The 72,089-nt window shown below is 47.0% G+C and overlaps 1 protein-coding gene and 2 pseudogenes across 1 annotated transcript; all 3 read left to right on the top strand.

Annotated features, from left to right (window-relative positions):
• The window catches only part of LOC117190753, a 3,270-nt pseudogene extending 2,151 nt beyond the window's left edge, over nt 1-1,119 (top strand).
• Nucleotides 1,120-2,090: 971 nt separating this feature from the next.
• LOC117190754 lies at nt 2,091-3,913 on the top strand (annotated as a pseudogene).
• Nucleotides 3,914-26,031: 22,118 nt separating this feature from the next.
• On the top strand, nt 26,032-61,892 carry LOC117190711 (protein scabrous-like). Its single transcript, XM_033395776.1, has 4 exons — nt 26,032-26,929; nt 29,425-29,824; nt 59,716-60,261; nt 60,368-61,892. The coding sequence occupies exons 1-4, from the start codon at nt 26,448-26,450 to the stop codon at nt 61,277-61,279; spliced, it is 2,340 nt and encodes a 779-aa protein (XP_033251667.1). The 5' UTR covers nt 26,032-26,447; the 3' UTR covers nt 61,280-61,892.
• The last annotated feature ends 10,197 nt before the right edge of the window (nt 61,893-72,089 follow it).

Here is a 72,089-nt window from a genome sequence, read left to right as displayed (position 1 = left end):
CAAATAACGAGCTGGTGCTGCAGCTAAAAGAACCCGCCAAAAAGCATGAGGAATCCTGTGATCCCGATTCGATCGCCCCTCTGCCCAGCATGTGCTTGACATCTACCACAGAATATCTGCCTGGCCTGGTGCACACCTTGAGTAAAGTCGGACTCCTGCCTCTGTTCCCCAGCTGGTCACTGGCCTGTGTCGGCCCCAGTTCCATCTACAGCCACAATACGGGCCTACAGGAGCATTTCCAAAGCGGCTTTCTCTCCGGCGCCAACTTCCTCCTGCCCTGGGACGTCCAGCTTAGGCTTGTACACGCCACCAAGCACTATCACAATTTCCACCAGCCGCATATGAGTAAGAAACAGCGACGATATCGCAAGCACGGCGATCGGATGGTGCTGAAAATCTTCGTGGGGTTCGAGTACTATCCTTGTCCCTGCCGATCCCAAAATATTTATTTGGCCCAGCTAATGCGTATTCATGGGGTCACTCCCAAGGCTCCCGTCAACATCATCGTCGACCCCAAAGTCTGCATGGGAAAGGACAAGTACACTTTCACCTTAGGCAGCATGGTCCCACCCCGACTATCGCAGAGCGCCTACTGGATCCTCCGACTCCCCTTTGTCTACCAAGGCGACGATGCCCTGATTGCTCCGCCGGAGAAACTGGAGCCAGATGACATTATGGCTGGAGGCTATCTCATGGCGGGTATGTTTGGGATTGCAGAAACGGATCCAACACTGGACTTGAATGATCAGGACCACCTGGACACCAATGAGCTAGGAACGCTTACCAGAATTTGAGAATGCCAAGAGGATCATTTCATTGATCAAGTAAAGTCTCAGTAAACTATTCCTCCTTTTGGAAGCATTACAGAGCTTTTCACATATTCTTTTTAGTAACGATTAACGATCTTCAGACTGTGCTCTAGGGCTGGAATTATGCAGAGCGGAAATGTCGAGGCTTGCTTGAGGAGTCCATCGGCTCTGATTCTGCTGGGTGCTGGAACGGCTGGTGGCACTGGGCAGGGATGGAGCAGCAAGTCATTGATTTTTTCAAGAATACAACCTTTGCGAAACTGAAATAGATATTGAAATAGCCATTACTTGCGTTTGGTTAACTTATGAATTTAATCAATTCTAGAAAGTGATCTGAGATATAAATATATATAGATATTATAAAATATAATGAAGCTGATTACCTTTGGGAATAAATAACCAATAAAGTAATTATTTGCTAAAAAACCCAGGTGTCGGCACGTTAATCTGGGAAATTTAAGCCTGGGCTATGTTGCTGCGGTGCTGAGAAACGGGGCTTCACAAATTCAAAGAGTGCCGCTACCGTTTTTATAACAATGGCAGTAAAAAAGTTGAAAAATACAGTCTGGTCAGCCGCTTCTGTCTCGGTCTTAGCTCTGGCTTCTGTACGCCCCGCGGGCAAATTGTACAATTTGTGCAATTTGTTAATCACTTTGACGCCTTACACCTTTGACCACTCTTACTGAAAACTGATCTATAAACAAATCTGCTTGACAGCAAAAAAGGGGAACTGAAAGAACGAAGTCTATACGAGTTCAAAGCAATTGCCAAGATGTTTGCCATCTCTATAGACTGTCCATCATAATGTGCATCACCACTAAGTGTGGCGCGGTGAAAAGAGAATTTCAAATGAAGGAAATCGGCCAATGCAAGCAACTACTATATTGATGGTGATAGGATGCACTTATTTCATAAACAGTTGCAATTTTTGATTAAAGTGGCACTTCCTGATAACGAGAGTGTCTGTCTTCCCGTTTGGTGCATTTTATTATTTAACTAGACTTGACTCTGGGGGTAGAAGGAGACGTCATCGGAGCGGAGAACGCAGTTTGCTAAGTATACGGGAGTAGCAAAGTTCAGTCTTTACTTTGTGGTAGGTTGGACAGGGTAAGGTACCAGATAAGCACGGGCAAGACACACGCCAGATGACTGATCAATTATTTCCACTATTCCCACATTCAATACACCTATCAGCCTTAGATAACGCCATCTGGAGTGGCCACTCCTGCGACAAATAAAAGCCTTGTCCGGATCTACTGGCGACACAGTGAACGCTCGACCGTTCCAGACACCAACATGAGACTGCTCCTCCTCCTACTCGCCATCCTGCCGCTGGTCATGGCCGCGCCCAAGTCGTCGACAACGGACCGTTTGGCTGTTCGCTTCGACCACTTCAAGGTCTACAGTTTGTTCATCGAGAACGAAGAGCAATTGGAGGAATTGAAGGAGATCTACGAAGATATTTCCGTAAGAAGATCGTGTGTGCTACAGACGAACAGTTCAGTGAAATCCGAATATCATTCCAGGTGCACTTCCTCAACGAGCTGGCTGGTCCTGGTCATAGTTATAACATCATTGTGGGTCCCCTGCTCCAAAAGTACGTTGAGGGTAATCTGAATGACTTGAAGATTATCTATAAAGTGATTGTCGAAGATCTGCAGAAGTAACTGTAATTGATCTCCGGTCGGATCATATCTAAAATACCTACCTTCTGTTCTTCAGATTGCTGGATAAGTCTGCTGTGGATAAGAACTCTCAGATGGAGTGGGAGTCGTATCACACCCTGGACACGATCTACGACTGGGTGGACAAGGAGTGCGCCGCCCACGACTACCTGGAGTGCAAGGTGATTGGCCAGTCATACGAGGGCCGCGACATCAAGAGCATCAGGATGTCGAAGCGAGAGGGCAACAAGGCCATCTTCCTGGAGGGCAACATCCATGGAGTGGATCTCCTCGGCCACCGTCACCTTCCTCCTCAACGAGCTGATCAACTCCGAAGACCCTGAGATGCAGCGCCTGAGCGAGGAGTTCGACTGGATTGTAGTGCCCATGGTCAACCCCGACGGTTTCGTTTACACCCACGAAGTGGAGCGCCTGTGGCGCAAGAACCGACGTCCCAATGGCGCCACAAACTCCTCCGGCCCCTGCTACGGCATCGACATGAACCGCAACTTCGACTACCACTGGGGCGGTGCCGGCTGGAACATCGACCAGCCCTGCGACCACTGGTTCGGCGGCGACGAGCCCAACACCGAGATCGAGATCCTCAGCCTGCAGTCCTTCGTCAGCTCCTTCAAGGACGGCTACATCCGTTCCTACATGGCCTTCCACGCCTACGGCCAGTATGTGCTCCTGCCCTACGGCCACAGCAACACCGATTTCCCCCCCAACTACGAAAAGATGAAGCGCATCGCCGCCGCCTTCTCCGATGCTGCGTCTGAGCCCTACGGCTCAGCCTTCACCTACGGCACCAGCGGTCTGCTGAACTGTGAGTATTACGATTTGCTTTCCCTTCGATTTCCCAACTGACCGCAACACTCACCTTCAGATGTCGTCTCTGGCGCTGCCAAGGATTGGGCCTATGGCGTGAAGAACATCCCCTTCACCTGCACCGTAGAGCTGCGCGACAAGGGCACTTACGGCTTCTTCCTGCCCTCCAACCAGATCACCGAGGTCGGCGTCGAGGTTGCGGCTGGACCCTGAAGGGTCTGGTGAACAAGGCCGCCGAGGAGGGTATCTTCGACTAAACATTAGTCCGGGCGATGGAAAACCTCTGGGAACATACGGATTCATAGGCTGCTGTAGAAAATAATAAATATATAAATTTATATTTATTCCGATGAACATTCAAAAGCTCCATAAACGAAAACAAAGAAAGCTCCTGTTTAACTGGGAACGCGAAAGAGCTTTTGGCGCCACAATGATGAAGATATCATGTAGATATTCCTCTGTTCCTTGGAGACACTTATCCACTTAATGTTTTTAGTACGAGTAATAGACTATACATTTTTGAAAGGGAATGATTAGCTAATTAATAACTACCTCAGGATAAACATTCATGCACTGCCACTTATAGTTGCAGCTGTGCATAAATCCGTTGATTCCACCCGTACCATTTTCTCTATGTAAAACAATTATGCCACCCATTGCAGTCTTCAGCAGGAGGTCCTGAGCCCAAAATTACTGCATCTAACTGGACCATAACCATAACTGTACGCAAATTACGGCACGTTGCTGCAGTATCAATAAATATTTATCTGCCACACTCTGCGGCTGTTGCTCCTTTAAGCCAGGCGGAGTCTAACAATTTGCACTGCGGCTGCCCACTGACACGTAGATATGTATGTTTTTGGATGGGGGAGGGGGTGTAAACTTTCGGGGCACGCAGAAAAACTTTGGCCAAAATGCAGTGAAATATCCTGAGCAGAAGCCAAAGCCGTGGCCGTGGCCGTAGACGTATCTGAAGCAGAAGCTGAAGCTGAAGCCGAAAGCCATCAACACCAACCGTGGCAACATAAAATTTCCTACTACAAAGTGGTTATTTTGTTTGAAGTAATCCGCAAGAAGTCGTTAAAGTGTCGTTGCCAGTGCTCCTAGATTGATGATGGTTTCACGTGACCGCCACAGGAACGCGACCTTCCGGGATGTGCTCCCGTCCCTGATCCAAGAGACATATTACGGCCAGGAGATGCACAACTGCGAGAAAACTGAAGCAAACTTGCTTCGCTCGCATCAATGCTTTGACATGGAAATGCTGCAAAAATTTCCGTTAGGAAAGTCTTTCACACCTGATATTCAAAGGCTTGGGAATGGGTGTGTGTACGTCCTCCGGATCAGAGCGGAGCCTGCAATCAAATATGCCAAGGAAATAAAATTCCAAAGCTGATGCTGGAGCTCTGAGGCATCTAAACAGATTCTTTCATTTGCTCCGTTTGTTTTCCGCCGCCATTTTCAATTAACTGATTAACTGATAATTAATTAACGCCCCCCTCGCACTCATAGTCCTTTATGGCTTTTAACGCTTTTCTGTCACGTGGCAAGCGGGATAGCTGGGAAAGCAGGAAATAGTCGTGGGTTATATGGCACATAAAATGGCCAGCTCGTTATGCAAATGCCTTTTCTGGCAGGAATGCGGGGCAATTGCATCGACCATAAATCGGTAGTGTTATGTTTATATGATCCAATCCGGGTAATATTCTGCGCGCCACCCCCGGAATCCTGGTATCCTGCGATTCTGTCCTGCGGGGCACAAATCAATGTTGAAGTACCAAACTTGGCGTGTTCAACTAATATCAAAATCGTTATTGGAGTCGTCGGTGTGTGGGGCAGGAGCGGGTGAAACTACTTTGCGCCTAAATGTGGGTCAATATTGGCATTAGATTAGATTGAATGTGTGCTTGAAATGCTATCGAAAGTGCTGGAATTGGCTGGTGCGATATTAGTCTATTCATTTGGTATTTAGGCTCGGCGAACACTGATTTCGAGCGAAAAAGGGGGAAAATATTACTGATAGTACATTTAATCCTTGTTGGTCCGCAAATGTGGCCCGGCCCTTCCACATTGGTCACGCACTGCTCCGTTTGGGACCGGAAATAACGCTGGGCAGCTGCTCTTTCTGTTGCTCTTTCTGTGGCTGCTTTCTGCCCCTGGCTCATACCGCATGCCACATGGCTCATGGCTCCTGGCTCCTGCTGCAGACAGGGCGTATGAGTTATATTTATTTTATAACGTGTCTGTTTGACTTTCGCATTAAAACGCGCTCGCTTAGGCATAAAATGTTGGCTGTTTTTATTGAAATCGACGTCATTAATGCGGGTATTATGCGAGTCGTAAGACAATGGGGTGTGGCAGTGGCAGTGGCAGCGTGGCTGCGTGGCCGAGTGGCCTTCCTTCTCTCTGACTGCCTCCAACATTTAATCATCATCCACATGGGTGCGCTTGGGGTGTAACCATAAACTTTTGTTTTGAAGACCACCGACCACCGACCACACTCACAGGGCGGTAGGGACAGCGATATCGTCGGCGTCGGCGTCGATGGCAGCTCACTCCGTCATATGCGGCCGGCTATGTTAAATAGTTGGCCACAAGTGTGACCCGGCAATTTATGGATATGATTCCGCAGGAGAAGGCCTAGCAGCGGGCTATTCAGGGCACTGCAGCGCAGGACATGGGGCATCAATTAATGACCAGCCTGGCCCCAGAAATTGATGGCAGTTTTGGAAAGTTGTCCGAGGGGCAGGCAGGCGCAAAAAACAGACATTTGTCAGAGCTGAAAGGAATTGAATGTCCGCCGAGTCACAATGAACTTTTCAGCAAGCTGAAACTTTAACTAAGGCAGATGGCAAACGACAGCTTTGAATAGACAGAAATAAAAGGAAGATTATCAGGATAATTGGATCCAAGGAGTTCGAGAAAACATTGATTTATACAGTCTGAATGTGAGCAGAGAGATTACAGTGGAGTACAGTGGAATGAAGCACAAAATACCAATTTAAGGCAGTCTTCACATGATTCACATCACTCACTGAATGGAACCAGTCTTTTCTCCATTCATTTAAGTTGAATAGTTGTAAAACTTGGATATTATGTAGCCAATTGAATTATATTTTTCAATTATGAATATTACTCCACAAATATTTCCATTCATCCAGTTTCAAATTAATTTCGTTCCATCATTCATCGCCAGAATCACAAATTGAATAACAAGCTCTTTAAATTTGATGAGCATTACTCCCCCATTATATTGATTTTATTTTGTTACAATTTTATGGAATTTATAGGAGATTCGCCCCCTCTCCCTCCCGTAGTCGAGTCAAGAGTCCTTTTGGCACCCCAATAAAATGTTCGCTTGGCCGTTTTTTTGCTTAACGAAGTGGAACTTTTGCGTGTGGCCGCCAATAAAATGTAAAGGAAAGCAAAAATGAAACATAATAAGCGAAAAAAATATACCAGTACGAGTATACATATATCCACCGACCTGAAAGCGGAACCCCAGTCCGGACAGTGGCCAGTGGGCATCATCTTTGGTCTGGATTTCCGACTAATTGAGGCCAGAGCTAAATAGCGATTTACACTGTCCGTTCAACCCATAATTCAATGGTTTTTCCCCGGGGCGGCCCCCTCGTGGCTCCTGCTCGTTCTCGTGCTCCGCCTTCTGTCCTGCTGTCAACGTTTAAATTGCGGTCCAAAACAAATGAGGGGGATGCAGCAGGAGGAGCCGGACAGGTCTGCGGTGGGGTCCATTCATTTCGGATGCAACATTTTAAATGATTTCCATGACTGGGACCGCATGCAATTTGCCGCTTGCAGTGCCACCTTCTGGCCAGGCACACACACAAAGAACACACTGAATCCTGCCCAACAAAGAGAGGAGGAGCAGTGCTTCTGTGTTTGTGGAAATCCTGGAAATTAACAACAAAAACTGCCGTTCAATGTTCGCACTTTTCACATGGCCACCACCCCAAACCCGGCCCCAGCCCTAGCCCCTCCTCTAGCCACTGTTCCTGCTACGGCTCCTGTTCATATTTCATTCTCAATGACGCTGACAGGACAATGCGGTAAGCGAGTGCCCGCCTGCCGGGCTGCATCCTTTGCATGCTCAGCAGTGCGTGTGGTGGATGGGTGGATGGATGGATAGGTGTGGGTTATGGATATGTGGCTGCCACACACGGATGCCAACTGATGAAGTTGCTGCCTCTTCCCTCAGGATCTGCCCCGAACGCATACATCAAAAGTTCAGAGTCAACAAATATGTGATTTCTGTGTCATTTCTCTCCATATCCATCTCTCTCTCTTTTCCCTTCTATCTGGCCCTATACCTCTCTCTGTTTATTTTTTGCCACGGCAATATTTTGCTGAAAATTGTTCATAATTAAAAATAGATAAAAATCAAGCCACTCGACGGTGAACGGGATCCTTGAGAAGCCCTTTAGCTATTCAAATAAATACAGGAAATATGTGGAATCGAAATGAATGAGGAACCAGCACACAAGGGGGCAAGCTCTGTTAAAGAGGAGGTGAGGCAGTCAGCTGAAACGACACCTAGTCCGGTGCCCAAGTATTGACACCGAAGGAGAGATTGGCAATCAAATTAGGTTCAGCGAAACGCTTGTGTGTGCCTTACCTTCTGTTCAATTTACCTTTTATGGGGGAATGAATGGCACGCAAGTAGGGCTCGGGGAGTATTGGATAACTAGCTATGACAATTAGTAAACGAATGACAGTACCAAGTTATATTTTTCTTTAAAGATTATTTATGTATTTCTTGATTACTTTTTCACCGCAACACCGGTACCACGTACACTCGATTCGAGATCAGAAAAGAAAGAGCAAGTGGACACTTCAAGTGTGACCAGACTAACTTTACATAATAATACTTAATATATCGATAGTATTATTTAATAGTATTTAATGTTATTATTTGAATGTGGGAATAGGCGTATTCCAACACGCCCCCCTCAAAAATAACATTAATCATCAAAATCATAAAAATAAAAAATTGGAGTACTGACTAAATTGCAACTATCCATGTTAAATTTATTTAAAATTCTTTTTACATATGCAGCTTGACTCAAATATATTTTGTCTTCAAACATTTCTACTCTGATACCGATAAAATGTTTTATCTCATTTAAGTCAGTCATTCTAAATCTTTCGCTTAAATACTTTTTGAAATTATTCATTCTATCCATATCCCTTGTCGCTATTACTACATCATCAACATATAATAATACATATATGTTTTTTTTTATGTCACCTCTATCAAGAATATATATGCAACGATCCACGGGAGAGTTTACAAAATCGAATTCTATCAATGCTTGCTCAAATACTTGAAACCAGCATCTAGCTGCTTGTTTGAGCCCATAAATGGCTTTGTTCAGTTTGCATACATGCCCAGCACCGCATGATACGCCCTGAGGAGGCCGCATATATATCTCCTCACTTAATGTACCATTGAGGAAAGCTGTTTTAACATCCATCTGATGGACTTTCAAATTAAACTGGACTGCCAATGATAGTACGAACCTAAAACTGGCAATTCTAGCAACGGGAGCAAATTTTTCTTCATAGTCTACTTGGTACTTTTGAGTAAATCCTCTTGTAGTAGTAGCTCTCGCTATAACCGCTCTCCACTCTGCTCTCTTTTTTTTACCAATTCCGCTTTGAGCGTTGTCTGGCACATTGGTCTGATACCAATTTGTTTTGCAAATAATAGTATATAAATAAATAATAAAATGGAATACGCTGTGGTCTGTGCCAAAAAAAGGTGTAAGAAGCAGATCACCCACGATCAGCCGAATGTCCCCTGCTGGCTCTCCGACAGCGTAGTGCACGCAAAATGCGCTGGATTTTCTGGCCTCGTGAGTGATGCTATAGCCAAACGTAATGGCTTGCATTACAGTTGCGAGGCATGCCGTGCGGTGGAGAAAGACATGGTGGCTTTCATGAGGCAGACGCGAAGTGGCTTTAAGGAGCTGACCGTTGGTTTTAAAAACCAATACGATCGGCTCCTAGCCATGGAGGCTCAGTTTAGCGGTTTAAAACTGCTGAATGAGTCTCCGAGGCGCAAAAAGGTCACTCCGCGGGATCTGCAATTGCCAACCGTCACTCAGCCGTGCGCCGCCGAAAAACTGACTCCGACCACTCCAAGTGTGCAGCAGTTGATCTCGTTTGCCACTCCAAGGGCAACGACAGCTGCTGGCGATGCAGATTCGGTAGCCGAATTCATCGCCTCGGAGAATGTGCAGCCAAGTACGTCTGCAGCGTCCGTGTCCGTGGTGTCCGCAAGTTCGCTAGTTGTCCCGTCTATCCCGATCCCACCAGTAAATAGACGTTCCGGACCTCCGGATATTGCCACCACAGGTACTAGGCCTGTGGTGACTAAACCACTGGTGGGAGTCCCACCAAAACGACAAGTTTTTGTTTCACGGCTGGCCCCTGACCTCACATCTAATGATGTAATTGCTTTTATTCAAAGCAAAATAAAAGCCGTGGGTTTAAAGGTGGAGAAATTTAACTTCTCTTATGCCAGGGAGATAGCCTCGTTTAAGATAAGCATCTCCCCAACTCAATTTGACACCATTGCGGCCAAATTTTGGCCGGAGCATTTGGTGGTGAAGGAGTTTAAGGCTAAGAAGAAGAATAGGCCCCCATATCCCTTCCAAATCTTTCCAGTGTGCCCCCTTCAACCTCAACTACCACTTCCTCAACATCCCGTCTTGCTTCCACCTTTCCAAAAAACTAACTTCTCTTTTAGTAACCTATCAGAATGTAAGAGGCTTGCGTAGTAAGCTCAGCATTCTTTTCCGGGATAGTGTTGCATTTGCTTCCCACGTTATTGTGTTTACTGAAACCTGGTTAAAGCCGGACATTCTTAGTTCCGAGGTTTTGGCAGGTCGGTACACAACTTTTAGAAAGGACCGTTCGTCTCGACGGGCAGGGGGGGTTCTAATTGCAGTGGACTCTTACTTCACGTCGGAACACTTCACAGTCCAAGTTCAACAGGAACTGGAATTCCTGTGTGTAAAACTGATTCTTCCCGCTTTCGCTATATTCATTACTTGCTCGTATATCCCACCTTCTTCGGATATTTCAATTTATGAGCAGCACTTGTCCGCTTTAACCGCTGTTTCTTCCTCGCTATCTGATAAAGATCGTATGATAGTTCTTGGTGACTTCAACTTGCCAGGAACTGTTTGGTCTTCGGTAAACGAGTCTAGTATCCTAGTGCCCATGTCACGACATGACTTTGTTGACGGCTTGCTTGACCTATCCCTGTCTCAAGTCAACCATGTGAAAAATTCCTTGGGTCGATTGCTTGATCTGTGCTTTGTATCGGATCCGACCATAGTGTTGTTAACCCGAGCCCTTCCGCTCACTATACCTGAAGACGCCTACCACCCTACTTTCGAGGTGTCGCTAGATATAGGACCAACTGTATTGGATCGGTCGAGTAGGCTGCCCGAACGTGTCCGCTGCTTTCGTAAAGCCGAGTTTGCGAAGCTTAATAACCTCATTAGGGATTTTGATTGGTCCGCTTTGTACTTGTGCACTGATATCATAAAAGGCACAAACATTTTTTACAATGCTCTTGGCACATTTTTCGATTCTTGTGTCCCGCTTTCTTGTCCGACTAGATCTGGAAAACCCCCTTGGTTTACCAAAGAGTTATCCAGTCTAAAAAACTTAAAATCAAGACTTTATAAAAAATTCAAGAAGTGGGTTCTCCTACTTCTCACTCTCGCTATGTATTAGCTCGGCCAAACTTTTCAGTTCTTAATGCTCAATGCTATAAGAACTACCTATCTCGATGCAGGATACGTTTTTCTCAGGACCCTAAAAAGTTTTACAGCTTCGTAAACAGTAAGCGTAGAACGTCCGCACACCCATCCTCGCTATCATTTTGTAATACGTCGGCAAATAATGATCAGGCAATTGCCGATCTTTTTGCCCAATTCTTCCAAACCACCTATTCTGAGGAAAGCTACTCTGGTCATCCGTACCCATACGGTTTACCGAGGTCGAACGGAATTTTCAGTCCCTTGTTAAATGAATGTTCCCTACTTCATGATCTTCGAATAGTTAAGCCGGTGTTTTCACCGGGTCCAGACGGGGTTCCAGGTTGTGTACTCAGGTACTGCGCCGAGGCTCTGTGTGGACCTTTGCTTAAACTATTCACCCTATCCATTGATTCTTCTTGCTTCCCCCCGATCTGGAAGGAATCGTTTATAATTCCTCTCCATAAAAAAGGTAGCAAGTCTGATGCAAAAAATTATAGAGGTATATCAAAGTTATCCGCTTTTCCTAAAATGTTTGAGAGGGTTTTAACTCCGCACTTGCAACATCTCTGCAAGTCACTTATATCTCCAACTCAGCATGGATTTATAAGGCGGCGATCAACCACCACGAACTTGTTAGAGTTTACCTCTTTCATTATTAAAGGCTTTCAATGTAACTTACAGACGGATGTTATTTACACCGACTTTAGTAAAGCATTCGACTCTGTGAACCATTCCCTTTTAGCGCATAAACTTGACCTTTTAGGGTTTCCGCCCAACCTCCTGAGATGGATTTCTAGCTATCTTTGTTCTAGGTCTCAAAGAGTCCTCTTCAAAAACTCCCTCTCTTTACCAGTAAAGGTTTCTTCGGGAGTACCACAAGGCAGCCATCTAGGCCCCTTACTCTTCACACTCTTTATTAATGACTTACCTTCAGTATTAACATACTCTCGAGTACTTATGTATGTGGATGATGTTAAACTCTGTGTCCAGTACAAGGACATTTCATTCCATTCTCGCTTGCAATCCGATCTCAATAACTTTCAGTCATGGTGTTGTGCAAACTTGTTACACCTTAATGCCTCGAAATGCAAAGTTATGACATTTCATCGTTCTAGCCCTTTGTTGGCTCCCTACACCCTATTTGGTGGTTCTCTTGAGAGAATTACCCTGGTGGATGATCTGGGTGTTATGTTAGACCCCAACTTAAAGTTTTCCGAACACATTTCTACCATGGTAAATAAGGCCATGGGCGTGCTTGGGTTTATAAAGAGGTGGTCAAAGGAATTTGACGACCCCTATATAACAAAGACTCTCTATTCCTCGCTTGTTCGTCCGATCTTAGAATACGGCTCCTGTATATGGTGCCCTCAGTACAAAGTACACCAGGACCGTATAGAATCAGTACAGAAAAACTTTTTACTCTTTGCTCTGCGGGGCCTTAACTGGGATGCGGGTGTAATGGGAGTCTTACTCTAGTAGACTACTATTAGTAAACCTCCCATCCTTAGTTAACCGTAGAAAAATGCTTGGTGTGATATTTATGCACAACTTGATCAGGGGTGACATAGACAGCCCTGATCTGTTGAGCCGCATAAACTTCACGATTCCTATTAGACTGACTAGAAATTTTATACCGTTGTTCCTTCCACTTTGTAGATCGAATTATTCCTTGCATGAACCGTTTAGGGTCTTATGCTCGGATTATAATTCCCTCTACCATATTATATCCACCACTAATTCTCTTCCTCTTATTAAATTATTAATCCTTACACACCTTTCTATTAATTAGTAACTGTAGTGGTATTTGTACTTTGATTGCATGCTTAGTTTCTTAGTAAGTTTAGTACTAATTTTCCTCGAATGTTAGTCTAATAGCTATCTTTCTTGCATGTTCGCGTTTGGTTCGGCCACGCACCGCGCTGCGGGCTGCGTTTTGCCTGGGATCCGCGCGTAGCAGCCTTCTGCTGGTGTCACACGGGCCACTTGACGGTGCAGTAACTGCATCGCCTCTTGAAAGATGCAGTCATTGCATGTCAACGTCCACAATAAACCAGTCTAGCTTTGTATTTTATTGGGACTCCTAGTTCATTATATTTAATGGAAAATACCCATCTACTGTCTACAATATTTTTGTTTTCTGGCTTCTTTATAATTGTCCAGGTGTTATTAATTTCATGGGCATTTAACTCTGTATTTATTGCCTCCTCCCAAACAGATTTATCATTCCTAAAATTTATTTCATCAAAAGAATTTGGAACTTCATCAAACATTATATGGGCATTTAATATAAATTTGTTAAAGCTTTTATCATGTTCTTTATAAGACACCTTCGGCTTAGACTTTAACCTCTCACTTTTTCTACTAATTATATTAGTATCCTTATTTTCTTCACGACAATTATCTGGCTGATCAGCTTTTTCACAATCCTTACTCTCATTCGGGATATATAATTCCTTACTATCATTCAGGAAATCAGTTTACTTTTCCTACTTTCATTCGGAAAATTCAGCTTTTCGCATTCCTTAATTTCATTCAGGATTTCACATTCCGTACTTTCATTCGGGTAATTAAACTGATCACATTCCTTACTCTCATTCAGGATTCCACATTCCGTACTATCATTCGGGAAATAAAACTGATCACATTCCTTACTCTCATTCAGGATTCCACATTCCGTACTATCATTCGCGAAATTAAGCTGATCAGATTCCTTACTCTCATTCAGGAATTCTTGTTGACTTCTTTCCTTACTCTCTTTCGGGAAATCTGTTCAAATTTTACTTCTCTAGAATAAAGCATATTAGTCTCGTCTACGACAACATCTCTTGCAACAATAACTTTTCCTTTAATGACATCCCACAATTTGAGTCCATTTTGTTCATACCCTATCAAGATAGCTTTGAATGATTTTTCATCAAATTTACCTTTTTTAATTTTGTTGTGCACATACACGGTTGAACCGAACACTCTTAAAAACTTTAAATTGGGCTTTCTATTGTGCCACAGCTCATATGGGGTCATTTTACAATCACCAAGTGCTTTGCTTGGAATTCTGTTCATTAGATATGTTGCAGTTAGCTCAGCTTCACCCCAAAAACTTTTGTCTAATTTTGCACCATTTACCGTAGCACGAGCTTTCTCTGTAATGGTTCTTATCATTCGCTCCGAAACACCATTCAACTGAGGTGTATGTGGCACTGTCAAATGTTAACTTATTCCTTTATTACCGCAGAACTCACGCATTTCATTCGACAGGTATTCTCTACCGTTGTCAATGTACAAATTGACAATTATGAAATTAAAATGAGCCTTGCTCTTTGCTAAAAAATCTTTAAATACATTGAATACATCTGATTTATATTTTAACAAATAGGTTACACAATAATGTGTAAATTGATCTACGAAGATCAAAAAATAATTTTTATCGTCTAGTGTAACTGGTTTAATGGGGCCACATACATCTGAATGTATTACAAACAAGGGTCGTTTTATATAACTTTTATCTTTAGATTGCTTAAATGGCAACCTAGCCTGTTTCCCATTTAAACTAGACTCACAAACTGCATCTGATATTTTTAAAGTAACAAGAAGATTACTGTCATTAAATAAATTATTATTCTTTATTTCAAGCAATTTTGCATTGCTTATATGCCCCAACCTCTCATGCCATAATCGATAATTATTTTTGTTCCTAGCATCTACACTGTATGCTTGGAATTTGACTACAGGTATATCTAACATACCTGTATATTTAACAACAATTACTCCATTTTTTGATATGGAGACACCACCACAGTCAAACTTAATTGACATCCCTGCCTGTTGCAGACGCTTGACAGACATGAGGTTTCCTGCTGCCTCCTTGCAGTAGAGCACATCCTCCAGTGTGATATTGTGTCCATTGTGCAGCCGCACAATTCCACGCTTAGTGGCATATAAAAACTCGCCTTCTTTTGCCACAGCGATTTTAATTGGCTGCTCCAGTTCGATGCAATCGGCGTACAGCGAGTCATCATTGATCAAATGATCCGTTGCACCAGAATCGAGTATAAAACCGAGTTCATTATTTATTTGATCACTCTTTGTCATTTTCCGCATCATAAATGCGAACCCGTGGCCCGATGCTGCAAGCTGAGCTTGTTTATTATGTTTATAATTTTCTTTATTTTGATTTAACCTTATAAACTGGTAACAGTCTTTTTTCATGTGCCCTTCTTTGCCACAGTGATGGCATTTAATGTTACTTCTAGCTTTTCCCTTAAATAATATCTTTTGCCGTGTGTTTCTAGATCCAAACGTTTTACGATTATTAAAATTGTTATTATTTCTTACAACTGCCTTCATGACTTTACTACTTGTATCAGTACTTTCATTTCTTAATGGGGAGGGTGGGAGTCACAGCAGGGGCAGGCAGGGGAACAGGACTAAGTGGAGAGACCAGTTGACACAATGCAGCAACAAGGTGGGCGGTGGTGCACTCAGAGAAAAGGAATCAAAACCTTGTTAAGAGCTCCGATATCTTACATTTTTTAAATGTAGGGAACATTTTCTGGAGTCCTCTTGCAGAAGGACTTTGAAATCAAAATCAATTAATTTTTAGCATAGAAACTAGTTTCCATAAGTTTATTTTACATCCTATTAGGTGGAACCTGACTTGAGGCAGTGCTCAACAGTCCTTCGATGGAAGCTCTTAAGCTTTTCATAATAAATTGCTGGAAACTAGATATGGGCTCGCCCAAGAGAGCACTCCACCAAGAGGCTTTCACAGTAAAAACATATGTAATACATTTGTAAAAGTGTTCTCAAAACTGACATGGTTTGGGGATGCATCGCATCGATGCTCCGTTGTTGTATTCACTCAATCTGACAACTTTTTGCTCAGTGTAGGAGTTGCCGCCAATGGAATGAACGAACGAACAAACAAAAGCGGAAACTTTTGTCATCATTAGGCCAGCATCTCCTTCTTCGTCTCATGCGACTTTTATTGTTCCTGCAGCGGTAAATGGTGAATGCCCCACCATTTGGTAGAGAATGTTGAACGGAGCGTGTCTGGAGTCGTTGCGCGCTGAAATATTTGCGCTGCTCTGGTCTCAATCCCATTGTTAATTTATAATGACACCCGAAAAAGTTTCCAAATACAATCTCCAGGTGGAGGGGGAAGCTCCTGTGCATGACCTGTCCTGCTCAAAGTGCTGCTCCAGGTCCTGCTCCAAGTCCTGCTGCCAGTCATTAGACTGCAGACGCCTGGAGTTGAAGCATTCTTGCATGTCCGAGACACATCGAATCACCTGAAGAAACTGAACGGAAACAAGAAAGGGTCAATTGTCCTGGGCAGCCGCCAACGGAAAACAGCCCGTTACTGAAAAGTTTGCATACATTTTTCAAGGAATTTACGAGCTGTAAGCCAGAAAAGTTTTCACTTTCAGTTTGTTCTGCCTCACTTTTTGCCCGCTTCTTTTTCTTGTACGTAATTTACGATACAATAAATTTTGTCAAACATCTTTTCGACTTCCGGCCCGTTTGTTTGTGTTTGTTTGATAAGCCATTAGTCAAAATGACAAACGCTTTGGCTGGACCGAATGGCAGGCGAAACAAAGGATAAATGCAGGCTCCATTGCAAAGGAGCCATTCAACCACTCAACTCGCAAATGCCGATAAGACCGCCACAAAGTGAAGGTCTTTAAATGTACGAGTGGGTTCAGGAATGTACATTTCTACTTAGGTGTATTTTTTGTGAACTAAATTTAGAATCGAAGGACAATCATGGTCTTGGAAAATCCCAGAAATCCCTGGTAACTGAAATTATGTGAAATTATGCTTTCAGTTCCTTGAAGTAGTAGGAAAATAACTTTTCCAAGAAGATAGCGAAATGATGTTTGAACAGTACACACTATACACTTGCTTAATCTGTATTTTTTGGAGATGAGGTTCACATATAATACTAAATTAAATAGTGAATTAAATCGGTACCCCTGTCCCGATGAAATTCAATCGAGCTCAAAGCGGTTTTGCTTACCACTAAAGAGTGCTCTAATCTGCTTTTATTTATCATGTAAATTTTCAAGTTTTAAAGTACCATACAGTTCATGTGTGGGATCGCTGGAATATTTGAAGAGAATAACGGGCCTCCGTATAGCCGCACATGCATTGCCTCGATCTAAATGGCTTTAAGCTGTCTCATAAAAAATTCAAAAGCCGCTTTCCGCACAAACACGCTCATACATTGGAATTTTTAAGGGAACTCCTAGCGCAGGTTCTTTACTATTTCGCTTCGAACTGAAATGTCTCGCATTCAATGTTTGGCCCCCGACATTTTGGCCAGATTGTTGTTGGCCAGTTGTTGGCCTGGCCTGAAGCTTTGGGCTAGCCAACGCTGTTTTTTTTGTTCTCTTCTTTCTGCGCAGTTTTTGCGATGGGTTTGGTCTGTTTCAGGGACCGGGAGCGGGAGCGGCACTGCCGGTGCTTTCATATCCTGCACTGGGGCAATTAAGTTCGTAATCTGAGCGACATCTGTGCATTGCACACAGCATCAGAAACAGCAACAGGGTCGTTTTTTGTTGTTTTTCTTTCCTCTTTTTTTCAAAATTTCGACGACGATTGCAGGGATTCTGAAGGGCTGCAGGGGGCTGAGGGACTTGGCATTGTTTACAGCTTGTTATTAACTCTTTCGAAATGTTTTTCGTTTTCGGCTGACCCCAGATGTGGCAGCGAGGCTTGTGATTTAAATGGAAAAAGCTGTAAAAGTGCTAATTTATTAAATACCAGGGATCTGACCTCCATTTGCCCTTAGTGAGCCCCTCACTTCATCTTTTATACGGAATGTGCCCCTGAGTAAGTTCAGGTCTTAAATGCTTTGTCATTGGCCCCGTAATTGAAGGTTATAGATGTTATGGGACCTTAAAGAGTGTGTTGGAAATGCGAAAACCGTTCACGGAAGCAAAAGGATATGAAATCTGCAGTTAAAAGACACGTTATGTAAATCTTTACATTGTTGGCGACAACAAAGGAAACCCAAAGAGAATATTTGTTTTGTGATTCTGTCTGTGAACCATGAGGATAGCCTTGTTTTTAAATATTTCTTTAAATCCGAGAATAGGTGTACGAGTATTTGGTAAAAGCACAAAACCAACCAGAAGGCTAGTTCAAAATCTACTTTATCTTCTACTGTATCTACTAACTACCGTCTACATACATATGTGCACAGATTCAGGCCCTGCCTGAATGGACTGAGGCCCGTCATTCCCAAATCTGACACGTCTCAGAATTCGATATTAGTGTCTGCCGTAGGTCCAAGCGAGAATCCCAGAGGGGTGTCGGCATTGACAGCTGCACGGCCTGGCATCTTCCATGCTCATACGCACACGCACACATACTCATATGACTCCTGCATTGTTTGTCCTTCAGTCAGTGGGAGGAAGGAGGGGAGAAGTGCACGGCACAAGCGGCACGGCAACAGTTTCGTGCTGAGCGCTCTGCTCTACTTCGACCTGTCTATTAACCAATTTGAAAGCACTGCAGAAGTACTATGAGGCACCGTCTGAAATCCAACGAGGGGGAACGTTGTGAGTTGCTGCGGACACCGCAACTCTACAGTTATACCCGATACTTAGTCAGTATGGCTCTCCTCCGGCAGCCGCCGCTAATATTGAACGACACGACAAAGAATGCGTGCGAGAGAGACAGAAAATCAGTCTGAGCGTGACGTCGGGCGCTGCTTAGCCACTGAAAATTGATTTCTTGCTTTTGGCTACAAAAATGATCCGATCTGATTCAGATTCAGCAATCTGATAGATATGGTCATTATCTATGATTCCGTGTTTTTAGTTTTTTCGAATGGGCAATATTGTGGATGCAACAGATTTGTGTGGGCGGAAGGGGGGGGGGGGGAAATTCTGAGATATACGTTTTATAGTGAGATCTAACAGAAGTGCGGATACCAAATTTGGTTACTCTAGCCTTAATAGTCTCTGAGATTTGTGGATGCCCCAGATTTTCGTCCTTTGCGTGGGCCGAAGGGGGTGTGGCGAAATTTGGACACGAAACGGTCAAGGTCCGATATCACAGGAGTGTGGATACCAAATTTGGTTGCTCTGGCTCTTATAGGTTCTGAGATCCTTGAACTCATATTTTGCAATTGGCAAAACCGACCATGAAACCTGTGTGTTAGAGAAAGACAGAGCGAGAAAAAATGAAATTGTTTTCTTGATTCTGGCTATAATCATTGTACGATCTGGTTGAGATTTTACACTCTTGAACATATAGTCATCCTCTACGACTCTGCGTTTTTGGTTTTATCGTATCTCTAAAAATATGGACGCCACAGATTTTCGTCCTTTGTGGGGGCGGAAGTGGGCAGCGCGAAGCTTTAAAATATTTTTGTAGCAGTGACATATCACAGAAGTCTGGATCCAAAACATCGTTGCTCTAGCTCTTATAGTCTTTGAGCACTAGGCGCTGAAGGGGACGGACGGTCAGACGGACGGACGGACGGACGGACGGGCAGACGGACAGACAGACAGGGCTCAATCGACTTGGCTATTGATGCTGATCATATATATATATATTTTATGGGGTCGGAAACGATTCCTTCTGGACGTTACACACATCCACTTTTACCACAAATCTAATATACCCCAATACTTATTTTGAGTATCGGGTATAAAAACCGAAAATCTGTTGAATCGTCACCAAGGCTGGGCAGAGGGATGACAGCTGCGACATCACAAAACATTCTAGGATACTTCTTTGTCCCGTTCCGTTCCGCCCATTTCTGCACTGCTCTGGCCTGGACTGCATTTGTGCTGCGCTGCTTGTGGGATGCAGATGTAGCTGTCCCTGCAGCTGTCGCTTCTTCTTCTACTTGTCCTTTTCCAGCCTCGTCTTCAATGGTTTTTTTTATACCCGATACTCAAAATGAGTATTGGGGTATATTAGATTTGTGGTAAAAGTGGATGTGTGTAACGTCCAGAAGGAACCGTGTACGACCCCATAAAGTATATATATTCTTGATCAGCATCAATAGCCGAGTCGATTGAGCCATGTCTGTCTGTCTGTCCGTCTGTCCGTCCGTCCGTCCGTCCGTCCCCTTCAGCGCCTAGTGCTCAAAGACTATAACAGCTAGAGCAACGATATTTTGGATCCAGACTTCTGCGATATGTCACTGCTACAAAAATATTTCAAAACTTCGCCCCGCCCACTTCCGCCCCCACAAAGGCCGAAAATCTGTGGCATCTACATTTTTAAAGATAGTATAAAACTAAAAACTCAGAATCGTAAAAGATGACTATATCTTCTATAGTGCAAAATCTGAACCAGATCGTATAATTATTATAGCCAGAATCAAGAAAACAATTTCATTCTTTCTCGCTCTGTCTCTCTCTAACACACAGGTTTCATGGTCGGTTTTGTCAATTGCAAAATATGAGTTCAAGGATCTCAGAACCTTTAAGAGCCAGAGCAACCAAATTTGGTATCCACACTCCTGTGATATCGGACCTTGAACGTTTCGTGTCCAAATTTCGCCACACCCCCTTCCGCCCACGCAAAGGACGAAAATCTGGGGCATCCACAAATCTCAGAGACTATTAAGGCTAGAGTAACCAAATTAAGTATCCGCACTTCTGTTAGATCTCACTATAAAACGTATATCTCAGAATTTCGCCCCCCCCCCCACCCCCTTCAGCCACCACAAAAAACGAAAATCTGTTGCATCTATTGCACATTCGAGAAAACTAAAAACGCAGAATCATAGATAATGACCATATCTATCAGATTGCTGAATCTGGATCATATCGGATCATTTTTGTAGCCAAAAGGAACAAATCAATTTGCAGTGGCTACGCAGCGCCCGACGTCACGCTCAGACTGATTTTCTGTCTCTCTCGCACGCACTCTTTGTCGTGTCGTTCAATATTAGCGGCGTCTGCCGGAGAGAGCCATACTGACTTAGTATCGGGTATAACTGTAGAATTGCGGTGTCCGCAGCAACTCACAACGTTCCACCTCGTTTTGTTTGTGAGCATTAGCTCCCCTCCCACTGTGGACTGCTCGTAGGGATTGTTTTTTATGGCCCGTCAATGCGTGTCGGCTTGATGCCGGTCTCTCTTACAAAAAAAAGAGCGCAGAAAGCAAAGCCAAGAAGAGACCACAGGCTGCGCTTCTGCTACTGGTGCGTCGGCGGACCCCGTACACGTTGAGTAAAAGGGTATTCCAAATTAATGGAGCGGTTTGTACAAATTTTTAAAGGGATGTCTTCTAATGCCCTTTACAAATTTGTACAAACCGATACAGCAGATACATAAATATATAATATAGTATATAGTCCGTCGGAATGAACATTTATATACGCAGATTTAGCTCTTAAATAGATCTAGCTCTTGCTTAGATATGCAGTTCCTGGGTAGAGGATGTCTTGTAGTTGGGATGCCATTCCTCTCTTCGTTTTAATGTTTGTTGCTGTTGGGAAAAGTCAAAGGCAAAGAGAAACCAAAGTGGGAGAGAAACGGCGAAAAGTGAAGGCAGCCGTGCATCAAAAGCAACAGCCTTGAGTGATAGCGACGTGTCTGTTCTTGTTCTGAGGCTTGTGCCTGCGTGTGTGTGTGTGTGTGTGTGTGTGATCGGTGGAGCATGGAGCAACATGGCACGCCATGCCCCCGATTACAACTAGTTGAAACGACACGTAACGAAGCCTTGGCAACGCAGACAACAACAACAAAAGCAAAAGCAAGGAACAGCAACAGCCTGGAACAGTAGAAAGGAGGCAAGGAAGAACAAAAGGGAGAAGAATAAGCAACGCGAGAAGCAGCAACAACAGCAGATTAAATCAGGTAGGAAATTTTTGTTCGAGTGGTAAATGTTTTGCACCTGCCGTTAGTCTGCTGCCGTCAGCAGCAGCGGCAGCGGCAGCAGCAACGGCAGCCGGTTTGCCTCTGCTTGTGCTTGTGCCTCATCCTCAGCTGTTGCTTTCCTTCACCCTGTTGTTGTTGTTGTTTTTGGCTCTTGTTGCAGTTGTCAGCCAGATGATTAGTGCGCAGCCTGGAACTGCGCCTGCGCAGCGTACTCGAGACTCCTTTATGAGAGACATGCACGTATTTCTGTATTTTTTGGGTACACTGGCAGAAAAAAGACGAAGCAGTATCATCCTTATGAAAGCAGGGAAACCTCATTAGGAATTATTAACTAGAGAATTAGCCGTTCAGTCTATAATCCCTCATAGATCTTCCTTTCCATTCTTTTCCATCTTGAGGATACAAATAATTGATAGCTTCCAGTGCATTTTAAATTGCTTGAACAAAACTGTCACTGGACTAAATAATCGCGTGCTCGCTTTTGAGTTGTGCTTGCATGCCACAGAACTGGAACCTGTCCACGGCTCGAGTCGACTCGGCTCGTGTGTGCAGCTTGACTGACAATGGCTCTGGGCCGCTTGATGAGCCCCATCATTTGGGAGGGAAAGGAGTGTAGCGGAATGGAATGGATTGGTCAGCGGACACAGACACCTGCTGCCCCCACTGTCTCGTCCACATCGAGGCGGCATTGATTGTGGAACCAGCATAAAAGGTGCCCGGTGCCATTCAATTGGGATAAGGAATATGAGTGCAAATGAAATTTAAACTCCATGCTAGAGGGACTCGACTCTTGTCAACAGACCAGTCCGACTTTCCAGGCCATTACCTTAATGTGCTGACCATAGAGCGAGCCATTCCAGGCCATTCTCAGCCAGGCCAGATAGAGCATAGGAGCCAACAATAACGGGCGACAATGAAACAAATGTTAAAGGGGTAGGGGTAACGGCCGAGAAGGGAGCCATGCAAATGGCGGCAGCAACCACACCCAGGTGAACCACCCTGCTGCAACTTCCCCACCCCTGCCAGTGGCAGTGGCAGTGTGCAACAAGCTAGAACAGAATGACAGTAAACAAAGGCATCAAATTAACGAGTTGGAACGTTGTGAGTTGCTGCGGATACCGCAACTCTACAGTTATACCCGATACTAAGTCAGTATGGCTCTCTCCGGCAGACGCCGCTAATATTGAACGACTCTAGCCTTAATAGTCTCTGAGATTTGTGGATGCCCCAGATTTTCGTCCTTTGCGTGGGCGGAAGGGGGTGTGGCGAAATTTGGACACGAAACGGTCAAGGTCCGATATCACAGGAGTGTGGATACCAAATTTGGTTGCTCTGGCTCTTATAGGTTCTGAGATCCTTGAACTCATATTTTGCAATTGGCAAAACCGACCATGAAACCTGTGTGTTAGAGAGAGACAGAGCGAGAAATAATGAAATTGTTTTCTTGATTCTGGCTATAATAATTATACGATCTGGTTCAGATTTTGCACTCTAGAAGATATAGTCATCTTCTACGATTCTGAGTTTTTAGTTTTATACTATCTTTAAAAATGTAGATGCCACAGATTTTCGTCCTTTGTGGGGGCGGACGTGGGCGGGGCGAAGTTTTGAAATATTTTTGTAGCAGTGACATATCACAGAAGTCTGGATCCAAAATATCGTTGCTCTAGCTGTTGTAGTTTTTGAGCACTAGGCGCTGAAGGGGACGGACGGACGGACGGACGGACAGACAGACAGGGCTCAATCGACTCGGCTATTGATGCTGATCAAGAATATATATACTTTATGGGGTCGGAAACGATTCCTTCTGGACGTTACACATATCCACTTTTACCACAAATCTAATATACCCCAATACTCATTTTGAGTATCGGGTATAAAAACTAAACTGCGTCCACTCAAAATATGCAAACGGTTCCGAAGAGACCGAAGGGGGACCGACCAGTTAGCCATGTGGTCAGCGCTTGATTATGCGTCCATTGACGATGGCCACCACAAAAGGGGTTGTCCAAGAGCACGTACCGTACCCGTACCCATGCCCTAACCCATGCCGTGACCCATACAAGTACATTAAAAAGTAAAAACGAAAGCGAAAAAATATTGCGAATTGCATTGCAGCTCATGCAAGTGGCAAAAATGGCAGTCCCTTACTGGACTCGCCTCAACCCGATCCGAGGCGACCCGACCTGACTCCTATCTGTGCGCAGCGATGCGCGGATTCCATTCAGCTGACCCCATACCATGCCTACACCATTTATAGGTAGGAGAAATAAAAGAATGCATAGCCTGCAACGCTTTTTCAGTGCGTAAAGCACCATTTCTGGCATATTTTTTGCAACACTTCCGACGACACAGCTCCATTGCAACAATGTTGCTGCCCCGAGCCTATCATTTTGGGCATTTTGCTTGCTTTTTTGTCGAATGACTTCAACTGCATTCCTATTTTGCACTTTAAAGCTTTTCCGGCTTTTATGGCTGAAACTGACTAGAAAAAGAGAACATCTGGCCATCCACTAATCCTTGCCAGGATAACAATCCATTCTGACAACTATGAAAAAAGAAGAACCAGAAAAATAGAGATTGCCGCAGGAATGAAAGAGAACTTGGGGCACATCAGAAATGGTTGCAGTCAAAACTGGAGAGACAAGGTATGGGACAGAAATCAATAGAGAATTATTGGGATATCTCTTGATTTTGAAGCTGGAATGCAAAGCCCCCTAAAGGTGGGGGAGTGTATAAGTAGATTCTTGAACAGCGTCAGCACAGGAGGTCCTATTCAGATTCACAGGACCCGAAGACACGTACCTCTGTCCCAACAAATCTGTATTTCAAACTTTATTATAAAGATCTCGTGCATTTCAGCCACAGCCTGGTATTTCATGTTACCACTTCACATTGTTTTCCCAGCTCTGCTTGGACCTGGCCAAAGACCATTCCCAATCCCATTCCCTGCTTCCCCTGCCCCGCGCACTCCAACGCTGCACTCGCACTTTTACGTCTGCCTATGGGGCAGGGGCCTAACATCTGCCGTTTGCTGCTGCGGCTGCAGTTGCTGTCCTGTCTGAATGTTGATTCACCGCAAGCGCGCCATGTGTCAGAAGCAGGAACAGGTGAAGCAGCAGGACGACCAGGAACGGGCCATAAGCAAACGCAATTTTTGCTTGCTTTGGCTAGGTCTGGCTGAAAGCCTTGAAGGTGAATCCGCACGGGAGATACTCTAGAGATCATGATAGAGATGAGAATCCTCTGCTTCGCAGTTAGATTGCTTTGCTCTTCTCGCCTCTCTCTTAAGTGTGCCAGCTGCTGCTCTCTTCGCCACGCTTCATGGAATCGGTTGTTCAGGGACGAACACTTAAAAGGTGTATTCCTAATTTTCCGCTCTTCGAGTCGCCAACTGTCGTTGAGCCGGAACAGGCGCTCTCTGTGCAAATGCCAGCCCTTGATTAAATACACCTTGGCACGAACCGAACACTGCTGCTTGTTGCTTGCTCTTCAACCCATGATGCAATTATACAAGGTGGTCTCGTCGGCAAAAGTTAGTCCCTTAACGTATGCTAGCAATAAGTGCGAGTGAAGGGCACATAGTATAGTGAGTGTGAGTGAGACGGTATATGTTGATGTTGGTTAACCCTTAACAGGCCCGTGGGTTTTAAAATTTTAAAATAAAATGATTTTACTGATATATTAATATTTAAATTTTATGCAGCCATTAATAATTTTTCTTCAACATTTTTAGTTATATTAAAATGTTCTTTTACATAATATATAAAGATTACTTCTAATTCTGTGGTATTTTTTTTATATGCTTTTTATAATTTTGTTGTTGTCGGGACATAAGGGTTAAGAATATATCAAAAAATTCGTCCGTGAACAACCTTCATCATCAACAAGCAAGCATGCACTGACGATAAGGGACAACACGAACGAACTTCGGCTCCCGACGAGACCACCTTGTATAATTGCATCATGGCTTCAACCATAACTTCTCTCTCGGGTTCGGTTCTCTTAGCCTCCACCCGAAGCCTGGCTTCGTGCGCCCCGCTTCGGGCACGAACCAGCCGCGTATAAAAGGAAGAGCCGACGACGCGGCGCCCAAGTCCTTCGACGACCGCCGCGCTGTCAACTTCGTTTGTCTTGGAGCAGACCCCCTAGCGAGGGAAGAGTTCAGTAATTTGGTTTCAGTGGACTTCATTGCGCCTCGATTCGGGTGTCCCATAGTGCAAAGAAGAGCGAAACAAGTGCGGGCCAGGCGGCAGGAATAATTGTAACATTGTTTGCCAGCGCCTTTATAGGGTGTTTAACTTTCACACACCTTCCCAAGCGTCACCACAGCCCCAACCCTACCCCAACCGAAAGTCGTTTGTGTCGGCATGCGTGAGAGCCATTTGCATAAATTCCACGTCTGACTCCGAGTTTTTTTCGCGGTGTGAATGCCAGACATTTCAGAAACCAGAAGAAGAAAGAGAAAGTTTCGCATAAATAAGCATTTAAACTGCCCCTGCAACAATGGCTGCCTCCAACATTTTGCGGCTAATTCTATTGGCGGCGGCTCTGAGCTGTCCCGCGGTTGGAGCTGCCACCGCCGGCGTGGTGCTCAGCGACGTGAACAACATGTTGCGTGATGCCGCCCGGGCCACCTCGGAGAACCCTGCGAAGGCAAAGGACAAGAAGGAGCAGGCAGTGCCCTCCAGTGTGGAACTGCTGCGCTTCGTGGAGGATGCCGAAGAGGGCGAGGATAGCGAGGACGAGAGCCTCGGCTCCCTGGAAATGCTCTCCAGCGGACAGACCCTGCCCCAGACCCCGGACTCCTCCTCTCCCATCAAGCTGGGCGATCAGGTGCGCCTGCTCTCCAAGCAGCTCAATGCCCTGATGATGCGGCGCCGCGAGGATTACGAGATGCTCGAGCACAATCTCCGCAAATCCCTGAGGCTCACCACGGACGCGGCCAGCGCTGATGCCGATATGCGCACGGAACTGAACAAACTCAGGTAGGATGATCATTAAAACCATTCCATGTCTCCGTTCTTGGGGAGAACTCTAAATTGCATTTGAATTGTTTATTAGGAGTCCGTGCAGTTGGTCAATGTCTTGCCATTAATTTGTGGCCCCAGAGGGAGAACTTTGAGACAACTTTCTCCGAGTCCCCGAGACCTGGAGTCACGCAGAACTTCGTCGGGTAACTTTTCCCCACCTGCAGCTAGTGGGGGAATTAGTGGCCCTCCAAAATAGGCAACAGTTTTCATGTTACGCTGAGTTTAAATTTTTCCAGTTGCCCAAGTTTGTGTGTGTTTACTGGGCGAAATCCCAAAGGAATGCGGGGAAGTACGAACGGGGACTGTCTCCTCCTAATGCAAACAAATCTTGTCTGGGGGAAGGGGCTAGGAAATCTAATCAGAGCTGAGCCACAAGCCACGAGCCATGTGCCTGTCCAAAAGCCCAGCCCAAGTTTGCGTAGTATTCGTGATTGGTTTTGTTGTCGTGGGACTAAGGCTGACTAATATTGATTGTCTCATCGAGCAGAACACAGATTCATCAGTCCCCCACCTCTCTGGACTCTCTCTTTTCCCTGGTGGTATCCGTATCTGGCGTAAAAAATACGTAAAGACGGCACACAACACACTCTTAATTTACTGTACAAATAGCTACGGTTAGTCCGTGGTTGCTGCTGTCGTGGACATCGTAAACTTTGTCAGTGACACCGTAAATAATTCAGGAGCTCCCGGGACAACCGCCAGTCAAACGTCATGTCAACTGTGGTTTATGTGATCCACTATCCACTGACCACACACTAAGCCAGTTCCTAGCAGTGCCCCACTCCCCACACATCATTATCCGATTCGACTGTGTGGAGCGTCCTTTATGTTGTGCGTCCTGTTGGCTTGAGTAGATTGAGTAGTTGATAGCCTACGCAGTCGGCTGGTTGGATGCCCTGCATCGGAGTCGGGCTCTCACTTTTGGTAATTAAATTGTGACCAGTAATCGCGACGCTGATGCGAAATCCAATGTGGATGTCGAGGCAGATGCCATCAGCCATCATCAAATCATTCCCAGATGCAGACACATGCACTGCCAAGCAGTGCTGCTGTGTGGAGCATTTTGCGTTTTCAATTAGCTCGCTTGTCATTGACAGCATTTCCAATTTTCACCTGAATAACGTGCCCTGCTTGGAAGTTTTTCTACATCTTCTTCCCGTCGTGTGGCTGATGGAAAATCCGTGTGGCAGTCAGGCGAAAAAAGCAATGCATGTTCCCATTTGTTTGACATTACAACAGTTTCCATTGTAAGGGTTCTTCTACTTTCACCCTTTGTTTTCGAGTACAGAGGGGGCTAAAAAAGCGAATCTGCTTTTGGTTTACTTTGCAAAATATTGGGAAATTGGTAGTTTTAAAGCTATATTATTCCCGTAAAACTTTTGTACACTTTCACTCTACTATTCTACGTTCCCGTCCCCTTTTTAATTAAATACTCAAGTAATTATGATATAAAATAACACAAAAATGGTAACAGAACTTTAACCACATGGATCGCAAAAGTTTTCCAAGTCATAAAATTAACAAAAACAGACACACACACACGGAAACAATTTGAAACATTGCGTATACGCAGGCGGAAATAAAATCCCAGCCAAATATGATGTGTGTATGTACAAACCAGAGAACAGGAGCAGGGCAGACTAACTTTTCTTTTTCCACCCCTACCCTGTTCTTGTGTCCTGCGTTTCTTGATGAAAATTTCATGTAGCTTTGCTCTTTTGACAGAGGAAAACAAGAGGATCAGGAGGAGGAGCAGGAAAGATAGGGGAGGCCGGAAAGGAAGCTGCAGCTTGCGCCCAAAACAAAACTTTTTTCCTACACTTTTGAATTTGTTGTGCTGCCTGCCCCTTCTTCTGCGGAGACTCCTGCTGCTGCTGCTTATTCCGCTTCCTTCCAGCTGACTACTTTAATTGTCTGAAATGCCACAAAAATGCGTTCGAGCTTTTCTTTCTTCGCCTACAACTTGCACAAGTGCTACAACATTTTCGTCATCAAAATTTAAACAACGTTTTTCCCAGCACTTGCCGCCATTTGTGGCTGCCACTCTCTTCTCGTTTTGTGGATTTTTGGTTAAAGTTTGTTTGCTTTTTTTTCTGTTAGATGACTTCTGTGATTTCCATTTGCACCGGAGGTGGGGTGCCGTCTGCCCATGACTGAATTTATTCCGCAATGGGAAATTTAAAATGTGCAGGAAAATGCAACGATCGGGGGGAGTACAGAGAGATTTAGTGGGTGTTGGCGGCTAAAATCCCATTAGCGGACGGCAAGGCAATTAGGTCGCCTGTCCGCTTGAAAATGTCAATTTGAATTAGATTTTCGGGTTTGGGGCCAGACAGAGCCCCAATTATAACGTTATGCAGACGGCACACGCTGCTGCCTCCGTGGTTAATTAAACGTATTTTTAGAGAGAGATTTTAATGCTTGAACTTTCGATTTTGTGTATTCCACAGGGAGGAGGTGGCCAGACTGCGCGGCTCCCAGGGCGGAAACAAGGAGCGCCTCACCGTCGAGTGGCTGCAACAGGCCATCTCCGAGATCCGCAAACAGCTGGCGGAGCTGCAGCACACCGCCGGAAACGTGGCCAAGGATGTGCAGCAGCGTAGCGCCGGCTACGAGGACCTGGCCACAATCCGCAGCGACTTCCAGCAGATCAAGCTAGAGCTGGCCGCCCAGCACGAGCAACAGCAGCAGACAGAGGTGCTCGTGCAAGTGCTGCTCGAGGAGATGCTCCAGCAGGAGGAGGACTACCAGCACGCCCTTAGCCGCCAACAGCAGCAGCAGCAGAAGGAACACTCCACGCCGAACTCCGCCAGCATCGAGGAGGAGAGCAGCAGCAGCAGCAGCCAGGAGGTGGGTGCACACTTTATGCTAAAAATCAGATAAGCACGCAGGGCTCGGCCAGGTGAAGGGCCCTGGCTTACGGCCCTGCTTTAAGTGCGGGCCCATAAAGCCGACACCAACCTGGTGGGGCATTATCTGCCGTTTTATGCCTTATTTTATACTCGGAGCCAGCTCCGGTGGGGTGGAGCGGGGGGCGTGTGGCGTGAGGCGTGAGGCGTGCCCCATCTTCATGCGGCACGATGTGCTAACGAGACGCATTGACTCGGGTCGAGAGCTGAGGCCCGGCCCTCTGCCTCCGTTTTAATGGCTCGGCAGGGGCACTGGTACATACGCTGCCCAAATTACTCATACGCACCGCAGGACGTGGTCGTATTTAATATTTAATGCCTGGCACTCAGCCTCCCCTCTAAGCCAATGAGGCCTTATTGGCCATGTGAATCATTTAAAGAGATGGCTTGAGCTAGAGATCTTTCATTTGGGATCGTTTTGCACACCTTCTAAGGGTTGGGATCTGTCAGCAGGAGACCGATAAATCTCGATATACCAGAGGGCGGGAATCGATGCAACTGGAAATCTACGTCGATGGAGCTGGCGATTCCAAATAGTCGATTTCCTTGCACCTTGTTAATTATAATTAACGTCAATAAAGGGCCAACATCAGCAGCAGGCAGCAGGCAGCATCGACCACAGAAATGGAAACGGAGTTCCGCGGAGGGAACAACAATGCCAAAGCAGAAAAGGCAGCTGCCAACAGGTAAAGGGGCTGCCAGGCAGGCAGGCATCCTGGCAGCAGTGCTGCTGCTGCTGCTGTGGCACGATAGCGAGGCAACGGGGCAACAAGCTCCCCAAGTTGCTTCATTAAAAGGATTATGCGTCGGTCCGCCTCAATATGAGAATGCGGTTGCGCCGTACGACCGTCAGCAAAATATGTCAGTGGGGCCCTTCTCCCATGGGGAAAGCTTGAAACTGGTTTATCTGCCACCTGTTTTGGCCATCTCTTCTGCTGTTGTTGTGGCTCTGGCAGTTGTGGTTGTGGCCCCACCCCCAGCCCGCCTCACTTTGAAGTATGGCTTAAACGAAATTTGCTTGCTTAGACGAATACTTTGTGTTCCTTTTGTGTCCGCCCGCACAAAAGCCGAGAAATTTCATTGAGCTGAAGCAATTACCCGTGTCTCAAAGGCGAAATAGAATTTTAAAGCGAAATAATAACGAAACAACAAGATGGAACACTTTTGGTCGACTCCCAACCCGTGGCATACCCGCTAACTCTTATGAAAATTCTGAGGTTTGACCTACAACGTTATATATTAAAAGGAAGCATCAATTCGAAATCCATATACCCTGGATCTCCTCCAGCACGAGGTATATTCGATGGGGGATTAAATGTTCAGCCAGGCAGCTTAAGCGACTTTCGTCGGACCTTCAGCGCACACGCACGCATCAATGCGGCTGTTCACATGGCCTGCATGTGAATGTGTGTGTTAATGCTAGTCTATATGTACGTGTGGATGTGTATGTGTATTATTAATAGGGTGGGGGCCGGAACATTTGCCAAAATATAAAACAAAATTGCTGAAAATTGCAAAACAAAAAGCAGGAAATCACCTTTTAATCGCCTTCAATGGAAACGCAGGGATAACAGGGGGAAACAGCGAGTGGAGGGGTGCAATAAATGAGGGACCGTGGGATCCCGGTGGTCCAGTGGCAAGTGGTCCAGCGGCCAGTTGCTCCAGAAACTGGCTTCAGAGGGGCGACTTTTGTTGTTGCCGTCTTTTGTCTTACCAACTTTTGGCAGCCCTCAAAGGAAGAAGGACAGGGAGTAGCAAAAAATGAAGGACAGACAGAGAGAGAGAGACTGGGAGGAGGGAAAGCAGCAACGGCAGATGCTCTCAAATGCCCCGATAATCAGTTCTCTCCCTCGCTGCCTTGCCTCCTTTTTCCCCCAGCATCCATACCCTGGTGATGGGATGTGAGCGATGCTTCAGCACAATTTGATCCTTTTCCTTACAAGGGTATGCCCAGCGAAAGGTGTTTGAAGGACACTCTCAGCAACCGTAAAGACTGCAATTATACTACAATATCTTTTATCTACCGCAGAAATAAATGGATAAAGGGTATCAATAGCTTCGCGTTTTGTCTGCTTTATTTTGTCCTTTTTTTTGTCCCACCAACTGACAAAAAACGTTGTGAGTTGCTGCGGACACCGCAACTCTACGGTTATACCCGATACTAAGTCAGTATGGCTCTCCTCCGGCAGACACCGCTAATATTAAACGACACGACAAAGAGTGCGTGCGAGAGAGACAGAAAATCAGTCTGAGCGTGACGTCGGGCGCTGCGTAGCCACTGCAAATTGATTCGTTCCTATTGGCTATAAAAATGATCTGATCTGATCCAGATTCAGCAATCTGATAGATATGGTCATTATCTATGATTCTGCGTTTTTAGTTTTCTCGAATGTGCAATATTGTGGATGCAACGGATTTTCGTCCTTTGTGTGGGCGGAAAGGGGTGGGGCGAAACTTTTAGATACACGTTTTATAGTGATATCTAACAGGAGTGCGGATACCAAATTTGGTTACTCTAGCCTTAATAGTCTCTGAGATGTTTGAATATCCCCAGATTTTCGTCCTTTGCGGGGGCGGAAGGGGGTGTGGCGAAATTTTGAAACAAACTCGTCTCGGTCCGATATATTTGGAGAGTGGATACCAAATTTGGTTGCTCTAGCTTTTGTAGTCTCTGAGATCTAGGCGCTAATGTTTTACTCTAAGCAAAGCCGCCTATGCTACGTGTGTGTGAGAGACAGGGCGAGAAAAAATGAAATTGTTTTCTTGATGCTGGCTATAATAATAATACGATCCAATTCAGATTCTGCAGTCTAAAAGATATGGTCATTCTCTACGATTCTGCGTTTTTGGTTTTCTCATATCTTTAAAATTGTGGATGCCACAGATTTTCGTCCTTTGTGTGGGCGGAAGTGGGCGGGGCGAAGTTTTGAAATATTTTTGTAGCAGTGACATATCACAGAAGTCTGGATCCAAAACATCGTTGCTCTAGCTCTTATAGTCTTTGAGCACTAGGCGATGAAGGGGACGGACAGACGGACAGACGGACGGACGGACGGACGGACGGACGGCCAGACGGACAGACAGACATGGCTCAATCGACTCGGCTATTGATGCTGATCAAGAATTTATATACTTTATGGGGTCGGAAACGATTCCTTCTGGACGTTACACACATCCATTTTCACCACAAATCTAATATACCCCAATACTCATTTTGAGTATCGGGTATAAAAACAGAAACAAAAGCGATATCGGAAGTGAGCAGGACCCGACCATCGGAACCTGTTCTTGAAACTTTCCCACAAGACACAACCAAGGACCACGAGAAATTTTTTGGTAACTGTTATTATAGAAGCGCAACAAAGCAGAAATTAGGTTAAATTAGAACAAAGAGCAGGCAGCAGCTCACAAAGACCAGAGAAACGAAACCAGAGAAGAGGATGCGATGCGATGGCAGCTGCAGAACTAAAAGCAGCTCAAGGAGAAACAACAAAAAATAAATAAAAACGAGGGAGAACGTTGTGAGTTGCTGCGGACACCGCAACTCTACGGTTATACCCGGTACTAAGTCAGTATGGCTCTCCTCCGGCAGACGTCGCTAATATTAACCGACACGACAAAGAGTGCGTGCGAGAGAGACAGAAAATCAGTCTGAGCGTGACGTCGGGCGCTGCGTAGCCACTGCAAATTGATTTGTTCCTATTGGCTATAAAAATGATCTGATCTGATCCAGATCCAGCAATCTGATAGATATGGTCATTATCTATGATTCTGCGCTTTTAGTTTTCTCGAATGTGCAATATTGTGGATGCAACGGATTTTCGTCCTTTGTGTGGGCGGAAGGGGGTGGGGCGAAACTTTGAGATACACGTTTTATAGTGAGATCTAACAGGAGTGCGGATACCAAATTTGGTTACTCTAGCCTTAATAGTCTCTGAGATGTTTGAATATCCCCAGATTTTCGTCCTTTGCGGGGGCGGAAGGGGGTGTGGCGAAATTTTGAAACAAACTCGTCTCGGTCCGATATATTTGGAGTGTGGATACCAAATTTGGTTGCTCTAGCTTTTGTAGTCTCTGAGATCTAGCCGCTAATGTTTTACTCTAAGCAAAGCCGCCTATGCTACGTGTGTGTTAGAGAGAGACAGGGCGAGAAAAAATGAAATTGTTTTCTTGATGCTGGCTATAATAATAATACGATCCAATTCAGATTCCGCAGTCTTAAAGATATGGTCATTCTCTACAATTCTACATTTTTGGTTTTCTCATATCTTTAAAACTGTGGATGCCACAGATTTTCGTCCTTTGTGGGGGTGGAAGTGGGCGGGGCGAAGTTTTAAAATATTTTTGTAGCAGTGCCATATCACAGAAGTCTGGATCCAAAACATCGTTGCTCTAGCTCTTATAGTCTTTGAGCACTAGGCGCTGAAGGGACGGACAGACGGACAGACGGACGGACGGACAGACAGACAGGGCTCAATCGACTCGGCTATTGATGCTGATCAAGAATATATATACTTTATGGGGTCGGAAACGATTCCTTCTGGACGGTACACACATCCACTTTTACCACAAATCTAATATACCCCAATACTCATTTTGAGTATCGGGTATAACGAGGGGGAACGTTGTGAGTTGCTGCGGACACCGCAACTCTACGGTTATACCCGATACTAAGTCAGTATGGCTCTCCTCCGGCAGACGCCGCTAATATTAAACGACACGACAAGGAGTGCGTGCGAGAGAGACAGAAAATCAGTCTGAGCGTGACGTCGGGCGCTGCGTAGCCACTGCAAATTGATTCGTTCCTATTGGCTATAAAAATGATCTGATCTGATCCAGATTCAGCAATCTGATAGATATGGTCATTATCTATGATTCTGCGTTTTTAGTTTTTTCGAATGTGCAATATTGTGGATGCAACAGATTTTCGTCCTTTGTGTGGGCGGAAGAGGGTGGGGCGAAATTTTGAGATACACGTTTTATAGTAAGATCTAACAGGAGTGCGGATACCAAATTTGATTACTCTAGCCTTAATAGTCTCTGAGATTTGTGGATGCCCCAGATTTTCGTCCTTTGCGGGTCGGAAGGGGTGTGGCGAAATTTGGACACGAAATGGTCAAGGTCCGATATCACAGGAGTGTGGATACCAAATTTGGTTGCTCTGGCTTTTGTAGTCTCTGAGATCTAGGCGCTAATGTTTTACTCTAAGCAAAGCCGCCTATGCTACGTGTGTGTTAGAGAGAGACAGGGCGAGAAAAAATGAAATTGTTTTCTTGATGCTGGCTATAATAATAATACGATCCAATTCAGATTTTGCAGTCTAAAAGATATGGTCATTCTCTACGATTCTGCGTTTTTGGTTTTCTCATATCTTTAAAATTGTGGATGCCACAGATTTTCGTCCTTTGTGGGGGCGGAAGTGGGCGGGGCGAAGTTTTGAAATATTTTTGTAGCAGTGACATATCACAGAAGTCTGGATCCAAAACATCGTTGCTCTAGCTCTTATAGTCTTTGAGCACTAGGCGATGAAGGGGACGGACAGACGGACGGACGGACGGACGGACGGACGGACAGACAGGTCTCAATCGACTCGGCTATTGATGCTGATCAAGAATATATATACTTTATGGGGTCGGAAACGATTCCTTCTGGACGTTACACACATCCACTTTTACCACAAATCTAATATACCCCAATACTCATTTTGAGTATCGGGTATAACGAGGGGGAACGTTGTGAGTTGCTGCGGACACCGCAACTCTACGGTTATACCCGATACTAAGTCAGTATGGCTCTCCTCCGGCAGACGCCGCTAATATTAAACGACACGACAAAGAGTGCGTGCGAGAGAGACAGAAAATCAGTCTGAGCGTGACGTCGGGCGCTGCGTAGCCACTGCAAATTGATTTGTTCCTATTGGCTATAAAAATGATCTGATCTGATCCAGATTCAGCAATCTGATAGATATGGTCATTATCTATGATTCTGCGTTTTTAGTTTTTTCGAATGTGCAATATTGTGGATGCAACAGATTTTCGTCCTTTGTGTGGGCGGAAGGGGGTGGGGCGAAATTTTGAGATACACGTTTTATAGTAAGATCTAACAGGAGTGCGGATACCAAATTTGATTACTCTAGCCTTAATAGTCTCTGAGATTTTTGAATATCCCCAGATTTTCGTCCTTTGCGGGGGCGGAAGGGGGTGTGGCGAAATTTTGAAACAAACTTGTCTCGGTCCGATATATTAGGAGTGTGGATACCAAATTTGGTTGCTCTAGCTTTTGTAGTCTCTGAGATCTAGGCGCTAATGTTTTACTCTAAGCAAAGCCGCATATGCTACGTGTGTGTGAGAGACAGGGCGAGAAAAAATGAAATTGTTTTCTTGATGCTGGCTATAATAATATTACGATCCAATTCAGATTCTGCAGTCTAAAAGATATGGTCATTCTCTACGATTCTGCGTTTTTGGTTTTCTCATATCTTTAAAATTGTGAATGCCACAGATTTTCGTCCTTTGTGGGGGCGGAAGTGGGCGGGGCGAAGTTTTGAAATATTTTTGTAGCAGTGACATATCACAGAAGTCTGGATCCAAAACATCGTTGCTCTAGCTCTTATAGTCTTTGAGCACTAGGCGATGAAGGGGACGGACAGACGGACGGACGGACGGACGGACGGACGGACAGACAGGTCTCAATCGACTCGGCTATTGATGCTGATCAAGAATATATATACTTTATGGGGTCGGAAACGATTCCTTCTGGACGTTACACACATCCATTTTCACCACAAATCTAATATACCCCAATACTCATTTTGAGTATCGGGTATAAAAACAGAAACAAAAGCGATATCGGAAGTGAGCAGGACCCGACCATCGGAACCTGTTCTTGAAACTTTCCCACAAGACACAACCAAGGACCACGAGAAATTTTTTGGAAACTGTTATTATAGAAGCGCAACAAAGCAGAAATTAGGTTAAATTAGAAAAAAAGAGCAGGCAGCAGCTCACAAAGACCAGAGAAACGAAACCAGAGAAGAGGATGCGATGCGATGGCAGCTGCAGAACTAAAAGCAGCTCAAGGAGAAACAACAAAAAATAAATAAAAACGAGGGGGAACGTTGTGAGTTGCTGCGGACACCGCAACTCTACGGTTATACCCGATACTAAGTCAGTATGGCTCTCCTCCGGCAGACGCCGCTAATATTAAACGACACGACAAAGAGTGCGTGCGAGAGAGACAGAAAATCAGTCTGAGCGTGACGTCGGGCGCTGCGTAGCCACTGCAAATTGATTTGTTCCTATTGGCTATAAAAATGATCTGATCTGATCCAGATTCAGCAATCTGATAGATATGGTCATTATCTATGATTCTGCGTTTTTAGTTTTCTCGAATGTGCAATATTGTGGATGCAACGGATTTTCGTCCTTTGTGTGGGCGGAAAGGGGTGGGGCGAAACTTTTAGATACACGTTTTATAGCAAGATCTAACAGGAGTGCGGATACCACATTTGGTTACTCTAGCCTTAATAGTCTCTGAGATTTTTGAATATCCCCAGATTTTCGTCCTTTGCGGGGGCGGAAGGGGGTGTGGCGAAATTTTGAAACAAACTCGTCTCGGTCCGATATATTAGGAGTGTGGATACCAAATTTGTTTGCTCTAGCTGTTGTAGTCTCTGAGATCTAGGCGCTAATGTTTTACTCTAAGCAAAGCCGCCTATGCTACGTGTGTGTGAGAGACAGGGCGAGAAAAAATGAAATTGTTTTCTTGATGCTGGCTATAATAATATTACGATCCTAATAATATTAGCGACTAGATCTCAGAGATCTAATGTTTTACTCTAAGCAAAGCCGCCTATGCTACGTGTGTGTGTGAGAGACAGGGCGAGAAAAAATGAAATTGTTTTCTTGATGCTGGCTATAATAATATTACGATCCAATTCAGATTCCGCAGTCTTAAAGATATGGTCATTCTCTACAATTCTACGTTTTTGGTTTTCTCATATCTTTAAAATTGTGGATGCCACAGATTTTCGTCCTTTGTGGGGGCGGAAGTGGGCGGGGCGAAGTTTTGAAATATTTTTGTAGCAGTGACATATCACTGAAGTCTGGATCCAAAACATCGTTGCTCTAGCTCTTATAGTCTTTAAGCACTAGGCGATGAAGGGGACGGACGGACGGACGGACGGACAGACGGACGGACGGACGGACGGACAGACAGACATGGCTCAATCGACTCGGCTATTGATGCTGATCAAGAATATATATACTTTATGGGGTCGGAAACGATTCCTTCTGGAAGTTACACACATCCATTTTCACCACAAATCTAATATACCCCAATACTCATTTTGAGTATCGGGTATAAAAACAGAAACAAAAGCGATATCGGAAGTGAGCAGGACCCGACCATCGGAACCTGTTCTTGAAACTTTCCCACAAGACACAACCAAGGACCACGAGAAATTTTTTGGAAACTGTTATTATAGAAGCGCAACAAAGCAGAAATTAGGTTAAATTAGAAAAAAAGAGCAGGCAGCAGCTCACAAAGACCAGAGAAACGAAACCAGAGAAGAGGATGCGATGCGATGGCAGCTGCAGAACTAAAAGCAGCTCAAGGAGAAACAACAAAAAATAAATAAAAACGAGGGGAAACGTTGTGAGTTGCTGCGTACACCGCAACTCTACAGTTATACCCGATACTAAGTCAGTATGGCTCTCTCCGGCAGACGCCGCTAATATTGAACGACACGACAAAGAGTGCGTGCGAGAGAGACAGAAAATCAGTCTGAGCGTGACGTCGGGGGCTGCGTAGCCACTGCAAATTGATTTGTTCCTTTTGGCTACAAAAATGATCCGATCTGATCCAGATTCAGCAATCTGATAGATATGGTCATTATCTATGATTCTGCGTTTTTAGTTTTCTCGAATGTGCAATATTGTGGGGGCGGAAGGGGGTGGGGCGAAATTCTGAGATATACGTTTTGTAGTGAGATCTAACAGAAGTGCGGATATCAAAGTTGGTTACTCTAGCCTTAATAGTCTCTGAGATTTGTGGATGCCCTAGATTTTCGTAATTGGCGGGGGCGGGAGGGGGTGTGGCGAAATTTGGACACGAAACGGTCAAGGTCCGATATCACAGGAGTGTGGATACCAAATTTGGTTGCTCTGGCTCTTATAGGTTCTGAGATCCTTGAACTCATATTTTGCAATTGGCAAAACCGACTATGAAACCTGTGTGTTAGAGAGAGACAGAGCGAGAAAAAATGAAATTGTTTTCTTGATTCTGGCTATAATAATTATACGATCTGGTTGAGATTTTACGCTCTAGAACACATAGTCATCCTCTACGATTCTGCGTTTTTGGTTTTATCGTATCTTTAAAAATGTAGATGCCACAGATTTTCGTCCTTTGTGGGGGCGGAAGAGGGCGGGGCAAAGTTTTTAAATATTTTTGTAGCAGTGACATATCACAGATGTCTGGATCCAAAACATCGTTGCTCTAGCTCTTATAGTCTTTGAGCACTAGGCGCTGAAGGGGACGGACGGATGGACGGACGGACGGACGGACGGACGGACGGACAGACGGACAGACAGATAGGGCTCAATCGACTCGGCTATTGATGCTGATCAAGAATATATATACTTTATGGGGTCGGAAACGATTCCTTCTGGACGTTACACACATCCACTTTTACCACAAATCTAATATACCCCTATACTCATTTTGAGTATCGGGTATAAAAAAACGAGGGGGAACGTTGTGAGTTGCTGCGGACACCGCAACTCTACGGTTATACCCGATACTAAGTCAGTATGGCTCTCCTCCGGCAGACGCCGCTAATATTAAACGACACGACAAAGAGTGCGTGCGAGAGAGACAGAAAATCAGTCTGAGCGTGACGTCGGGCGCTGCGTAGCCACTGCAAATTGATTCGTTCCTATTGGCTATAAAAATGATCTGATCTGATCCAGATTCAGCAATCTGATAGATATGGTCATTATCTATGATTCTGCGTTTTTAGTTTTCTCGAATGTGCAATATTGTGGATGCAACAGATTTTCGTCCTTTGTGTGGGCGGAAGGGGGTGGGGCGAAACTTTTAGATACACGTTTTATAGTAAGATCTAACAGGAGTGCGGATACCAAATTTGGTTACTCTAGCCTTATTAGTCTTTGAGATTTTTGAATATCCCCAGATTTCGTCCTTTGTGGTGGCGGAAGGGGGTGTGGCGAAATTTTGAAACAAACTCGTCTCGGTCCGATATATTAGGAGTGTGGATACCAAATTTGGTTGCTCTAGCTTTTGTAGTCTCTGAGATCTAAGCGCTAATGTTTTACTCTAAGCAAAGCCGCCTATGCTACGTGTGTGTGAGAGACAGGGCGAGAAAAAATGAAATTGTTTTCTTGATGCTGGCTATAATAATATTACGATCCAATTCAGATTCCGCACGCACTCTTTGTCGTGTCGTTTAATATTAGCGGCGTCTGCCGGAGGAGAGCCATACTGACTTAGTATCGGGTATAACCGTAGAGTTGCGGTGTCCGCAGCAACTCACAACGTTCCCCCTCGTTTTATACCCGATACTCAAAATGAGTATTGGGGTTTATTAGATTTGTGGTAAAAGTGGATGTGTGTAACGTCCAGAAGGAATCGTTTCCGACCCCATAAAGAATATATATTCTTGATCAGCATCAATAGCCGAGTCGATTGAGCCCTGTCTGTCTGTCCGTCTGTCCGTCCGTCCGTCTGTCCGTCTGTCCGTCCCCTTCAGCGCCTAGTGCTCAAAGACTATAAGAGCTAGAGCAACGATGTTTTGGATCCAGACTTCTGTGATATGTCACTGCTACAAAAATATTTCAAAACTTCGCCCCGCCCACTTCCGCCCCACAAAGGACGAAAATCTGTGGCATCCACAATTTTAAAGATATGAGAAAACCAAAAACGCAGAATCGTAGAAAATGCCTATATCTTTTAGACTGCAGAATCTGAATTGGATCGTGTTATTATTATAGCCAGCATCAAGAAAACAATTTCATTTTTTCTCGCCCTGTCTCTCTCTAACACACACGTAGCATAGGCGGCTTTGCTTAGAGTAAAACATTAGCGCCTAGATCTCAGAGACTACAAAAGCTAGAGCAACCAAATTTGGTTTCCACACTCCTAATATATCGGACCGAGACGAGTTTGTTTCAAAATTTCGCCACACCCCCTTCCGCACTCGCAAAGGACGAAAATCTGGGGATATTCAAAAATCTCAGAGACTATTAAGGCTAGAGTAACCAAATTTGGTATCCGCACTCCTGTTAGATATCACTATGAAACGTGGATCTAAAAGTTTCGCCCCACCCCTTTCCGCCCACACAAAGGACGAAAATCCGTTGCATCCACAATATTGCACATTCGAGAAAACTAAAAGCGCAGAATCATAGATAATGACCATATCTATCAGATTGCTGAATCTGGATCAGATCAGATCATTTTTATAGCCAATAGGAACAAATCAATTTGCAGTGGCTACGCAGCGCCCGACGTCACGCTCAGACTGATTTTCTGTCTCTCTCGCACGCACTCTTTGTCGTGTCGTTTAATATTAGCGGCGTCTGCCGGAGGAGAGCCATACTGACTTAGTATCGCGTATAACCGTAGAGTTGCGGTGTCCGCAGCAACTCACAACGTTCCCCCTCGTTAGTTTTTTCGAATGTGCAATATTGTGGATGCAACAGATTTTCGTCCTTTGTGTGGGCGGAAGGGGGTGGGGCGAAATTTTGAGATACACGTTTTATAGTAAGATCTAACAGGAGTGCGGATACCAAATTTGGTTACTCTAGCCTTAATAGTCTCTGAGATTTTTGAATATCCCCAGATTTTCGTCCTTTGCGGGTGCGGAAGGGGGTGTGGCGAAATTTTGAAACAAACTCGTCTCGGTCCGATATATTAGGAGTGTGGATACCAAATTTGGTTGCTCTAGCTTTTGTAGTCTCTGAGATCTAGGCGCTAATGTTTTACTCTAAGCAAAGCCGCCTATGCTACGTGTGTGTTAGAGAGAGACAGGGCGAGAAAAAATGAAATTGTTTTCTTGATGCTGGCTATAATAATAACACGATCCAATTCAGATTCTGCAGTCTAAAAGATATAGGCATTTTCTACGATTCTGCGTTTTTGGTTTTCTCATATCTTTAAAATTGTGGATGCCACAGATTTTCGTCCTTTGTGGGGGCGGAAGTGGGCGGGGCGAAGTTTTGAAATATTTTTGTAGCAGTGACATATCACAGAAGTCTGGATCCAAAACATCGTTGCTCTAGCTCTTATAGTCTTTGAGCACTAGGCGATGAAGGGGACGGACAGACGGACGGACGGACGGACGGACGGACGGACGGACGGACAGACAGACATGGCTCAATCGACTCGGCTATTGATGCTGATCAAGAATATATATACTTTATGGGGTCGGAAACGATTCCTTCTGGACGTTACACACATCCATTTTTACCACAAATCTAATATACCCCAATACTCATTTTGAGTATCGGGTATAAAAACAGAAACAAAAGCGATATCGGAAGTGAGCAGGACCCGATCATCGGAACCTGTTCTTGAAACTTTCCCACAAGACACAACCAAGGACCACGAGAAATTTTTTGGAAACTGTTATTATAGAAGCGCAACAAAGCAGAAATTAGGTTAAATTAGAAAAAAAGAGCAGGCAGCAGCTCACAAAGACCAGAGAAACGAAACCAGAGAAGAGGATGCGATGCGATGGAGAAACAACAAAAAATAAATAAAAACGAGGTGGAACGTTGTGAGTTGCTGCGGACACCGCAACTCTACAGTTATACCCGATACTAAGTCAGTATGGCTCTCCTGCGGCAGACGCCGCTAATATTGAACCACACGACAAAGAGTGCGTGCGAGAGAGACAGAAAATCAGTCTGAGCGTGACGTCGGGCGATGCGTAGCCACTGAAAATTGATTTCTTGCTTTTGGCTACAAAAATGATCCGATCTGATCCAGATTCAGCAATCTGATAGATATGGTCATTATCTATGATTCTGAATTTTTTGTTTTCTCGAATCTGCAATATTGTGGATGCAACAGATTTTCGTCTTTTGTGGGGGCGGAAGGGGGTGGGGCGAAATTCTGAGATATACGTTTAATAGTGAGATCTAACAGAAGTGCGGATACCAAATTTGGTTACTCTAGCCTTAATAGTCTCTGAGATTTGTGGATGCCCCAGATTTTCGTCCTTTGCGGGGGCGGAAGGGGGTGTGGCGAAATTTGGACACGAAACGGTCAAGGTCCGATATCACAGGAGTGTGGATACCAAATTTGGTTGCTCTGGCTCTTATAGGTTCTGAGATCCTTGAACTCATATTTTGCTATTGACAAAACCGACCATGAAACCTGTGTGTTAGAGAGAGACAGAGCGAGGAAGAATGAAATTGTTTTCTTGATTCTGGCTATAATCATTATACGATCTGGTTCAGATTTTGCACTGTAGAAGATATGGTCATTCTCACCGATTCTGCGTTTTTGGTTTTATCGTATCTTTAAAAATGTGGGTGCCACAGATTTTCGTCCTTTGTGGGGGCGGAAGTGGGCGGGGCGAAGTTTTGAAATATTTTTGTAGCAGTGACATATCACAGAAGTCTGGATCCAAAACATCGTTGCTCTAGCTCTTATAGTCTTTGAGCACTAGGCGATGAAGGGGACGGACGGACGGACGGACGGACGGACGGACGGACGGACGGACGGACGGACGGACGGACAGACAGACATGGCTCAATCGACTCGGCTATTGATGCTGATCAAGAATATATATACTTTATGGGGTCGGAAACGATTCCTTCTGGACGTTACACACATCCATTTTCACCACAAATCTAATATACCCCAATACTCATTTTGAGTATCGGGTATAAAAACAGAAACAAAAGCGATATCGGAAGTGAGCAGGACCCGACCATCGGAACCTGTTCTTGAAACTTTCCCACAAGACACAACCAAGGACCACGAGAAATTTTTTGGAAACTGTTATTATAGAAGCGCAACAAAGCAGAAATTAGGTTAAATTAGAACAAAGAGCAGGCAGCAGCTCACAAAGACCAGCGAAACGAAACCAGAGAAGAGGATGCGATGCGATGGCAGCTGCAGAACTAAAAGCAGCTCAAGGAGAAACAACAAAAAATAAATAAAAACGAGGTGGAACGTTGTGAGTTGCTGCGGACACCGCAACTCTACAGTTATACCCGATACTAAGTCGGTATGGCTCTCCTGCGGCAGACGCCGCTAATATTGAACCACACGACAAAGAGTGCGTGCGAGAGAGACAGAAAATCAGTCTGAGCGTGACGTCGGGCGCTGCGTAGCCACTGAAAATTGATTTCTTGCTTTTGGCTACAAAAATGATCCGATCTGATCCAGATTCAGCAATCTGATAAATATGGTCATTATCTATGATTCTGCGTTTTTAGTTTTCTCGAATGTGCAATATTGTGGATGCAACAGATTTTCGTCTTTTGTAGGGGCGGAAGGGGGTGGGGGGGGGGGGCGAAATTCTGAGATATACGTTTTATAGTGAGATCTAACAGAAGTGCGGATACCAAATTTGGTTACTCTAGCCTTAATAGTCTCTGAGATTTGTTGATGCCCCAGATTTTCGTCCTTTGCGGGGGCGGAAGGGGGTGTGGCGAAATTTGGACACGAAACGGTCAAGGTCCGATATCACAGGAGTGTGGATACCAAATTTGGTTGATCTGGCTCTTATAGGTTCTGAGATCCTTGAACTCATATTTTGCAATTGACAAAACCGACCATGAAACCTGTGTGTTAGAGAGAGACAGAGCGAGAAAGAATGAAATTGTTTTCTTGATTTGTTCCTATTGGCTATAAAAATGATCTGATCTGATCCAGATTCAGCAGTCTGATAGATATGGTCATTATCTATGATTCTGCGTTTTTAGTTTTTTCGAATGTGCAATATTGTGGATGCAACAGATTTTCGTCCTTTGTGTGGGCGGAAGAGGGTGGGGCGAAATTTTGAAACAAACTCGTCTCGGTCCGATATATTTGGAGTGTGGATACCAAATTTGGTTGCTCTAGCTTTTGTAGTCTCTGAGATCTAGGCGCTAATGTTTTACTCTAAGCAAAGCCGCCTATGCTACGTGTGTGTTAGAGAGAGACAGGGCGAGAAAAAATGAAATTGTTTTCTTGATGCTGGCTATAATAATAATACGATCCAATTCAGATTTCGCAGTCTTAAAGATATGGTCATTCTCTACAATTCTACGTTTTTGGTTTTCTCATATCTTTAAAATTGTGGATGCCACAGATTTTCGTTCTTTGTGGGGGCGGAAGTGGGCGGGGCGAAGTTTTGAAATATTTTTGTAGCAGTGACATATCACAGAAGTCTGGATCCAAAACATCGTTGCTCTAGCTCTTATAGTCTTTGAGCACTAGGCGCTGAAGGGGACGGACAGACGGATGGACGGACAGACAGACAGGGCTCAATCGACTCGGCTATTGATGCTTATCAAGAATATATATACTTTATGGGGTCGGAAACGATTCCTTCTGGACGTTAAACACATCCACTTTTACCACAAATATAATATACCCCAATACTCATTTTGAGTATCGGGTATAATAATGCAAAACAATAAAATTTCTCAGGTGGCTGGGAAAAAGCTACAAATTCGTTGTGTGTCTGGTTAAATTTAATCAACTTTTTTTTATTTGATTACATGGAAAATGTGGCAGACAGAGAAGCCAGAGAAACTACGGAAGAGAACAAATTATGAAAATATGCAAAGCCCGGAGAGACCCTTTTTGGATTAGGGCGGCACACTGTGGGATAATTCCGGGAAACGACTAAGACAGATGTTAAGAGAAAATAAATAGAAAAGCGCCATAAATAATAGAAATAACAATAAGTGGCAGAAAGTGTGTGGCTGAGAAGATTAAAGCACCCAAATCTCGGCAGATTAAAGGGAACTTTCAGTCGTAACCCAACGGCCAGACTATGAAGCAATCTAATACATAATTAATTAAATGAAATTCCCTTCGAATTGGCTGTGGTTGCTCTTTCGACCGCAGTCAACTTCTCTGAGAGGTAGGCACCCTTATTGGCCCAATCTTTAGCAGAGTGCGTGCTCTCGACCTCGTAACCCGGCACCCATTTAGCCATTAGAGCTGATGCCGTTTGAGTTCTAATCGATTCTCCTGGCCAGGAGTCGACGCCTCGCGAACGAGGGACACATCTGCCGGTGACAGCATGGCATTGCAAATTTCTGCCAAAGATATGTCTAAGCACACACACACACACACACACACACACGGACACACAGCCTGCATACTCGGTCGAACCGGTCACGGAGGACGAAATCGTCGCCCTGGCCCAAAGCTTAAAGGCCAAGAAGGCTCCAGGCCCTGATGGAATCCCCAACCGTGCGGTAAAACTGGCGATGGCATACAACCCGCACGAGTTTGCTAAGGCATTCACGCAGTGCCTGCGGGAAGGACTATTTCCGCCGCAGTGGAAGTTGCAACACCTGGTGCTCTTGCCAAAGCCAGGAAAGCCGCCGGACGATCCCTCCTCGTTTCGACCGATTTGCTTAATCGACTCGCTGGGGAAGACTCTGGAACAGATAATCCGTAGAAGACTGGACAACGCCGTCGAGGATGCTGGGGGACTTTCACCAAACCAATACGGCTTCAGGAGTGGGAGGTCAACGGTGGACGCCATAGGCAGGGTAGTTGACATAGCCTCCAAGGCAGTGGAGGGAACTCGATGGAAGGGCGGCAAGAAGGAATACTGCCCGATTGTCACCCTAGACATCAGGAACGCCTTCAATACGGTGAAGTGGGAGTGCATCCTGGACTCACTTAACCGGCGCGGTGTACCCCAATACCTTCAGGCAATCGTAAGGAGCTACTTCGCGGGAAGACTGCTGGAGTATAATACGGAGGCCGGCGCGCAGACTCACGGCATAACGGCAGGAGTTCCCCAAGGATCAGTGATGGGTCCCCTATTATGGAACATTGCCTACGATGGAGTCATGAGATTAGCTCTTCCAGGCGGATGTCAGCTAACCTGCTACGCAGATGATGTCGCCCTGACGGTGGTGGCCAAGCACCTGGACGTCGTCGAAGCAAATTGTGACACCGCAATCCAGCTGATTGCAGACTGGCTCCGCTCTGCGGGACTAGAGATAGCCGCTCATAAAACCGAGGCAGTATTGGTGAGCACCCGTTCGACTGTGGAGACCGCTCACATCAGGGTTGGCGACCAGAGACTATCGTCGAAACGAGCCATTCGGTATCTGGGCGTGATGATCGACACCAGGCTCAGTTTCCGTGAACACCTAAGCTACGTCCAGGAGAAAGCGGCAAACACGAGTCGGGCGCTGTTCCGAATACTGCTGAACACCCGTGGCCCGAAGCAGGAGAGGAGGATTCTGCTGACCAGTGTAGTCCGCTCAGCCATGACCTATGCAGCAGACGTATGGGCGGATGGAATTAAAGTTGCCAGCTACGCTAGGGGCGTAAAAGCCACTCATCGCCTCTGCGCGCTCCGGATCTGCTGCGGCTTTCGGACCATATCCGACGACGCTGCCCTAGTCCTGGCGGGTGTCCTTCCAATTGACCTTCTGGTGCTTGAGGAGAGGGCCGTGGCCGAGGCCATCCGGGCCGGCGCGGCAAGGAGAGACGCGCGCAAGCAGGCCCGTGAAGGAAGCCTCAGAGCATGGCAAAGCCGCTGGGACGGCTCTGATAAAGGACGGTGGACACACCGCCTGATTCCGGATGTCCGATATTGGATCGGCAGGCGACACGGTGTGGTCAATTTCCATTCCACACAGCTTCTGAGCGGACACGGCTGCTTCAGCCATTACCTTTGGAGGTTCGGCCACGAGAACTCGCCGAACTGCTCGTGGTGCGGCGACGCCACTGAAGACGCTGAGCACATCATTTTTCAATGCGGGCGCTTCTCACTTATTAGGGAGGAGTTGTGGCGAGCCGCCGGCGGGCAGCTCACGCCGAACAACCCGATCGCGAAGATTGTGGAAGACCCCATGGTATGGTCGGCCTGGAGCAACTTTGCAGCCGGCGCCATGAAGGAGCTGCGTAGGTGCGAGCGCCGTAGGAACGAGAGTGGCTAGGAGGAACCATGGTCCCTGCGAAGCAATGCTTTGCGGCCGTCCCGCAGAGACCCGGAACTTCCTGCCGGTCTCTCCAACTCAATACAGCTCCCTGTCTAGCTTTAGTTAAGTCCCAGGCTTATAAAATTTAATAAAATTAAGAGTTAATACAGAAAAAAAAAAAAAAAAAACACACACACGGACACTCCCGTATTCCGCCGCAGTGGAAGTTGCAACACCTGGTGCTCTTGCCAAAGCCAGGAAAGCCGCCGGACGATCCCTCCTCGTTTCGACCTATTTGCTTAATCGACTCGCTGGGGAAGACTCTGGAACAGATAATCCGTAGAAGACTGGACAACGCCGTCGAGGATGCTGGGGGACTTTCACCAAACCAATACGGCTTCAGGAGTGGGAGGTCAACGGTGGACGCCATAGGCAGTCGACATAGCCTCCAAGGCAGTGGAGGGAACTCGATGGAAGGGCGGCAAGAAGGAATACTGCCTGATTGTCACCCTAGACATCAGGAACGCCTTCAATACGGTGAAGTGGGAGTGCATCCTGGACTCACTTAACCGGCGCGGTGTACCCCAATACCTTCAGGCAATCGTAAGGAGCTACTTCGAGGGGAGACTGCTGGAGTATAGTACGGAGGCCGGCGCGCAGACTCACGGCATAACGGCAGGCGTTCCCCAAGGATCAGTGATGGGTCCCCTATTATGGAACATTGCCTACGATGGAGTCATGAGATTAGCTCTTCCAGGCGGATGTCAGCTAACCTGCTACGCAGATGATGTCGCCCTGACGGTGGTGGCCAAGCACCTGGACGTCGTCGAAGCAAATTGTGACACCGCAATCCAGCTGATTGCAGACTGGCTCCGTTCTGCGGGACTAGAGCTAGCCGCTCATAAAACCGAGGCAGTATTGGTGAGCACCCGTTCGACTGTGGAGACCGCTCACATCAGGGTTGGCGACCAGAGACTATCGTCGAAACGAGCCATTCGGTATCTGGGCGTGATGATCGACACCAGGCTCAGTTTCCGTGAACACCTAAGCTACGTCCAGGAGAAAGCGGCAAACACGAGTCGGGCGCTGTTCCGAATACTGCTGAACACCCGTGGCCCGAAGCAGGAGAGGAGAATCCTCCTCTTGCTGACCAGCGTAGTCCGCTCAGCCATGACCTACGCAGCAGACGTATGGGCGAATGGCATTAAAGTTGCCAGCTACGCTAGGGGCGTAAAAGCCACTCATCGCCTCTGCGCGCTCCGGATCTGCTGCGGCTTTCAGACCATATCCGACGACGCTGCCCTAGTCCTGGCGGGTGTCCTTTCCATTGACCTTCTGGTGCTTGAGGAGAGGGCCGTGGCCGAAGCCATCCGGGCCGGCGCGGCAAGGAGAGACGCGCTCAAGCAGGCCCGTGAAGAAAGCCTCATAGCATGGCAAAGCCGCTGGGACGGCTCTGATAAAGGACGGTGGACACACCGCCTGATTCCGGATGTCCGATATTGGATCGGCAGGCGACACGGTGTGGTCAATTTCCATTCCACACAGCTTCTGAGCGGACACGGCTGCTTCAGCCATTACCTTTGGAGGTTCGGCAACGAGGACTCGCCGAACTGCTCGTAGTGCGGCGACGCCACTGAAGACGCTGAGCACATCATTTCAATGTTGGCGCTTCTCACTTATTAGGGAGGAGTTGTGGCGAGCTGCCGGCGGGCAGCTCACGCCGAACAACCTGATCGAGGCGATTGTGGAAGACCCCATGGTATGGTCGGCCTGGAGCAACTTTGCAGCCGGCGCCATGAAGGAGCTGCGTAGGTGCGAGCGCCGAAGGAACGAGAGTGGCTAGGAGGAACCATGGTCCCTGCGAAGCAATGCTTTGCGGCCGTCCCGCAGAGACCCGGAACTTCCTGCCGGTCTCTCCAACTCAATACAGCTCCCTGTCTAGCTTTAGTTAAGTCCCAGGCTTATAAAATTTAAAAAAATTAAGAGTTAATACAGAAAAAAAAAAAAAAAAAACTCCCGTATACATCCATGTACATATGTTATATAACAAATCGCTTTGATGAAAGCTGTCACTGGCAACAGTTGGCGAGATAGCCAGGGAGTCTGTGGGGCAAAGGAGGAAACCGAAAAAAACGCAAATGTTTATCATTGGTTATTGATGCTCCATAACTGCCACAAGGAGTCGGAAAGAATAGAATCTGGTACATGCTCCTGCTCGTCTGAGGGACTTGCTGTTAAATTAGCAAGGCAAACGAATGCGAGCCCGGCAGACAGACAGACAGACAAGCAGACAGAAAGACATGTGTATATAGAAGTAGCAGAAGCATCCAGAAGCACCAGCAGGACCGGAGTGAGTCAAAAGGAGCCCCATGGAAGGCCTGAGACACGGAGAATCCGGTTTCGGTTCCAGGCGACAGGCATGCGGCGTTTGCTCCCCCGCACACTCCGCTCTCGGGCATTTTTACCTTATTTATGTTGATATTTGTTTTGCTTTTGTTTCATGATACGTTCCGTTCCGCCTTCGCTGCACTGCGAACAAATATGTAACCTGTTCTCAGATTAGAGGTCTTTAAACAGCGCCGGCTGTAAGGAAAGCCAATACTGAAATATTCCAATAGAACTTGCCTTTTGTTTATATTCTCAATTTCTCATGGTTTGATTTTTGCAGACCTCTCTTTTGCAATTGAAACTTGGTGCCAATTGGGGATATTTTCTCTCAGTGTAGCCGTCCTGTCACTGGCTGGAGCCTCTATTGTTTCCGTTTCTGCTTCTGTTTCCTCTGCTCCTCGTGCTGCTGCTGTTGTTGTTGCTGGCAATTTGTTTGATTGTTCAAGAGGTTGTTGCTGCTCCTAAGGTGCCCCTGCCCCTGCTCCTGCTTCTGTCCCACCCCTCCCACCAGCACATATACACGTACATATACGAGTAATACCTACGCTGTACATACTTGATTTTTATTTCATGAGTCGAATTATCCTTATTGAAACTTTGGCATGCACTTGGGACTCGATTCGGGTGGGGGGCTTGGTGTTGGGGGTTCGGTTCTGGCTGAATGGAAATATGATCCCAGCGGGGGAGTTTTTTTGCATTGAAAGTGCGAGCGCTCTTTGTATTTTACACAAGAATTTAAATGTGCATTTTTTTCGGAATATTTGTGGGAATAATTCTAGTTGGAAAATTATGCACACGTCTGCCATTTTGTTTGGCCAAGGATAAGGTTGTCGTTGACGTTGCCTTTTAGGTCGCGTTTGAGCTCGGGCTCGGGCTCGGCCTCGGGCTGGAGGTTGAGGTCGTCCTGGCACCGGGCCCCCAAATGCGCATTAACCTAATGGCCGCTTCCCTAGAACTGCTCCACCTTCTCTCCTCTTCGACCGAGCGTAACTTTTTCAAGCATCGCACAAAGGTTAGGTTAACCCGGACGGCCCTCAGCGGGGCCACGCATAGGCCAATCTGGCCCTTAGTTATACGGATAGGGGGGTGTATGAACCGTCGCGGGAGTGTTTAGGTGGTTTTAAAGTCCCCGAGAATCGAGGTGTTTTTAGCATAGGCCAGCAGTTCCTGTGGCGTCCTTTTGGAGGCATCTTCCAGTGACGCCAGCACTGGGGCGCCCAGGTATCTCCTCCTTGCCCTTGAGAGAGCCGGACAGTAGCAGATGAGATGTTCCAGGGTTTCGATAGCCCCAGGTTCATCACATTTCCTGCAACTGTCTCTGTTGGTGATGCCTAGCTTAGCTGCATGTGCAGCAGCCAGACAGTGACCTGTAAGTATTCCCACTAGCAATCTACAGTCCTTTCGTGGTAGGTGCAGTAGGTAGTGGCTAAGTTTCTCGTTGCGTTCCTTGCACATTATCTTCGAGGTTCTGCAGGTGGTGGTACTGTTCCACCTGCTATCAGTCTGTGTTCTAGCCTGCTTCTCTAGATCGCATTGCAGCGTTCTAAGGGAGACAGCCACGTTCTCGGTCCTCCTATTCTCCAGCCCGACGCCTTCCTTAGCTAGTACGTCCGCCGCTTCGTTTCCTTCGATGCCCTGGTGGCTGGGAACCCAATAGATCCGCACTGTCTTTGTCGTGCTAATGCTAATGCCTCCCTGCTCGCCATGACACTTCTGGAACTGACCGCGGACGACTGCATGGATCTTATCGCCGCTTGGCTGTCGACGAATAGGTTGACCGCATCGTGTGCTCGTTCTGTTAGGAGCGCGACCTCCGCTGCTTTCCCGATGGCAAAAACCTGCATTGGTCCGGTAGCTTATACGACAGCCTTATCTCAGGGTCTGTGCAGTATAGGCCCGCTCCTACTCCTCCGTCCATCTTGGAGCCGTCTGTGTATATATTGAGGTGCTCAGTTTGGTCCCTTCAAATTTTCCAGTCTTCGGGTCCCAAAGATGCGGTTGTTTTGACGTCAAGGCAAGTTTGGGGGGTCATGTAATCAGTTGATCTGGTCATGTCCCTGCCAATTGAACTGTGCCCGTATCCTTGTATCGATAGGTTTCCTGATGCTATAAGGCGTTGTGCTGCCTTTCCCGCCATCAGGCGAGCGTGAATGTCCAGAGGGTCGATTCCGAGTACAGTTTCGAGTGCTTTTGTTGGGGTTGACCTCAGTGCCCCTGTAATACAGAGCAGAGCCTGTCGCTGAGTCTTTTCCATAAGCTTATAGTATGTCTTCTTTTCAGTAGCCTGCCACCACACTAAGGCTCCATACAGCAGAGTTGGTCGCACCACCGAGATGTAGATCCAGTGCATTAGAGCATGTGACAGGCCCCATGTGCTGCTGAGCATCTTCTTGGATGCATAAAGCGCAATGGTAGCCTTCTTCACCCTTTCCACTACATTGGGCCTCCATGCCAGCTTGCTGTCCAGAACTGTGCCTAGGTATTTCACCTGTGATTTGGAGTCAGCCTAGTTTGGTCAATTTTCGGGGGGTCCATATCGGTACCTTGTACCTCTTGGTAAAGAGGATGAGGTCCGTCTTGTCCGCGTTGATACTGAGTCCTACCTCTTCCGCCCACTCACGTATCTCCCTGAGTGTACGTTCCATTATGGATAATAAGCTGCATAAGCTGTTATCTTTGGGGCCTTCCTTTCAAATCTTTTGATGAGGTCGTCGACCACCAGATTCCACAGTAGTGGTGACAGGACTCCACCCTGAGGTGTGCCTCTGTGTGCCCCCTTTACCATGGAAGCAGTGCCCCACTCCGATTGCACCCGTCTACAACTTAGGAGGTTTTTGATCCAGACGTTGATTGCAGGGTGTATGTTATTCGCTTCTAGGCGACTTGTTATTGCGGTTGTGGTCACGTTGTTGAATGCTCCTGAGATGTCCACAAATGCTCCCAAAGCATACTTTTTGTTGTGTTATTCGCTTCTAGGCGACTTGTTATTGCGGTTGTGGTCACGTTGTTGAATGCTCCTGAGATGTCCACAAATGCTCCCAAAGCATACTTTTTGTTGTGAAAGGCGCTCTCGATGGTGGCTACTAGCGAGTGTTGTGCCGTCTCCACTGATTTCCCCTTGGTGTAGGCGTGTTGGTTTGTTGACATCAGTCCCCCTACCTCATTCCTGATGTGTAAATCCAACAGCTTTTCTAGTGTTTTTAGTAGAAAGGAGGTAAGGCTTATCGGTCTGTAATCCTTGGGACTCACGTGGCTGCACTTTCCTGCCTTAGGGAGGAAGACAACTCTCGAGGTTCTCCATTGGATGGGGATATAGCCCGTACTTAGGCATGCTGAGTATATTGCGAAGAGCCATGGGGTAATAATCTCTATGGACAACTGCATCATGGCTGGGAATATCCCGACCAGTCCTGGTGCTTTTATGCCCGCGAACGAGTCTATGGCCCATTGGATTCTCTTAGTGGTTAACAGACCTATTGGGGGGTGCTGTTCCTCAGTTGCTAGGTTCTGATGCTCCTTGGCGTCAGTGACCTCGGTGCATCCAGGGAAGTGCGCCTCCATTAGTGCTGTTAGGGCTTCTTTACTGCCCTCTGTCCACTGTCTGTTGTCTAGTTTTAGTTGGCTCTGTACTGTGGGCTGCTTTGAGAGCAGCTTCCGGAGCCTAGCGGTTTCGGGCACTTTCTCAATGTTGGAGCAGAAGTTTCTCCACGAGTTCCTTTGTGCCTTACGTATTTCCTTCTTGTAGCTCCTAAGTAGGATTTTATATTCCTCATTGACAATCTCTTCGTTCGCTTGTTTGGCGATCTTGAAGAATTCCTTGAGGTTGTTCCTTTGGAGAGAGAGATCTCGGTTCCACCAGAGTGGCTTTGACCTCCTCTTCGTTTTCCGCGGTTTGCACGATGCATGGTAGGCGTTCAGTAACTCGTTGGATAGGGTCTTTAGGGACTTCTCTATATCCTCCGCGGATTTCACTGAGCCCGGATTCGCGAGCTTCGAAGTAACTGTCTTTTTAAACTTTACCCAGTTTGTGTTCCGGGGGTTTCTATAGACTGTTATCTTCGAAGAGTGTTTGAATTCGCACTTGAACTGAATGTACTTATGGTCTGAGAAGGATGGTCTTTCGAGGACTCTCCAGTCAGATACCAAGGTACTCTTTCCCGTGACAAGAGTTAGGTCTAGCACGTTTGACGAGGTGGGACCCACGAAGGTGTGTTCCTCTCCCACGTTTGCTACGTCTAAGTTAGTGGATAAGATAAAGTCTAGGAGTGACTCACCTCTATCGTTGGTGTCAGGGCTTCCTCACACATTGTGATGGGCGTTGGCGTCTGCACCGATGAGGAGTTGGAGATTTTTGGAGCTGGCTTCTGTCACCAGACTCCTAAGTTCTTCCGGTGGGGCGGGCCTGTCGTGTGCCATGTAGCAGGAGCTGCCATTAGGCGCATTTCCTCGCTCTCCAGCATCACCACCGTCAGGTCATCCGTGCTGTAATGAGACATAAGATGAGCACGATCCGTACGAGTACGGCGGTTCTGTTCCTGCTTACAGATGTTGAGTAGAGAAGGCTGTAATTTGAGGACTTTAGTCCGGCCACAGAGTTGCCTGACGCAATCCACGGCTCCTGGACTAAAGCTATGTCGGCGGGCCCTTGCTCCATGGCAATGAAGAGCTCCGCCGACGCTACCTTGCTTCTATGGAGATTGAGTTGCAGCACCCTTAGTGTCATGGGTGGCTAACTCAACCTCGCACGACGGGTTGACTATGATTGTCAGGTCACCGTCCTCCTCCTCCTCCTCAGCGCAAGACCCTGGGCGGCCTCCACTATGGTCTCCAGACCTAGGTCCTTCTCGACCTCGCCTGCCTGGAGGGTGTGCGCATCTTTGTCCTCGGGGTGGCGCTTTTCAGCCGTAGGTGTACGCTACCTACGCCCCACGCCATCTTCCCGAACTTGGGATACAGGATGTCCTCCGCCTCCTTGCTGATCTGGAGGATCACGTGCTGGCCCCCCTCGTTGGGTAGTGGGCTACCGGCATGCAGAACCTTCCAGTCAGCCGTTGGCACGTCCGGATTTTGCCTCTGCAGCAGCTTCAGTGCTCGCTCCCCCTGGACAGCAAGAGCACCTTCGCCTTTGGTATGGACGGGATCAGCTCCCTGTCTACCACCTCCAGCTTGGCCCCCTTCCACAGAGCTTCCAGTAGGGGCACCTTCTGCACCAGCCACTGCCGCGTTGAGTCGTCGTTACACTTGAGGATTTTGACCCCGTTCAGCCATTCCGCTCCATCGAACGTGGGCATGGGAGCGCTAGGGTCCTCCTCCATTCGCGAGAACAGTGCCTCGACGAGCTGCGCGTGGACTAACTTCCACTGCGCCACCGTCATCTTCACGTTCTCGTCGCTGCGATCGATCAAGGCCACAATGAGATGTCTCTTGGATAACATGGCCTTCTGCCTCGGCTTCCTCGTCTTCGGCTGGGGGGTGGCCACCATGGGCCCGCGTTGCCGCTTGCTCGCAGGAGTGTCTTTGGCAGCACTCTCGATCGAGCGTTGCCTCTTGGTGGCCAACATCTCCTCCACCTTGTTGGCGAATCCACCGTTTGTTGCCTTCATCTGGGGCAACTGCGCGTAGTGTTCGCGGCCCTCCTGTACCCGTTGCTCAGCCCAGGCTAGCTTGGACTTCTCCTCTTGGGAGATATCCGCCTTGCCCCGGAGCCTGCAACGCGTCGTTTTAGTGGCAGTAGTATTACAACTGACATGACCAGCTCCCGCCATGCCCGAGGTGTGACCGCTGGCGACAGGCAGAGAGGATTGCTCCTCCCCGAGCCCGCCGGTGGTAGCAGTCACGCTTTCCACCGACGTTTGGGTTGACATCCCAACCCGTGCTTGCTCCTTATCTGCCTCCATATTTGGCCCGAAGGTCCATACCGGTTAATGTTTTTCGGGGGACCACCCCTAGCGTTTTATGCCTGGCCGCCAGGCACCTCTAGCCATGGCCTTGGTTCTGTTTCCCCGACTTTAGATCGGGAAGACGATGGACCATAGCCTTAGCTAGACACTGCATTACCCCGGGCAGGGCAAGCGACAGTGCATTATCCTCGCCCGAGATAATGCAGTGTCCATTGCCCAGCCGGCACCCTCGTGGAGGGTTCAGCTAGAGGGTTTTTGCCAGCCAAGCATCGCACAAAAGTTCTATTAAATTTTTACGACAATTCGCCGTAGAGCAGAAGCCGAAACCGTAGCCGAAGCAGAGTCTGAAGGCGGAGCAGCATGAGCAGATTTTTCATCTTTTTATACCCGATACTCAAAATGAGTATTGGGGTATATTCGATTTGTGGTAAAAGTGGATGTGTGTAACGTCCAGAAGGAATCGTTTCCGACCCCATAAAGTATATATATGCTTGATCAGCACCAATAGCCGAGTCGATTGAGCCCTGTCTGTCTGTCCGTCCGTCCGTCCGTCCGTCCGTCCGTCCGTCCGTCCGTCCGTCCGTCCGTCTGTCCGTCCCCTTCAGCGCCTAGTGCTCAAAGACTATAGGAGCTAGAGCAACGATGTTTTGGATCCAGACTTCTGTGATCTGTCACTGCCACAAAAATATTTCAAAACTTCGCCCCGCCCACTTCCGCCCCCAGAAAGGACGAAAATCTGTGGCATCAACAATTTTAAAGATATGAGAAAACCAAAAACGTAGAATTGTAGAGAATGACCATATCTTTAAGACTGCGGAATCTGAATTGGATCGTATCATCATTTTTTCTTGCCTTGTCTCTCTCTAACACACATGTAGCATAGGCGGCTTTGCTTAGAGTAAAACATTAGCGCCTAGATCTCAGAGACTACAAAAGCTAGAGCAACCAAATTTGGTATCCACACTCCTAATATATCGGACCGAGACGAGTTTGTTTCAAAATTTCGCCACACCCCCTTCCGCCCCCGCAAAGGACGAAAATCTGGGGATATTCAAAAATCTGAGAGACTATTAAGGCTAGAGTAACCAAATTTGGTATCCGCACTCCTGTTAGATCTTACTATAAAACGTGTATCTCAAAATTTCGCCCCACACACTTCCGCCCACACAAAGGACGAAAATCTGTTGCATCCACAATATTGCACATTCGAGAAAACTAAAAACGCAGAATCAAACGCATTAGCGGCGTCTGCCGGAGGAGAGCCATACTGACTTAGTATCGGGTATAACCGTAGAGTTGCGGTGTCCGCTGCAACTCACAACGTTCCCCCTCGTTCCTTGTGCAATTCACATATACCGCCCCCCCCCCGCCCCCCCCCCCCCCCCCCCCCCCCCCCCCAACCCCACCATCAGCCCCACTGGAAGAGCTGTCACGCTAATAGCAAATCCTTGTTAGCTTCACTTAAGTACAGCATTTAAAATTTTCACTTTTAATCCTTGAACAAACCCACGAAAGGAGCTGGGGATCTGGCATGCTCTAGCCCCTCGCCCACATCTTCGCTTTGTGTGTGCGCCTGGAAATTAATTAGTTGACTGCTCCTCCCGCCTGGTTCCCGCTTTCCGCTCACCACTCACCGCTTCCCGCATTCCATATAAAACTCGAACGTGTCGTATTAGCTGCGTTCGTGACCTTTCGCATAAAACAGCGTCGCTTCCACCCACAGCCCAGAGCGAGTGCAGCACCGCTGCTCCACCACTCTGCGGCACGTGCGTGAGGGCAAAGCAAACACAGAAAGAGAGAGAGAGAGAGAGAGAAGGAGGGAGGGAGAGTGGGAAGCAGCCCCACGGTCTGGAGTGCGAGTGGCAGCAATGTGGCCGCCCGTTCCAGTGCTGCTCCGAATCGTTCGAACCTCGATGAGTCACAAACGCAACTTTGGAATAAATATTCATGAATTCGTACATATTTTCCATATTTTTCGTTAGCTTTCTGTTTGTTTTTCTTTGCCTCGGCGACTAATTGAATTCGAGGAGAGAAATGCCTTCAAATTACGGAAAATAAAATGTGTGTTAAAAGTCCGGCATTGTATATCTTTCGGGAAAAGTCAAACAGTGCCCCAATTTAAAGGGTAGGAATGCCATTTGCTTGATTAAGGGTTTTGCACAGATTTATTGTTAATTAAAATAAGAATTTCATAAAATCCACCAATGACCATACAGGTCGTTGGAGGATAAACGAGTGCCAGTAATTTTCTCTCGAGAAAAGGCTTTCGAGTGAAGAATTTTATTTTCAATGGGGAAATCTCTTTTCTCCGATTAAGTAATCCCTTCTAGTGGAGTTGCTTCTTCATTTACCTTTTGGAGTCAGAAAGAACTCATATTTCCTGGCTTTCACTTTTTTCACGTATGAAATATAAAGAAGAGAAATGAAAATTTTTTTTACGAATTGGTGTCCCAGAGAAAACTCTTCAGAAACATCAAAATGTTGCCAATTCATGAAAATAATCTTCAAAGTCAAAGCAGAGGAAATCCTTGAATGGAGAAGCGAAAAGGACCTCGTTTTTCTTTTGATTTCGACCCTTTTAAAGCAGACACCCTACATATACCATAATTCTGGCTCAGGTTGGATCCCTCCGGGGTTGACACATTCATTGCATTCATTAGCAGCACACTTACAGTCGGTTTTTGTCCCCAGCAGCGTCGTCTTTTATTAGTCAATTACGAGAGACTTTTCTATTAATCATGGCCGTCCATTGAGCGGGGAAAAGCAACCATCTAATGAAAGTAAAGAAGAACGATACGAGTGAGACAGATATATATCACAGATACGCAAATCCATTCACTCCACTCGCAGATACTCACTCGCAGACACTCAGTCGCAGATACTCGGAGATGGTAGGATGAATGTGACCCAAATGGCATTACCTTAGTTTACAGCTGCTCGCGAGGCTGTCACTCTGCGAAATTATTTCTATGCATATTGCGGGTACGAGTATGTGGAAATTTATGCAGCTTCTTTTTTCCGCAGAGCAGCAGCAGCAGCAGCAGCAGCTTCAGGGACTTACACGGTTTTGTTGTGGCTGGGGATGGGGCTGACATTATTGTTGCAAGCTTTTCAGTCGGCATCCTGCTGCCTCATCCGTAACGTAACCCAAGCCAACTTGCTGTCAGGCTACCGCTGCTGGTGCCTGGTTATAAAATGCATTTATAATAAATGGATTTAGCATTCAATTCCCAGCACATAATCCCCGCCAGCGACGCCTCCGCACACACACACACGCCCAATCCCTAGCCACGCCCCAGACAACAAAAGAGCTAGAAGAGCTTAGGAGTACTCCTCTTTAGATACTCTAAGAACCATTTCGGGATTTCAAGCTCCTAATCTCCATAACCATTCTCTATCCGTTACAGCTCTCTGGCTCCAGTTCCAGCTCCAGCGTCACTCTGGCCGACCACAAACGCCGCCACTGCCGGTTCCAGAGCCAGCAGATCCACGCCCTGCAGCAGGCCCATCGCGGACTCCGCCGGCAGGTAAACGAGCTGCGCTTCCACCACATCGATGAGCGGGTGCGCAGTCTGGAGGTGGAGCAGCACCGCATCGCCAACGCCAACTTCAATTTGAGGAGCCAGATCACCTCGCTGGACAAGCTGCACACCTCCATGGTGGAGCTGCTCGAGGACGTGGAGGGGCTGCAGACAAAGATGGACAAGAGCATACCGGAGGTGCGGCACGAGATCTCCAAGCTGGAGTTCGCCAACGCCCAGATCACCTCCGAGCAGAGCCTGGTGCGGGAGGAGGGCAAGAATGCGGCCCACTCCCTACAGGCCATGGCCGTCAGCGTGAGCGTGCTGCAGGACGAGCGTGAGGGCATACGGAAGCTCGTGAGCACGGTGGAGAGTCTGCAGACGAATGTGGACAGGCTGCAGTCGCTGGTGAACGATGAACTGAAGAATAAGGTGAGTCCTGCTCCTCCTCCTGATCTCTCGGGCTAACATTGACCGCCTTTCCATGCACACACTCTACATATCCCTCTCTCTCTCTCTCGTCTTGTCTCTTCTGCAGCTCTCACACCTGAACAAGCCCCACAAGCATCCGCACCATCAGCTCCAGCAGCAGCAGACGCAGCAGGAGGCCAGCATCGACTCGGCCCTGGCAGAGACCCCCGTGAGCGAGCTGGAGAGCGTCGAGGCACAGTACGAGGCCATCACCAATAAGCTGCCCCACGACTGCAGCGAGGTGCACACCCAGGCGGATGGCCTCCACCTGATTGCGCCCGCCGGACAGCACCATCCCCTGATGTCACACTGCACCGCCGACGGATGGACCACAGTGCAGAGTCGCTTCGACGGCAGCGCCGACTTCAACCTTACGTGGGCGGACTACGCCCACGGCTTCGGGACCCCCGGTGGCGAGTTCTGGATCGGCAACGAGCAGCTGCACCACCTCACGCTGGATAACTGCAGCCGACTGCGGGTGCACATGCAGGACATCTACGACAGCGTGTGGGTGGCCGAGTATGCCCGATTCTACATCTCGTCGCGCGCCGATGGCTTCCGCCTGCAGATCGGGGAGTACAGCGGGAACGCCTCCGATGCGCTCAACTACCAGCAGGGCATGCAGTTCTCGGCCATCGACGATGACCGCGACATCTCACAGACGCACTGCGCTGCCAACTATGGGGGGGGCTGGTGGTTCTCTCATTGCCAGCACGCCAATCTGAATGGGCGCTACAATCTGGGGCTGACTTGGTTCGACGCCGCTCGCAACGAATGGATAGCGGTCAAGTCCAGCCGGATGCTGGTGAAGCGACTACCCGCCGCCGAGTGCCAGGCAGGAACGAGCGGCCCGGGCCCGGCGTCCGCGACAAGTGTAACCTCAACCACAACCCCAGAGGCTCAGGCGTCGGTGGCATTGACGGCATCCACCAGTACGCCCAGTACTGTGGTGCAGTTCATTGCCGCCGCTCAGGAGTAAGTGAGCTGTAACACCCCCCCCACCCGTGAACCGGGCTAACGGGAACCGGGAACGGCTACAGTGAACCACCAGAGCCAGGCCTACTATAGTTGGGAGTGCACTAATCGTTTGTGGGAGTGAGAGTCCGAAGCGGAGACGGAGGCGGAAGTGGAATTAGAGTTCTAAAAGATCCCTAATCCTAGTCCGAATTATGTTAGTGTAAAGTGGACGTGGAGTCCTTGTACATAGTCGATCAGCCCTAAGTTGTAGCAATAATCTGTAGAATGGAGCTTACCCTAGACGTATCCGTAGTCAAATGTCGGTCCATCAGTCGTCAACCCAAGCAAACCGTATAAATATTCAATTCTTTGGTCTTTCAAGCAAATCTCATTGAGGCTTACGTCCCACGAAGCTCTAAAACGAGTGAGAGGTAGAGAGAGAGGGAGAGAGAGAGTGCGGGAATATCATATGAGAAGAAGCCGAGTGAATGTCTAGACATAATCGCCACTAGCTTAGTTATAGCCATTAAGAGCATCAGCTATCGATCTACTCTAGTTAAGGCTCATCTCAGACAAATAATAAATATACTAGAAATGGAAAACATGTACTTTCAGCGGCAGTTTTAGGATAAGCTTAGGGCCCCCCATATCAGTCATACATATACATACATATATGTAAGATATTATTTAGAGTATTGTTTATTCGTATTATTATCGCAGAGGCCTGGTATGTGTGCTTACAAAAGTTCTTAATGTTACGGCTTATTTCTGCTGATTTTCTGCTGCTGCTTGAGTCGCGTCCGTATGCTGCTGTTCTCTCCTTTTCACTGCTTCGCTCGGTTCCTCTTCTTCTCTGTCCGCTGTTGATCTGCTTCTGTTACTACTGCTGTTGCTGCTGCTGTTACTACTGCAGTTGCTGCTAATCATCTGTTCCTCTGCTGCTGTTATTACTGCTGTTGCTTATCTCCGCTGCCCCCTCAATAGGCCAGCTGGCCATCTCCTTCTTACACTCGGTCATCCTGATTAGTCATCAGTCCCTGATGACCATGCGTCCTCGTTTTCTACAGAAAAGCTCCATAGTTTCATGTTATCATTGCTTGTGGTCGTATTGCTTGGTCCTTCGACGTCTGCTGCCTACCGAACATTATAGCGTCCGCCTCGTTTCACGTTGGTTATTTCGTATGGTCCTAAAAATTCGCTGGCCATCTTTCTTCCGGTTACAAATTGAGTTCTACGTATGGCTACGAGATCTCCGACCTTGTATCCGTATTCGCATTTCCGCTTTTTATCGAATTGTTCCTTGTATCTCTCCTGGGCCTGCTGAATATTTTCTTTTGCCTCTTGTCGCATCTTTTGCCTCTCGTCTTCAAAATTATCAACCATCTCTTTTTCTGAAATATGTCGCTATCCGGTCCACAACGCATTTTTACCCCGATCATCAGCTCAAATGGACAACGCTTTGTAGACACATGAACAGTGCTGTTAATAGCCCCCTGAACTCGCGGTACGAACTTATACCATCTTCCAGGTTCCTCCGACGACAATTTGGAAATGATGCTCAGAATAGATCGGTTTACGCGTTCAATTTGTCCGTTTCCTCTTGGTACCCCTGTGGTGCTCCATATGTGTTCGATGTTCTTTTCCTTGACAAACTCCTCAAAGCTTGAAGATGTAAATGCTGCTCCACGATCGCTTACTATGCGTGCCGGATTACCAAATACATCAGACCACTCCCTTAACTTCTTGAGAACTTCGTCTGCTCCTCTTGTTTTTGTGGGATACATCCATAAGAACTTACTGAAGCTATCAACCATTGCGAAGATGTACTTGTACTGCTTTGAAGTAGCATCCATAGGCCCAAGGTGATCACAGCGGCTGTGATCCTTTGTCAATTTGATGCAGAAATCCCTCTTTTTTGCCAAGCTTTTTGTTGTAGATTATACATTTCATACAGTTTCCTATGATCTGCGTTACTTTTCCTTCCAGATGTGGAATCCAATAGCTCTGCTGTACGGTATGCATTGTTTTTTGAGCGGCAAAGTGTCCTGCGTTGTGAGCGTCGGGGGGGGGGCTTATGAACCGTCGCGGCAGTGTTTGGTGGGTTTTGAAGTCCTCGAGGATCGAGGTATTTTTCGCGTCCTCTTGGAGGCATCTTCCAGTGATGCCAGCACTGGGGCGCCCAGGTATCTCCTCCTTGCCCTTAAGAGAGCAGGACAGTTGCAGATGAGAAGTTATAGGGTTTCGGTTTCCCCAGGTTCGTCACATTTCCTACAACTGTCTCTGTTTGTGATTCCTAGCTTTGTCGCATGCGCCGCAGCCAGGCAGTGTCCCGTTAATATTCCCACTAATAATCTGCAGTCCTTCCGTGGTAGGTGCAGCAGGTAGTGGCTGAGTTTGTCATTGCGTTCCTTGCACATGATTTTCGAGGTTCTGCAGGCGGTGGTACTCCTCCACCTACATTCGGTTTGTGATCCGGCCTGCTTTTCTAGATCGCTTTGCAGCGTTCTGAGGGAGACAGGCACGTTCTCGGTTCTTGTATTCGCCAGCCCGACGCCTTCCTTAGCTAGTACGTCCGCCGTCTCGTTCCCTTCGATGCCCTGGTGGGGCATCCAGTAGATCCGCACTGACTTTGTCGTGCTTAGGGTATCTAGTGCCTCCCTGCTCGCCAAGACATTTCTGGAACTGACTGCGGACGACTGCATGGATCTTATCGCCGCTTGGCTGTCGACGAATAGGTTGACCGCATCGTGTGCTCTTTCAGTGAGAAGAGCGACCACTGCTGCTTTCCTGATGGCAAAAACCTCTGCCTGGAATATGCTACAATGGTCCGGTAGCTTATATGACAGCCTTATCTCAGGGTCTGTACAGTATAGGCCCGCTCCTCCTCCGTCCATCTTGGAGCCGTCCGTATAAATATTGAGGTGCTCCGTTTGGTCTCTTCCGATTTTCCAGTCTTCAGGTCCCAAGGATGCAGTTGTTTTTACGTCTGTTCATTTCCCTTCCAATTGAACTATGCCCGTATTCTTGTGGCGACATATTTCCTGAAGCGATGAGGCGTTGTGCTGCCTTTCCTGCAGTCAGACGGGCGTGGATGTCTAGGGGTTCGATTCCAAGTAGGGTTTCGAGTGCTTTTGTTGGGGTTGACCTCAGCGCCCCTGTAATACAGAGCAAAGCCTGTCGCTGAGTCCTTTCCATAAGCTTATGATACGTTTTATTTCCAGTAGCTTGCCACCACACTAAGACTCCATACAGCAGAGTTGGTCGCACCACCGAGATGTAAATCCAATGCATCAGAGCCGGAGATAGGCCTAATGTGCTGCTGAGCATCTTCTTGGATGCATAAAGCGCAATGGTGGCCTTCTTCACCCTTTCCAATACATTGGGTTTCCATGGCAGTTTACTATCCAGTACTGTGCCCAGGTATTTGACTTGTGTTTTTGGGGTTAGCCTAGTTTGATTGATCTTCGGGGGGGTCCATATCGGTACCTTGTACCTCTTGGTAAAGAGGATGAGGTCCGTCTTGTCCGCATTGATACTGAGTCCTACTTCTTCCGCCCACTCGCGTATCTCCCTGAGTGTTCGTTGCATTAGTGAGCTGAGGGTCGATGGGCAAACACCCGTAATAAGTATGCTTATGTCGTCCGCATAAGCTGTTATTATTGGGGCCTTCCTTTCGTATCTCTTGATGAGGTCGTCGACCACCAGATTCCACAGGAGGGGCGACAGGAATCCACCCTGGGGTGTGCCTCTGTGTGCCTCTTTCACCATGGAAGCGGTGCCCCACTCTGATTGCACCCGACTGCAACCTAGGAGGTTCCTTATCCACAGGTTGATGGCTGGGTGGGTATTAGTTGCTACCAGGCAATTTGTTATTGCTTCCGTAGCCACGTTGTTGAATGCTCCGGAGATGTCCACGAATACTCCCAGTGCATACTTTTTATTGTGAAGGGCTTTCTCAATGGTAGCTACTACCGAATATAGTGCGGTCTCCACCGATTTCCCTTTAGTATAGGCATGCTGGTTGGTTGACATCAGTCCCCCTACCTCATTCCTGATGTGTAAGTCCAGCAGCTTTTCTAGCGTTTTTAATATAAAGGAGGTAAGGCTTATCGGTCTATAGTCCTTGGGACTCGCATGGCTGCACTTTCCTGCCCTTGGGAGGAAGACAACTCTCGAGGTTCTCCATTGGATAGGGATATAGCCAGTACTTATACAAACTGTGAATATTGCGGAGAGCCATGGGGTAATCGCCTCTTTGGTCACCTGCATCATGGCTGGGAATATCCCGTCAAGTCCTGGTGCTTTTGTGCCCGCAAAGGAGTCTATTGCCCAGTGGATTCGCTTGGTGGTTAACAGATCTGTTGGGGGGTGTTGTTCCTCGGTTGCTAGGTCCTGGTGCTCTTTGGCATCAGCGACTTCGGTGCAACCAGGGAAATGTGCCTCCATTAGTGCTGTTAGGGCTTCGTCACTGCCCTCTGTCCACTGTCCGTCATCTAGCTTTAATTGGCTTTGTATGGTAGGCTGCTTAGAGAGCAGCTTCCGTAGCCGTGCGGTTTCTGGTACTTTCTCGATGTTGGAGCAGAAGGTCCTCCACGAGTTCCGTTGTGCTTTACGTATTTTCTTCTTGTAGCTCCTCCTCCTCCTCCTTCCGCATAGACGATCCCTTCGTTCGCTTGTTTGGCGGTCTTAAAGAATTCCTTGAGGTTGTCCCTTTGAAGAGAGAGATCCCGGCTCCACCAGAGTGGCTTGGACCTCTTCTTCGTCCTCGAGGGTTTGCACGATGTGTGGTAGGCGTCCAGCAACGCGTTGGATAGGGTTTCTAGAGACTTCTCTATGTCCTCCGCGGATTTCACTGTGCCCGTACTCGCGAGCTTCGAAGTAACTGTCTTTCTAAACTTTTCCCAGTTTGTATTCCGGGGGTTTCTATAGACTATTACCTTCGAAGAATGTTTGAAGTCGCACTTAAACTGAATGTACTTGTGATTTGAGAAGGAGGGTCTTTCAAGGACCCTCCAGCTAGATGCCGTAGTACTGTTTCCCGTTGCTAGTGTTAGGTCTAGCACGTTGGATGAAGTCGGACCCACGAAGGTGTGCTCCTCCCCGACGTTTGCTATATATAGATTAGTTGCTAGTATAAAGTCTAAGAGTGCCTCACCTCTATCATTGATGTCGGTGCTTCCCCACACATTGTGGTGGGCATTGGCATCCGTCCCGATGACGAGTTGATAGTTTTTGGTGCCGGCTTCTGTCACCAGGCTCCTGAGTTCGTCGGGTGGTGCGGGTCTGTCGTGAGCCATGTAGCAGGAAGCCACCAGAAGGCGCTTTTCCTCGCTTTCCAGCATCACAACCGTCAGGTCATCCGTGCTGTAATGAGACATAAGGTAAGCATGGATTCCCTTTGGTACGAGTACGACGGTTCTGTTCCTGCTTACCGATGTTGCGTAGAACAGGTTGTGATTTGAGGACTTTAGTTCGGCCACTGAATTGCCTGTCGCAATCCAGGGCTCCTGGACTAGAGCTATGTCGGCGAGCCCTTGCTCCATGGCGATGAGGAGCTCCGCCGACGCTACCTTGCTTTTATGCAAGTTTAGCTGCAGCACACTCAGCATGGGTGGCTGGCTCACTTGCATCCGACGGGTTGACTACTAACGTCAGGTCACCGTCTTCCTCGTCTTCGTCCTCAAGCGCAAGACCCTGGGCGGCCTCCACGATGGACTCGAGACCTAAGTCCTTTTCCACCTCGCCTACCTGCAGGGTATGCGCGTCCTTGTCCTCAGGGTGGCGCTTTTTGAGGCGCAGGTAGACGCTACCCATGCCCCACGCCATCTTCCCGAACTTGGGATACAGCAGGTCCTCTGCCTCCTTGTTTATTTGGAGGATCACACATTGGCCCCCCTCGTTGGGTAGTGGGCTACCAATGTGTAGGATCCTCCAGTCGGTCGTTGGCACGTCCGCGTTTTGCCGCTGAAGGAGCTTCAGCGCTCGGTCTCACTGGATTGTGATGGGGAAGTGTACCTTCGCCTTAGGCTTGGACAACCTCCAGCTTGGCCCCCTCCCACATCGCCTCCAGTTGGCAGACCGTACGCGTCAGCCACCTTAGGGTTGGATCGTCGTTGCACTTTAGGATCTTAACCCCATTTAGCCACCCAGCACCATCGAACGTGGGCATAGGGGCCGCGGGGTCTTCTTCCATGTGTGCAAACAGTGCGTCGACGAAACGCGCGTGCACAAGCTTCCACTGTGCCGCTGACATCTTGCCGTTTTCCTCGCTCCGGTCGATGAGTGCCACGATCAAATGTCGTTTGGTCACATCGCTGACCTTCGCGTTCGATTTCGATGGCTTCTTGGCCACTTTCGGTGGAGGGGCTGCACTCTTGGGCCCGCGTTGCCGCTTGCTCGCCGGAGTGTCTTTAATGGCACTCTCAGTCGAGCGTTGCCACTTGGTGGCCATCATCTCCTCCACCTTATTGGAATATTCGCCATTCGACGCCCTCATCTGTGGCATCTGGGCGTAATGTAGTCGGCCCTCCTCTACTCGCTGCTCGGCCCAGGCTAGCTTGACCTTCTCCTCCTGGGAGATGTCTACTTTACCTTGCAGCCGGCTTTTGATATTGAGGGCCGCTTTGTATTGTGCTTTGGCCTTCATCCCCTCCTTGGAACGCTTCGGCCCTTCCCTACGCAGGGAGCTGGTGCCTGGTTCCGGTGAGCGGAGAAGGCTCTCTTCCTCAATCCTGCTCATAGAGAGCACGCTCTCCAGATCCGTGTCTGTGTCGACTACGGCATCTGTGCGGCTCAACTTGCAGGCTGCGGAGTGAGTTGTTTTTGTTGTTGTTGTTGTGGCAGTAGCTTTACAACTGACTTGGCCTGCTCCCGCCAAGTCTGAGGTGTGACCGCTGGCGACACGCGAGGATTGCTCCTCCCCGTGCCCGCCGGTGGTAGCAGTCACGCTTCCCACCGACGTTTGTGTTGACATCCCAACCCGTGCTTTATCCTTCTTCGCCTCCATATTTGGCCCGAGGGTCCATACTGGTTAATATTTTTCGGGGGGACCACCCTCTAGCGTTTTAGGCCTGACCGCCAGGCACCTCTAGCCATGGCCCTGGTTCGGTTCCCCCGACTTTGAATCGGGAAGACGCCGGACCCTAGCCTTAGCTAGACACTGCATTACCCCGGACAGAGCAAGCGACAGTGCATTACCCTTGTCCGGGGTAATGCAGTGTCCATTGCCCAGCCGGCACCCTCGTGGAGGGTTCAGCTAGAGGATTTTCGCCAGCCAATGCTTTTCTTTCACCAATGCTTCCTTTAATGTAGCGAACGCCTGCTGCTCCTCCAGACTCATTTTAAATGGGACATCTTTTCGCAGCAGATTGGTCAGTGGTTTGGCAATTAGCGAATAGTTTCTTATGAATTTACGGAAAAACCCAGTTAATCCTAAAAACGACTGCACAGCCTTTATGTTTTTCGGCATCGGGAACTTGCTGACGGCTTTGGTTTTCTCCAATCCAGGCTTGATTTCCCCTCCTCCAACTTGATGACCCAAAAATGTAATGGTCGACTGCAGAAATCGGCACTTCTTCCACTTCATCTTCAGCCCGTATTCAGCTGCGGCATCAAAAACCTTCTTCAGCTTTCCCAGGCATTCGTCGGCGGTTTCAGCGTGTATAACGATATCGTCCAGGTACAGGTCAAGAATGTTTTCATTTATAAGGTTTTGAAATACAAAACTTATAAAACGGATGAAAGCTGCTGGCGAATTGCAAAAACCGAAGGGCACACGGTTGAACTCAAAGAGGCCTTCCTTCGTTATGAACGCCGTATATTTTTTGCTGCTTTCTTCCACAGGAACGTGGAAAACCCCATTTTCTAAGTCCATGATGGTGAACACCTTAGCATTTTCCAGTTTTTCCAGCACCTCTTCAACGATTGGAACGGGAAAGCAATCTTTCAAGACCATCTTGTTCAACTGACGATAGTCCACGCAGACCCGGCTGCTCCCATCCTTTTTCTTGACAATTACAGTCCGACTGGCGAAATTTGATGATGAGCGTCGTATTATCCCAGCGTTGGCTCATTCATCGATCTGCTGCTTGACAACGTCGGCTTCGCTGATGGCCACTCGACTTGGCGAATGTCGAAACGGCGCTATTTTCTCGTCCGGTACGATCTTCAGCATGATCGGGCACACTGCAGTCTGCTTCTTGTCAGTAAAGTCCTGAATCATTGATTGGACGGCATCTCTGAACTGCGATGGAATGTTTATGTCAGTATTTGCTTCCTCCACGTTGTAAATACTTATATGTTTGGTGTCCTCAGTTTCCTCCCCCGGCAGGGGAGAAAACTTATATCCTCCTGGCGTTGATGTCATTGTGAACTTGGATATAAAGTCGTGTCCAAGCAACAATTCGCATCCGACGGCATGATCGGCCACCACAAGGAATTTGTGTGCCAGTCGCATTCCGTCGATCTCCACTTCTGCCGTAAACTGCCCAGCGGAGCGTGTGATGTTGTTTCCAAGTCCCCTCAAAGTTGACAAACTGGCTTGCAGATGGATACCACTCATTTTGCCGAACACTGACATCTTTAATAGGGAAACATCTGCACCGGTGTCTATGAGCCCCTTGACTTGCACGTCGTTAATTTTAATAGACTTCAGGCGTTTTTCCTCGTATGCAACGTTTACGGCAGCAGCACTCGGGCAATCCTTAGACATGTGTCCAGTATGATTGTAGCGGAAACACTTTAATGCAGCTCGGCAATCCTTGCGTAGATGCTCCTGGGATCCACAATTGTAGCAGTGTTGCTTCCTTTCATATTTGGTGAAATTGGAATCACCGACTCCGTGTCTGTTGTCCCACGTGCAGCAATGCGTTTCATCTGTAGTATATATTCGTGAAAACTTTCGCCGGCCATCTTCACTCGCATAGACAATTGATTGTGAATTTGCGCACTGCATAAACGCTCACACTCAAACTCATGTAAAAGTTGGTGACGCAATTGGCCGTACTCATACACTGCTGTGGACTCGAGAAAAAGAGCGGCTGTACCTGTCATTTTTGCTCGGGTCTTGCACGTATTCTTGTTTGTCATTTAGTCCGTATGCTTCAGCGTTTAGCTCGAAGTTAATAAACCACTGCTGTACCGACATATTTTCTCCGTTGAATTCTGGAATAATTTTGGCAAAATTTTCCACTACCAGCTTTCCATCATTTTGTATACCCGATACTCAAAATGAGTATTGGGGTATATTAGATTTGTGGTAAAAGTGGATGTGTGTAACGTCCAGAAGGAATCGTTTCCGACCCCATAAAGTATATATATTCTTGATCAGCATCAATAGCCGAGTCGATTGAGCCCTGTCTGTCTGTCCGTCCGTCCGTCTGTCCGTCTGTCCGTCTGTCCGTCCCCTTCAGCGCCTAGTGCTCAAAGACTATAAAAGCTAGAGCAACGATGTTTTGGATCCAGACTTCTGTGATATGTCACTGCTACAAAAATATTTCAAAACTTCGCCCCGCCCACTTCCGCCCCCACAAAGGACGAAAATCTGTGGCATCCACAATTTTAAAGATATGAGAAAACCAAAAACGTAGAATTGTAGAGAATGACCATATCTTTAAGACTGCGGAATCTGAATTGGATCGTATTATTATTATAGCCAGCATCAAGAAAACAATTTCATTTGTTCTCGCCCTGTCTCTCTCTAACACACACGTAGCATAGGCGGCTTTGCTTAGAGTAAAACATTAGCGCCTAGATCTCAGAGACTACAAAAGCTAGAGCAACCAAATTTGGTATCCACACTCCTAATATATCGGACCGAGACGAGTTTGTTTCAAAATTTCGCCACCCCCCCTTCCGCCCCCGCAAAGGATGAAAATCTGGGGATATTCAAAAATTTTAGAGACTATTAAGGCTAGAGTAACCAAATTTGGTATCCGCACTCCTGTTAGATCTCACTATAAAACGTGTATCTCAAAATTTCGCCCCACCCCCTTCCGCCCCCACAAAGGACGAAAATCTGTTGCATCCACAATATCGAAGATACGAGAAAACTAAAAACGCAGAATCATAGATAATGACCATATCTATCAGTTTGCTAAATCTGGATCAGATCAGATCATTTTTATAGCCAATAGGAACAAATCAATTTGCAGTGGCTACGCAGCGCCCGACGTCACGCTCAGACTGATTTTCTGTCTCTCTCGCACGCACTCCTTGTCGTGTCGTTTAATATTAGCGGCGTCTGCCGGAGGAGAGCCATACTGACTTAGTATATACCCGAAACTGTAGAGTTGAGGTCTCCGCAGCAACTCACAACGTTCCCCCTCGTTGTATTTATTTTTTGTATTTATTTATTTATTTAATTAACAAATTATCTGTTAATAATGGTACTTAGTTACTAAAGGCGGAAAAAGATAAGTTAAAAGTTAGCTAAATTTAAATGATTATAAATATTGCATGCAAATAGTTTAAGAGACAGTTCAGGGGATAGGGTTTGACAGAGGGAGTTATAATTATGGCATAAAACCCTAAAAGGTTCATGATCAGCATAATTAGACCTACATATGGGTAGACGGATAGGCCTAAAAGTGCGGGTAGGTCTAGATGGAACGGCCAAGTCAATCTGACCCAAGAGAGTTTGGGAGTCAACAGTCCCAAGGAAGGAGCTTGTGCACGAACATTACGCCATTGCATATTCTGCGATGGTGCAACGACGGCAGGTCAATAAGATTTAGCCTAGACCGGTAGGGTGGCAAGATTCTACCCGAGTCCCAGTTAAAGTTCCGAAGGGCAAAAATTAAAAATTGCTTTTGCACGGATTCAATAACAGCCTG

The sequence above is a fragment of the Drosophila miranda genome (genome assembly GCF_003369915.1).
Source record: "Drosophila miranda strain MSH22 chromosome Y unlocalized genomic scaffold, D.miranda_PacBio2.1 Contig_Y1_pilon, whole genome shotgun sequence".
NCBI lineage: Eukaryota > Metazoa > Arthropoda > Insecta > Diptera > Drosophilidae > Drosophila > Drosophila miranda.
This window is presented reverse-complemented; position numbering and strand designations above follow the sequence as displayed.

Bases quoted from the DNA above. Each gene is read 5' to 3' on its own strand.
- LOC117190711 (XM_033395776.1), top strand. From the start codon at position 26,448: ATGGCTGCCTCCAACATTTTGCGGCTAATTCTATTGGCGGCGGCTCTG. The intron at 26,930-29,424 runs GTAGGATGATCA...TGTATTCCACAG, and splicing joins ACGGAACTGAACAAACTCAG to GGAGGAGGTGGCCAGACTGC. The intron at 29,825-59,715 runs GTGGGTGCACAC...TATCCGTTACAG, and splicing joins GCAGCAGCAGCAGCCAGGAG to CTCTCTGGCTCCAGTTCCAG.